The 71698-nt window shown below is 48.6% G+C and overlaps 2 protein-coding genes across 7 annotated transcripts; one reads left to right on the plus strand and one right to left on the minus strand.

Moving 5' to 3' along the window:
- Positions 1-15737: 15737 nt before the first annotated feature.
- On the minus strand, positions 15738-50706 carry SMC1A (structural maintenance of chromosomes 1A). 2 transcript variants are annotated; one of them, XM_073600758.1, is made up of 25 exons: positions 50491-50706; positions 48421-48609; positions 47877-47989; positions 46221-46424; positions 44591-44829; positions 42017-42275; positions 41762-41902; positions 41560-41642; positions 39822-40029; positions 36752-36937; positions 35292-35471; positions 34304-34450; positions 33425-33562; positions 30804-30920; positions 30440-30546; positions 26284-26425; positions 24939-25084; positions 24618-24771; positions 22960-23058; positions 22715-22871; positions 19855-20009; positions 19611-19762; positions 18706-18775; positions 16441-16551; positions 15738-16290 (listed from the first exon to the last, which is right to left on the minus strand). In XM_073600758.1, exons 1-25 carry the CDS (start codon positions 50597-50599, stop codon positions 16210-16212), a joined length of 3687 nt encoding a protein of 1228 aa, XP_073456859.1. In that variant the 5' UTR covers positions 50600-50706; the 3' UTR covers positions 15738-16209. The 2 variants fall into 2 exon arrangements, with proteins under 2 accessions (XP_073456859.1, XP_073456858.1); XM_073600757.1 differs by having other exon boundaries at positions 22960-23070.
- On the plus strand, positions 50633-60031 carry LOC141108810 (uncharacterized). Of its 5 annotated transcripts, XR_012236130.1 has the most exons (4): positions 52913-53327; positions 55418-58020; positions 58166-58198; positions 58230-60031. XR_012236130.1 is itself a non-coding variant. In XM_073600760.1 (2 exons), exon 2 carries the CDS (start codon positions 55433-55435, stop codon positions 56942-56944), a length of 1512 nt encoding a protein of 503 aa, XP_073456861.1. In that variant the 5' UTR covers positions 50633-50950; positions 55418-55432; the 3' UTR covers positions 56945-60031. The 5 variants fall into 5 exon arrangements, 2 of the variants coding, with proteins under 2 accessions (XP_073456861.1, XP_073456860.1); XR_012236128.1 differs by having other exon boundaries at positions 55418-58198; XR_012236129.1 differs by having other exon boundaries at positions 58166-60031.
- The last annotated feature ends 11667 nt before the right edge of the window (positions 60032-71698 follow it).

Here is a 71698-nt window from a genome sequence, read left to right on the forward strand (position 1 = left end):
GGTCTCTCCCAACCATCCAAGAACAGTTTGGTGAGGAACAATGCCTTCTCCAGCGTGATGGAGCACCTTGTCATAAGGCAAAAGTCATAACTAAGTGGCTTGGGGAACAAAACCTGTAAATTTTGGGTCCATGGCCAGGAAACTCCCCAGACCTTCATCCCATTGAGAACTTGTGGTCAATCCTCAAAAGGCGGGTGAACACAAAAAAAAACAAAACAACAAATTCTGACAAACTCCAAGCATTGATTATGCAAGAATGAGGCGGCGGCCATCAGTCAGGATGTGGCCCAAAAGTTGATGGACACCATGCCAGGGGAGGATGGTCTTGAAAAAGAAGGGTCAGCACTGCAAACATTGACTCTTTGCATCAACTTCATGTCATTGTCAATAAAAGCCTCTGACACCTATGAAATGCTTGTAATTATACTTCAGTATCCCATAGCAATATCTGACAAAAAGTTCTAAAAACACTGAGGCAGCAGACTTTGTGAAAACTAATATTTGTGTCATTCTCAAAACTTTTGGCCACGGCTGTAGATGCAACCAGAATAGTTCATGTATGTTGGTTACTGTAACCTGCTTGTTTGTTCTGGCTGGATAAACGAGATTTGGGAAAAAACGGTATATCTTCTCTGGGAATGTTTCAGAGAAGAGGAGAAACAAAGAGACTTTCTCTGAACTAAGAAGGAGCTGAGTGAGAAGCCGAAGAGCTGGCCGGCTCTCCTTCCTTATCTCTCTTCTTCAGAGCTTGCCGCTCTTGTAGAATTAGGGTTTTGGATTTCAGTGTCTACAATAAATGAATATAATCGGAATATATCTGCCGCCGCCTTCTACATGGGAAAATGGACACCTTGGACAGATATTTAGGATTCACGGCAGAGGAAAGAAAAGCAAAAACATTGATCTCCTGAAACGTAGGATACTCCCAAAATGATGGTACTTCGTAGTGCCAGCGGGTTCCTTTAGTAGACCCCCTTATTTTCTTCACACCAAGAGAAATCAATGATGGTTCAAGGTTCACAGGGCCTGGGCTCTTATCACCACAGAGTCCTCTTCCTTCCACACCACCAATAGATATTGTGTCCTCTTCCTTCCATGCCACCGATATTGTGTTCTCTTCCTTCCATACCACCAATATTGTGTCCTCTTCCTTCCAAACCACCGATATTGTGTCCTCTTCCTTCCATACCACCAATATTGTGTCCTCTTCCTTCCATACCACCGATATTGTGTCCTCTTCCTTCCATACCACTGATATTGTGTCCTCTTCCTTCCATACCACCGATATTGTGTTCTCTTCCTTCCATACTACCGATATTGTGTCCTCTTCCTTCCATACCACCGATATTGTGTCCTCTTCCTTCCATCCCACCGATATTGTGTCCTCTTCCTTCCATACCACCGATATTGTGTCCTCTTCCTTCCATACCACCGATATTGTGTCCTGTTCCTTCCATACCACCGATATTGTGTCCTCTTCCTTCCATCCCACCGATATTGTGTCCTCTTCCTTCCATCCCACCGATATTGTGTCCTCTTCCTTCCATACCACCGATATTGTGTCCTCTTCCTTCCATACCACCGATATTGTGTCCTCTTCCTTCCATACCACCGATATTGTGTCCTCTTCCTTCCATACCACTGATATTGTGTCCTCTTCCTTCCATACCACCGATATTGTGTTCTCTTCCTTCCATACTACCGATATTGTGTCCTCTTCCTTCCATACCACCGATATTGTGTCCTCTTCCTTCCATCCCACCGATATTGTGTCCTCTTCCTTCCATCCCACCGATATTGTGTCCTCTTCCTTCCATACCACCGATATTGTGTCCTCTTCCTTCCATACCACCGATATTGTGTCCTGTTCCTTCCATACCACCGATATTGTGTCCTCTTCCTTCCATCCCACCGATATTGTGTCCTCTTCCTTCCATACCACCGATATTGTGTCCTCTTCCTTCCATACCACCGATATTGTGTCCTCTTCCTTCCATACCACCGATATTGTGTCCTCTTCCTTCCATACCACCGATATTGTGTCCTCTTCCTTCCATACCACTGATATTGTGTCCTCTTCCTTCCATACCACCGATATTGTGTTCTCTTCCTTCCATACTACCGATATTGTGTCCTCTTCCTTCCATACCACCGATATTGTGTCCTCTTCCTTCCATCCCACCGATATTGTGTCCTCTTCCTTCCATCCCACCGATATTGTGTCCTCTTCCTTCCATACCACCGATATTGTGTCCTCTTCCTTCCATACCACCGATATTGTGTCCTCTTCCTTCCATACCACCGATATTGTGTCCCTATAAGGTACTCTTTGTCTCTGTCCTCACTGCACTACGAGAATCGGCTTTTACCGAATGGAAATACTTTCCACCTGAAATTCATAAAGAGAAGGGCCGACACTCATAGTGGCTCCTATTATACAAGTCTTCTTTCTATAGTATATCATTTTATGTGGCTATTGGGAGAGCCATACACTTACACTGCATGTTCATTATGCATGCAGGTCCTGCTAAGTTGTACCGCATAGCAAACATTGACTTAATCCATTCATCGCGTATTTCTTCCAGATCTGTGCAGTAATCCAATGTGAGACTTCCTGTAATAAAGACCGCTCACTGCTGCCCCCTCTCTTTATGCAGGGGAGTGGTCTTGTCTCCGCCCCCTCCTGTCGTTTTCTGCTGGTAGCCCATAGTGGGTGGAGCCTAATGGGTCCCTCCCACAGCTCTGCTCTCTCTCCTTGTGCAGGATGAATGGACTTGTCTCTGTGCGCTCCTGTAGTTTTCTGCAGGCAGCCCATAGTGGGTGGAGCCTGATGGGCTCCTCCCATAGCTTTGCACTCTCTGCTTGTGCAGGGTGACTGGACTTGTCTCCACCCCCTCCTGTAGTTTTCTGCAGGCAGCCCGTAGTGGGTGGAGCCTGATGGGCTCCTCTCACAGCTTTGCACTCTCTCCTTGTGCAGGGTGACTGGGTTAGTCTTCACCCCTCCTGCTGGGTCCCCTCCCATAGTTCTGCTCTCTCTTCTTGTGCAGGGCAACTGGTCTTGTCTCCGCCCCCTCCTGTAGTTTTCTACAGGCAGCCTGTAGTGGGTGGAGCCTGCTAGGTCCCCTCCCACAGCTCTGCTCTCTCTCCTTGTGCAGGGCGACTGGTCTTTTCTCTGCCCCCTCCTGTAGTTTTCTACAGGCAGCCTGTAGTGGGTGGAGCCTGCTGGTTCCCCGCCCACAGCTCTGCTCTCTCTCCTTGTGCAGGGCGACTGGTCTGGTCTCCGCCCCCTACTGTAGTTTTCTAAAGGTAGCCTGTAGTGGGTGGAGCCTGCTGGGGCTCCTCCCATGGCTCAGCTCTCTCGCTCCTTGTGCAGGGCGACTGGTCTTGTCTCCACCCCTCCTGTAGTGGGTGGAGCCTGCTTGGTCCCACCCACAGCTCTGCTCTCTCTCTCCTGGTCTTGTCTCCACCCCCCTCCTGTATTTTTCTGCAGGCGGTGGGTGGAGCCTAATGGGTCCCTCCCACAGCTCTGCTCTCTCTCCTTGTGCAGGATGAATGGACTTGTCTCTGCGCGCTCCTGTAGTTTTCTGCAGGCAGCCCATAGTGGGTGGAGTCTAATGGGATCCTCCCATAGCTTTGCAATCTCTGCTTGTGCAGGGTGACTGGACTTGTCTCCACCCCCTCCTGTAGTTTTCTGCAGGCAGCCCGTAGTGTGTGGAGTCTAATGGGATCCTCCCATAGCTTTGCACTCTCTCCTTTTGCAGGGTGACTGGGCTAGTCTCCGCCCCCCTCCTGTCGTTTTCTGCTGGCAGCTTGTAGTGGGTGGAGCCTGATGGGCTCCTCCCACAGCTTTGCACTCTCTCCTTGTGCAGGGTGACGGGTTAGTCTTCACCCCTCCTGCTGGGTCCCCTCCCATAGTTCTGCTCTCTTTTCTTGTGCAGGGCGACTGGTCTTGTCTCTGCCCCCTACTGTAGTTTTCTACAGGCAGCCTGTAGTGGGTGGAGCCTGCTGATTCCCCGCCCACAGCTCTGCTCTCTCTCCCTGTGCAGGGCGACTTGTCTTGTCTCCGCCCCCTCCTGTAGTTTTCTACAGGCAGCCTGTAGTGGGTGGAGCCTGCTAGGTCCCCTCCCACAGCTCTGCTCTCTCTCCTTGTGCAGGGCGACTGGTCTTTTCTCTGCCCCCTCCTGTAGTTTTCTACAGGCAGCCTGTAGTGGGTGGAGCCTGCTGGTTCCCCGCCCACAGCTCTGCTCTCTCTCCTTGTGCAGGGCGACTGGTCTTGTCTCCGCCCCCTACTGTAGTTTTCTACAGGTAGCCTGTAGTGGGTGGAGCCTGCTGGGGCTCCTCCCATGGCTCAGCTCTCTCGCTCCTTGTGCAGGGCGACTGGTCTTGTCTCCACCCCTCCTGTAGTGGGTGGAGCCTGCTTGGTCCCACCCACAGCTCTGCTCTCTCTCTCCTGGTCTTGTCTCCACCCCCCTCCTGTATTTTTCTGCAGGCGGTGGGTGGAGCCTACTGGGCCCCTCCCACACCTCTTGCTCCTTGTGCAGGGTGACTGGTCTGGTCTCAGCCCCCCTACTCCCTGTAGTTTTCTGCAGGCAGCCTGTAGTGGGTGGAGTCTTCCAGGCCCCTCCCCCAGCGCTGTTCTGTGCACAGGCTACGTACAGCACAGTGATGATGTCACCGCCACATTTTTAAGGTAAAATCCGGGTTTATAAATGGCATCTGATGCACACAAAAGTGGATTTATATACTTTGTGACTAATGAGGAATTTATTTAAATGAAAATTTTTGCGCCCGGGAGTTCAGCTTTAAATGCGAGTAAGGTAGATATTACAATGAATTATTATGTATGATGAAAATATGAAACGCCGCTCATATAAAATATCTCTCCAAATGACTTTCCAGGAAATGTTACACCAATACCTTAAATAGAAAACACTCGATTAAGTTTTCCATTTGGAACAAATTAATCATTAATCAGAGACATGTTTATTGCGCATGCTTTGGGCATGTTCATCGGCCGTGCCGGGGCCTGCAAACTCATTGACTCATTCCTGGCTCCCTCGCCAGCAAGTATTATACTAAATGTTTTATTGCGCTACAAATTTAATAAACGTTAGAGCTGAACTCCAGGCAGTGGCCAAATGAAAAGATTAAATACCTATACAGGCACTTGCCAAGGGACTAGTACATTTGTTCGGCCATAGTAGTGATCCAGGCACTTCTACCAGACAGCACAACCGGGTCAATGAACTGAAGCAGTTGAATTGTCTTGTGGACATTTGCTGAGAGTTCTAAGGGGGGATGCATCCGTCAGGGGAAGGTCGTCTACGTAGCCTGTTACATGGATGCCCTGAGTTTTCGAGAAAGGGCAACCAGGGGTGCTAGGATCTTTGTGAACACCCTGGGAGCAGAGGACAAGTCGAAAAGGCAGTGCGACGATCTGAAAGTGATTGTGAGTGTAGAAATCGCTGATGTGGTGGGTAAATCAGAATAAGTAGAGGGGCATCTTGGATGTCCACAGATGCCATGTGTTCCCCTCGTCTCAGAGAGGCAATTAGGGACCTTGCTGATTCCACGCAAAATTGTGGAATGCGTAGGAATTTGTTGAAGGATTTTAGATCCAGGATTGGATGGATACCTCTGTTTGGTTTTGGTACCGTGAACAAGTTTGAGTAGAATCTCTAGATCCTGTCTTTGAAGTTTTGAACTTTATCTTCTAGCCTTTGGAAGCCACCAGTTGAACGCACAGGTCTGAGATGTCTAACTCAGAGAGCTGCCAACTGTAACAGACATCCCCCATTCTTAAGACTGAGGGTGCCCATTGAAAAGGGCTTTGGAGGGCTTGGTGGCCTTTATGGGCCAAGTCTTACACCGAAAGGAAGGGCTGAACTGATGGTCTAAATGTTGAAGCCTGGGAAGTGTGTGGAGGTGGTCTGCGATTGGAGGAGCTAGGGGCTCCTGAAGTGTTGGTTTTGGATGAAGAGACCATTCCCCCTGGTCCAAGTGGTGGCAGTGGAGATAATCCTCAAAAGCTTGCAAGTGTCCAATCACCTGTATGTAGGTGCCTATAACCCATGGTGTATGAATAAGTTGCCTGTGTCCTGTACTGTACCATTTGGCTATAGATGAACCTAGTGCGATGATCTGAAAGTGATCATCTGCCACTGCAAAGCGTAGAAAGCACTGATGTGGTGCGTAAATCAGAACAAGTAGATGGGCATCTTGGATGTCCACAGATGCCATGTGTTCCCCTTGTCTCACAGAGGTAATTACGTACCTTCCTGATTCCACACAAAATTGTGGAATGTGAAGGAATTTGTTGAAGGATTTTAGGTCCAGGATTGGAGGGATACCTCTGGTTTTGGTACCGTGAACAAGGTTGAGTAGAATCTCTAGATCCTGTCTTGTGACGGTACTGTTACAACTCCCTGGGACAAGGGGTGGTTCAGCTCCTTTTTCCAAATGTGACTGTCCTTGGACAGTTTTGAATTGATCTGAAGAAAGAAAACGGTGAGACATTAGAGTTTTGAACTTTATCTTCTAGCCTTTGGAAGCCACCAGTTGAACGCACAGGTCTGAGATGTCTGCAACTCAGAGAGCTGCCAACTGTAACAGACATCCCCCATTCTTAGGACTGAGGATGCCCCTTGAAAAGGGCTTTGTGGGCCAAGCCATACACTGAAAGGAAGGGAACTGAAGGTCTAAATGTTGAAGCCTGGGAAGTGTGTGGAGGTGGTCTGCAATTGCAGGATCTAGGGGCTCCTGAAGTGTTGGTTTTTGATGAAGAGGCCATTCCCCCTGGTCCAAGTGGTGGCAGTGGAGATAATCCTCAAAAGCTTGCAAGTGTCCAATCACCTGTAGGTAGGTGCCTATAACCCATGGTGTACGAATAAGTTGCCTGTGTCCTGTACTGTACCATTTGGCTATAGATGAACCTGGAGTGCGATGATCTGAAAGTGATTGTCTGCCACTGCAAAGCGTTGAAAGCTCTGATGTGGTGGGTAAATCAGAACAAGTAGAGGGACATATTGGATGTCCACAGATGCCATGCGTTCCCCTTGTCTCAGAGAGGCAATTACGGACCTTGCTGATTCCATACAAAATTTTAGAATGTGAAGGAATTTGTTGAAGGATTTTAAGTCCAGGATTCGACGGATACCTCTGTTGGGTGTTGGTACCGTGAACAAGGTTGAGTAGAATCGCTAGATCCTGTCTTGTGGTGGTACTGTTAAAACTCCCTGGGACAAGAGGTGGTTCAGCTCCTTTTTCCAAATGTGACTGTCCTTAGACAGTTTTTGATTTGAAGAAAGAAAACGGTGAGGCAGTAGAGTTTTGAACTTTATCTTCTAGCCTTTGGAAGCCACCAGTTGAACGCACAGGTCTGAGATGTCTGTAACCCAGAAAGCTGCAAACTGTAAAACACATCCCCCATTTTTAGGACTGAGGCTATCCTTTGAAAAGGGCTTTGGTGAGGGCTTGGTGGCCTTTGTGGTCCAAGCCTTGCAATGAAAGGAAGGGATATCGTTTATCCCTTCCTTTTGTTGCAAGGCTTGGTTTAGAAGTTGAAGCTTGGGAAGTGCGTGGAGGTGGTCTGCAATTGCAGGATCTAGGGGCTCCTAAAGTGTTGGTTTTGGATGAAGAGACCATTCCCCCTGGTCCAAGTGGTGGCAATGGAGATAAGCTTGCAAGTGTCCAGTCGCCTGTAGGTAGGCGCCTATAACCCATGGTGTATGAATATGCTGCCTGTGTCCTGTACGAGTCAGCTATAGATGAACCTGGAGACATAAATAATTCTGATACACAACTCAGTCACAGATTCCGATAAACATTCATCAATCATCAGAAAACCGCACATAACTGACACCAAATGAAATAGATGCCCTTAAAACTTTTTCCGACAGATAACTGACTCTGATAATATTCCATAAACTATTTGGGTGGATCACTTAATTTAGATGGTTTTTTTTTTTTTTTTTGCATATACTATCACATACCTATTTGTTGTCACCGCTATGGAATTTTATAGAACTAGTCGCGGTTGTTCCTTGCCTGTAAATACATGAAAGAAAAAAAAGCTCCATGGAAATATGTCCTTTAAGCGATTCCAAGTGTTCCATTTGATCTGTGGCAGTTGTTGTTTAGATAGATTTATAAAACTATTTTATACCCTAAAACTGTAAAGATTCACCATTTTGAAAAAAATAATTTTATTTTAAATATTGAACTCCGGCCTTCCCTTCAGTCTTGCACAGCACCTCTCCTGGACTGAAACAGCTTCCTCTGATTTCACTGCACACTGTGAGCTTCTCACCATGTGCATTAGAAGCTGCAGCAAGACAGATAGATCAGTGGTCTCCAAATGTGGCCCTTTGCTTGCTTTTATCTGGCCCTTGGGGCACTATTCATTTCACTAACACCAATTATGGGGCACTATTCCTCCCACTGATAGCAATGATAGGACACTATTCCTCCCACTGATACCAATGATGGGGCACTATTCCTCCCACTGACACCAATGAAGGGGCACTATTCCTCCCACTGATACCAATGATGGGGCACTATTCCTCCCACTGACACCAATGAAGGGGCACTATTCCTCCCACTGATACCAATGAAGGGGCACTATTCCTCCCACTGATACCAATGATGGGACAGTATTACTACCTCTGACACCAATGATGGGACGCTAGTCCTACCTCTGACACCAATGATGGGGCACTATTCCTCCCAATGATGGGGCACTATTCCTCCCAATGATACCAATGATGGGGCACTATTCCTCCCAATGATGGGACACTATTCCTCTCACTGATACCAATGATGGGACACTATTCGACCCACTGATACCAATGATGGGACACTATTCCACCCACTGATACCAATGATGGGACACTTCCACCCACTGATACCAATGATGGGGCACTATTCCTCCCACTGATTCCAATGATGGGACAATATTCCCCCCACTGAGGGGACACTATTCCTCCCACTGACACCAATGATGGGGCACTATTCCTCCCACTGATACAAATGATGGGACACTATTCCACCCACTAATACCAATGATGGGGCACTATTCCTCCCACTGATACCAATGATCGGGCACTATTCCCCTCACTGATACCAATGATGGGGCACTATTCCTCCCACTGATACCAATGATGGGGCACTATTCCCCTCACTGATACCAATGATGGGGCACTATTCCCCCCACTGATACCAATGGTGGGACACTATTCCCCCCACTGATACCAATGGTGGGACACTATTCCTCTCACCGATACCAATGATGGGACACTATTCCCCCCACCGATACCAATGATGGGCACTATTCCCCCCACTGATACCAATGATAGGGCACTATACCTCCCACTGATACCAATGATGGGACACTATTCCTCCCACTGATACCAATGATGGGACACTATTCCTCCCACTGATACCAATGATGGGACACTATTCCTCCTACTGACACCAATGATGGGACACTATTCCTCCCACTGATACCAATGATGGGGCACTATTCCTCCCACTGATACCAATGATGGGGCACTATTCCTCCCACTGACACCAATGATGGGGCACTATTCCTCCCACTGATACCAATGATGGGACACTATTCCTCCCACTGATACCAATGATGGGACACTATTCCTCCCACTGATACCAATGATGGGACACTATTCCTCCCACTGACACCAATGATGGGGCACTATTCCTCCCACTGACACCAATGATGGGGCACTATTCCTCCCACTGACACCAATGATGGGACACTATTCCTCCCACTGATACCAATGATGGGACACTATTCCTCCCACTGATACCAATGATGGGACACTATTCCTCCCACTGATACCAATGATGGGACACTATTCCTCCCACTGATACCAATGATGGGACACTATTCCTCCCACTGATACCAATGATGGGACACTATTCCTCCCACTGACACCAATGATGGGACACTATTCCCCCCACTGATACCAATGGTGGGACACTATTCCTCTCACCGATACCAATGATGGGACACTATTCCCCCCACCGATACCAATGATGGGACACTATTCCTCCCACTGATACCAATGGTGGGACACTATTCCTCTCACTGATACCAATGATGGGGCACTATTCCCCCCACTGATACCAATGATAGGGCACTATACCTCCCACTGATACCAATGATGGGACACTATTCCTCCCACTGATACCAATGATGGGACACTATTCCTCCCACTGATACCAATGATGGGACACTATTCCTCCTACTGACACCAATGATGGGACACTATTCCTCCCACTGATACCAATGATGGGGCACTATTCCTCCCACTGACACCAATGATGGGGCACTATTCCTCCCACTGATACCAATGATGGGACACTATTCCTCCCACTGATACCAATGATGGGACACTATTCCTCCCACTGACACCAATGATGGGGCACTATTCCTCCCACTGACACCAATGATGGGGCACTATTCCTCCCACTGACACCAATGATGGGACACTATTCCTCCCACTGATACCAATGATGGGACACTATTCCTCCCACTGATACCAATGATGGGACACTATTCCTCCTACTGATACTAAGTTTTCTTTTGGTGGTATTTAATCACCGCTGTGTTTATTTTTTGCTAAACAAATGAAAAAAAGACAGAAAATTTGGGGGAAAAAAGTGTTTCTTCATTTCTGTTATAAAAAAATGTTAAAAAGTAATTTCTCTGCTTTACTGATTGGCACTGATGAGACTGCACCGACGGGCACTGATGAGGTGGCACTAATAAGCATCATCACCAATGGACACTAATGAGGCGGCACTAATGAGGTTGCACTGACGAGGAGGCACTAATATTCAGCACTGATGGGCTGCATTGAGGGGCACTGAGGCAGCACTAATATGCAGCACTGACGGGCACTGATCAGGTGGCACTAATAAGCAGAACCGATATGCAGCACTGATAAGTATCACTGACGGGCACTGACAAGGAGGCACTAATGTGCAGCACTGATAATCACTGCCCCCCCCCCCCCCCCTGTCCGCTTACCGGCTCTCCTTTATTCACACTCTGTCAGCGTGACTAGAGGAATGCCAATAACCGACACTTCCTAGTCACGCTGTGATTGGACACAGCTGATCACATGGTAAAGAGCCTACGTCATAGGCTCTTTAACATGATTGGAGATGCGACGTGTCGAAGCGACACACTGTACTACCGATCACTGTGCACCCCCCCGGAGCGGCTTGTTCTGAAGGACGTCATGTGATGTTCAGTCAGAAAGGGAGAGCCACCTCCCCGCCGTCATTCTGCTATAGGCCGGGCGGAAAGGTGTTAAAGTGGTAGGAAATTAAATTGAAAAAGTATCAACACATAGTGGTAATGTGGATACACGTACAGTACTAGGTGCCACGTCCTAAAATCATTGTATTCATAGAAATAGGTTTGGGCTTTGGACTTTTTGGGCACAATAATCACTATAGTATATTAAAAATTAAATTTATTCAAAATTTGGTTAAAAAGCGAGAATACAAAGAGGACAACTAAGGAGCTATGCAGTTAATAATCGATGTCTAAAACTTGCTCAACACGTTGCACGCCAAGGCGCTTCTTCAGGAGCATAGAACAGATTACTGAAATATACAAAACATCCAATAAATATAACTCAAACAAACTAGCTAAAAAGACAGTGACCAAACAGTAACAAAATATTGCGAATTTGATATCAATCATAGCATTGATATCAAATTCGCAATATTTGGTTACGGTCTTTTTAGCTAGTTTGAGTTATATTTATTGGATGTTTTGTATATTTCAGTAATCTGTTCTATGCTCCTGAAGAAGCGGCTTGGTGTGCAACGTGTTGAGCAAGTTTTAGACATCGATTATTATCAACTGCATAGCTCCTTTACAACTACATAATAACTTCATGGTGGAAGGATTGGTATTCCATTTTTCATATGATTTCTCTTTACAATATAGAGCTATGTATGGAGTGCACAATTGTAATTGTGGTTCTATGAACTGATTTCTGTATCTGTCCTCTTTGTATTCTCGCTTTTTAACCAAATTTTGAATAAATTTAATTTTTAGTATACTATAGTGATTATTGTGCCCAAAAAGTCCAAAGCCCAAACCTATTTCTATGAATAAAGTGGTAGGAAAGGCAAACTCAATGGGGGTTGATTTTCTAAAACTGGAGAGGGCAAAATCTGGTGCAGCTTTGCATAGAAACCAATCAGCTTCCAGGTTTTACTTAATTGCTGAAGTTAGAAGCTGATTGGCTATCATGCACAGCTGCACCAGATTTTGCACTCTCCAGTTTTAGTAGTTCCAAGTTCTATACCCCTTCCTCCTACCTACAAAAAAAAAAAAAAACACAACATCTGTGTATTTACCTATTTTTAATCCGCACTGGTCACATGAAATCAGCAGATCCGACTCCCTCGTGTAAGGGAGCACTCAACAATGGCTGTGAATTCCTGGAACCATGGCTCCACCCATAGACTCCCATGTCTCCCTCCACCCATAGGCTCCTATGTCTCCAACCATAGGCTCCCATGGTCCAGCTGTTGTCAGCGTTCCCTCCTCATCCCTGCAGCAGCAGCTCACTGACACAGGAGAGCCGGAGCTGCAGGATCACGCGATTAAAAAGGCAAGTACGCAGATTGTTATGTTACAGCCTTATTCCAAAATGGATTAAATTCATTATTTTCTTCAAAAGTCTACAAATCCCAGATAATGACAACGTGAAGGAAGTTTGTTTGAAATCTTTGCAAATTTATTAAAAATAAATAAAGGAAAAAAAATTCCCATATACATAATTATCACAGCCTCCTCCCATGTACAGAAGTATCACAGGAGCCTCCCATGTACATAAGTATCACAGGCTCCTCCCATGTACATAAGTATCACAGACTCCTCCCATGTACATAATTATCACAGGCTCCTCCCATGTACAAAAGTATAACAGGCTCCTCCCATGTACAAAAGTATAACAGACTCCTCCCATGTACATACGTATCACAGGCTCCTCCCATGTACATACGTATCACAGACTCCTCCCATGTACAAAAGTATCACAGGCTCCTCTCATGTACACATGTATCACAGGCTCCTCCCATGTACCTACGTATCACAGGCTCCTCCCATGTACATACATATCACAGGCTCCTCCCACGTACATAAGCTTCACAGGCTCCTCCCACGTACATAAGCTTCACAGGCTCCTCCCACGTACATAAGCTTCACAGGCTCCTCCCACGTACATAAGCTTCACAGGCTCCTCCCACGTACATAAGCTTCACAGGCTCCTCCCACGTACATAAGCTTCACAGGCTCCTCCCACGTACATAAGCTTCACAGGCTCCTCCCACGTACATAAGCATCACAGGCTCCTCCCACGTACATAAGCATCACAGGCTCCTCCCATGTACATAAGCATCACAGGCTCCTCCCCTGTACATAAGTATCACAGCCTTTACTCAATTCTTTGGTGAAGCTCCTTTGGCACCAATTACAGCCTCAAGTCTTTTTGAGTATGATGCTACAAGCTTAGCACACCTATTTTTGGGCAGTTTCTCCCATTTTTCTTTGCAGGACCTCTCAAGCTCTATCAGGTTGGATGGGGAGCGTCGGGTGCACAGCCATTTTCAGATCTCTCCAGAGATGTTCAATCGGGTTCAAGTCTGGGTTCTGGCTGGGTCACTTAAGGACATTCACAGAGTTGTCCCGGAGCCACTTCTTTGTTATCTTGGCTGTGTGCTTAGGATCGTTGTCCCGTTGGAAGATGAACCTTCACCCCAGTCTGAGGTCCAGAGCGCTCTGGAGGAGGTTTTCATCAAGGATGTCTCTGTACATTGCTGCATTCATCTTTCCCTCAATCCTGACTAGTCTCCCAGTTCCTGCTGCTGAAAAAACATCCCCACAGCATCATGCTGCCACCACCATGCTTCACTGTAGGGGTGGTATTGAGCAGGTGATGAGCGGTGCCTGGTTTCCTCCAGACATGACGCTTGCCATTCAGGCCAGAGAGTTCAATCTTTGTTTCATCAGACCAGAGAATTTTGTTTCTCATGATCTGAGAGTCCTTCAGGTGTCTTTTGGCAAACTCCAGATGGGGTGTCATGTGCCTTTTACTGAGGAGTAGCTTCCATCTGGCCACTCTACCATACAGACCTGATTGGTGGAGGGTTGCAGAGATGGTTGTTCTTCTGGAAGGTTCTCCTCTCTCCACAGAGAAACACTGGAGCTTTGTGAGAGTGACCATCGGGTTCTTGGTCACCTCCCTGACTAAGGACCTTCTCCCCCGATCGCTCAGTTTGGCCGGGCGGCCCACTCTAGGAAGAGTCCTGGTGGTTCCAAACTTCTTCCATTTACGGATGATGGAGGCCACTGTGCTCATTGGGACCTTCAATGCTGCAGAAATGTTTCTGTACCCTTCCCCCCGATCTGTGCCTCCATACAATCCTGTCTCGGAGGTCTACAGACAATTCCTTGGACTTCATGGCTTGGTTTGTGCTCTGACATGCACTGTTAACTGTGGGACCTTCTATAGACAGGTGTGTGCCTTTCCAAATCATGTCCAATCACCTGAATTTACCACAGGTGGACTCCAATCAAGTGGTAGAAACATCTCAAGGATGATCAGTGGAGACAGGAGGCACCTGAGCTCAGTGTCGAGTGTCATGGCAAAGGCTGTGATACTTATGGGCATGGGAGGAGCCCGTGATACTTATGGGCATGGGAGGAGCCCGAGATACTTATGGGCATGGGGAGGAGCCCGAGATACTTATGGGCATGGGGAGGAGCCCGAGATACTTATGGGCATGGGGAGGAGCCCGAGATACTTATGGGCATGGGGAGGAGCCCGAGATACTTATGGGCATGGGGAGGAGCCCGAGATACTTATGGGCATGGGGAGGAGCCCGAGATACTTATGGACATGGGGAGGAGCCCGAGATACTTATGGGCATGGGGAGGAGCCCGAGATACTTATGGGCATGGGGAGGAGCCCGAGATACTTATGGGCATGGGGAGGAGCCCGAGATACTTATGGGCATGGGGAGGAGCCCGAGATACTTATGGGCATGGGGAGGAGCCCGAGATACTTATGGGCATGGGGAGGAGCCCGAGATACTTATGGGCATGGGGAGGAGCCCAAGATACTTATGGACATGGGAGGAGCCCAAGATACTTATGGACATGGGAGGAGCCCAAGATACTTATGGACATGGGATTTTTTCCTTTTTTTATTTTTAATAAATTTGCACAGATTTCAAACAAACTTTTCTCACGTTGTCATTATGGGGGATTGTTTGTAGAATTCTGAGGAAAATAATGAATTGAATCCATATTGGAATACGGCTGTAACATAACAAAATGTGGAAAAAGTGAAGCACTGAATACTTTCCGGATGCAATGTAGGAGGCATGGAAATTCATTTTTTTTGAGGCTCTGTTCACACTCCGTTTTCACTCGCGGGCAAAATCGCCGCAATATCAAAACGCACAAAAAACTCACCAAAAGAAAGCTCTATTTGTGGGGGGGGGGGACCATTGTATTTGTGTACAGCGTCGCGCGACCGCGCAATTGCCAGTTAAAATAACGCAGTGCTGTATCGCAAAAAAAAAAAAATCGCCTGGTCATGAAGGGTGGGGGGTAAACCTTCCGGAGCTGAAGAGGTTAAAGTACCAAGAATGAAAAAAAAAAAAACAAACAAAACAAAAAACGACCATTTAAAAGTCAGACTCTCTTTATTGCAAAACAATCAGTCATATCCACAGTCGCAAAAAACACTAAAGTAATAAAAACGCTTACTTCAACAGATGAGATAAAAGACGCAGCCATTACCTACAAAATAAGCAGGGGGGGGGGGAGCGCTAAACATAATATTACTGGGGGGGGGGGGTAAATAGGAATGTGATAATTAACACCATAACAATGATTAAAAACTGGGAAGCCATGGAGGGGGGGCGGGGGAGGGGGGTAAAGTCTTTTGGCCTGCTTTGTGGCCTTCATGATTGGCCCTCGTGAGCCTGTGTACATAATCCAGGGGGGGCGGGGCAGAAATCAGATCGATTTTTGTGATAAGTTAAAAGAGGGGACAAAAAAAAAAAATTAACATCCTCCAATCAGGAAAGTTGTGGGGGGGGGGGGGGGGGCCACGAAGCAAAGTCTTTATAAAAGTCCCAAAGTGAAGTCCTCCGTTAGTCATTCGGGTTGGGGTTGGCATCGGGGTAACTGGTAAGGTCAAAGGTCAGTACTTTGCTGATCACGCAGTCACCTTGCTGCAAAAAGACGAAGAAAATATAAAATAAATAAATAGCATCATCAATAAATTGTACAAATCCCCCAACATCCGAGTATTGGGGGGGGGGGGGTGCACGTTACTTAACGGAACAGTTTAATCCCAAACTTCATCACAAATGTTCACTTACCTCGGGATAAACACCAACCAAACTCTCAGCCTTGGTGTAGAACTCCTCCTTGAGGGAGATGACGATCGCCTGGAAATAGGTCATCGACTGTTCTTTAATATAGTTGGCCACCTACAAAAAAAAAAAAAAAAAAAAAATAAAATAAAAAAAGCAAGACAAAATCAGGTAAATGGCACTAAATCTATAAAACCGTTAGGTTAGGTTTGCTCTGCTGAGGCCGTGTGTCGCATACAAAGCAGAAAATCACTGTTTAAGAGCCCATCTCTGATTTTAGCTGTGCAATCTGCTTATCAGTTGCTTGAGTACATTTTATGAGGCTGATTAGCAGATTGCACAGCTAAAGTGGTTATAAAGGCTAAATGTTTTTTTTTTTTTTTTTTTTACTCAAACATGTTCTCCGCATTAAAGTAAAAAAAAATGTTTTGCTCCCCACCTCCAAAATACTTACCAGAGCCCAATTTCGATCCAGTGCTGTGTTCGAGAGCAGCAGAGCTGCTGTCTTTCTCTCCTCACTGACCCGGACGGCAACGGGAGCCACTGAAAATCACAGCAAAGTCGGGGGGCTCGAGATAAAGTCGTGGGTGTCCCATGATAGGAGCCAGGAGTGCCCGCAGAGCCCCCCGGGAAGAGGAGGAGCCAGGAGTGGTGGCAGGGGACCCGAGGCAGGGGACCCGAGAAAAGAGGAGGAGCCGTGGCAGGGGACCCGAGAAAAGAGGAGGAGCCGTGGCAGGGGTCCCGAGAAAAGAGGAGGAGCCGTGGCAGGGGTCCCGAGAAAAGAGGAGGAGCCAGGAGTGGTGGCAGGGGTCCCGAGAAAAGAGGAGGAGCCAGGAGCCGTGGCAGGGGTCCCGAGAAAAGAGGAGGAGCCAGGAGCCGTGGCAGGGGTCCCGAGAAAAGAGGAGGAGCCAGGAGCCGTGGCAGGGGTCCCGAGAAAAGAGGAGGAGCCAGGAGCGGTGGCAGGGGGTCCCGGGAAAAGAGGAGGAGCCAGGAGCGGTGGCAGGGGTCCCGAGAAAAGAGGAGGAGCCAGGAGTGGTGGCAGGGGTCCCGAGAAAAGAGAAGGAGCCAGGAGTGGTGGCAGGGGATCCGAGAAGAGGAGGAGCCAGGAGTGGTGGAAGGGGATCCGAGAAGAGGAGGAGCCAGGAGTGGTGGAAGGGGATCCGAGAAGAGGAGGAGCCAGGAGTGGTGGAAGGGGATCCGAGAAGAGGAGGAGCCAGGAGTGGTGGAAGGGGATCCGAGAAGAGGAGGAGCCAGGAGTGGTGGAAGGGGATCCGAGAAGAGGAGGAGCCAGGAGTGGTGGAAGGGGATCCGAGAAGAGGAGGAGCCAGGAGTGGTGGAAGGGGGATCCGAGAAGAGGAGGAGCCAGGAGTGGTGGAAGGGGATCCGAGAAGAGGAGGAGCCAGGAGTGTCGGCAGGGGATTCGAAACGAGGAGGAGCCAGGAGTTCCGGCAGGGGCCCTAAGAAGAGGAGGAACGAGGAGCGCCGGCAGGGGAACAGAGAAGAGGAACAACCAGGAGTCCCGGCAGGGGCCCTAAGAAGAGGAACAACCAGGAGTGCCGGCAGGGGGCCCGAGAAAAGGAGCAACCAGGAGTGCAGATTGCTATGGGGGCACTGGTGCGTACTTGCTCCAGAGCCCTACTTTATGGATCCATAAGACACTTAGAGTGGCGGCTCGGGCCCCCCCACTCTCTCCTTGTTGGCTCGCTGGCTGTAATTGACAGCAATCATGCTATCTCAGCCAATGAGGAGCAGGACAGCCGAGGCTCTTGTGTGCATCGCTGGATCGAGATGGGGCTCAGGTGAGTATTGGGGGGAGCCTAGAAACCCATAGAGTGCATTACAGTAAAAAAAAAAACCTTCAGCCTTTACAACCACTTTAAAGTATTCAGCAATCAGTAGGCCACAAAGGATGCACATCTAAAAGGGATGCTGGGGAGGTGTTCTTTCATAGAATACTCAGGCAGAAAAGTATAAATGACTGATCCCGCCCCCACACCTGACGGAGCACAAAAATGATTGATGGCAGAGAAAAAACTGGGTTGTATAGCAGGGCTGTGTAAATTGCAGGAATGAATGGACGAAATCACAAATCTTTTGGCAGGCAAAAAACAGCCTCTCCTATGTACTTCATTTGGCTACTTCGCTATCTGGCTGGAATTCAAATCGTATTTTTGTTGTCCCAACGAATACCATTAATCAAAAAGCAGGACGTTTAACTCTAGAAATCCCGACTAAGCCTACAAAGAGAGCAGGCTGGAGTCTCTCGCTCACCTTTCCGATGTTGGTGTTGTCCAGAGCGGCATCTATTTCATCCAGAACGAAGAATGGGGAAGGCTTGAAACTATGGACCAAAAAAGGGAAACCACAGTGAAAATTACATAAGTCAACAAAAAAAACAAAAAAAAAATGGCGGACAGCACTATGGATTAGGCTACATTGGAGTCCTTAATTTACCCGATCTGTAAGCACAGTATGGACCAAGTAAGTAGGCTCAGTATGGACCCAATGGGCAAGCAAGCTCCGCATGGACCCAATGGGTAAAGCTAGCTCAATATGGACCCAATGGGTAAAGCTAGCTCAGTATGGACCCAGTGGGGTAAAGCTAGCTCAGTATGGACCCAGTGGGTAAAGCTAGCTCAGTATGGACCCAGTGGGTAAAGCTAGCTCAGTATGGACCCAATGGGTAAGCAGGCTCAGTATGGACCCAATGGGTAAAGCTAGCTCAGTATAGACCCAATGGGTAAAGCTAGCTCAGTATGGACCCAGTGGGTAAAGCTAGCTCAGTATGAACCCAGTGGGTAAAGCTAGCTCAGTATGGACCCAGTGGGTAAAGCTAGCTCAGTATGGACCCAGTGGGTAAAGCTAGCTCAGTATGGACCCAGTGGGTAAAGCTAGCTCAGTATGGACCCAATGGGTAAAGCTAGCTCAGTATAGACCCAATGGGTAAAGCTAGCTCAGTATAGAACCCAATGGGTAAAGCTAGCTCAGTATGGACCCAGTGGGTAAAGCTAGCTCAGTATGGACCCAGTGGGTAAAGCTAGCTCAGTATGAACCCAGTGGGTAAAGCTAGCTCAGTATGGACCCAGTGGGTAAAGCTAGCTCAGTATGGACCCAATGGGTAACCAGGATCAGTATGGACCTAATGGGTAAGCTCCACCAACATGTCCTAGCTGTACCTGTGGATTGCAAAGAGCAGAGCCAGAGCTGCTACAGTCTTCTCTCCTCCAGACAAGTTGTCCATGGGTCGGAACCTCTTCCCTGGGGCCACACAGTTATAGTTGATTCCATCCAAGTAGGGTTCCTCAGGGTTCTCCGGTCCCAGGAAAGCCTGCCCATAAAAAAAAAAAAAAAAAAAAGATATAGTTATGAGTCGGGTCCCATAGGTGTCCTTAGAAAAATCCACTAGGTGCGAGATCTTACCTGGGCACTGCTGTTCCTGGACAAGGCTTTGTAGATCTCATCAATGTTGGTGGCAACCGCCTCAAAGCAAGCATTGAACCTGTCGAACCTCTCCTTCTTCGTCTGCTCAAAGGCCTGCTTGGCTTTCTTTGCTCGTTTACGAGCCGCTTCAAACTCTGCAACAGTAAGAACGCAGCATGAAAAAAAAAGGATGGCATACAACCCGGTCACTATGGGAATGATGTACTAAAACTGCAAAATCTGGTGCAGCCCTGCATAGAAACCAATCAGCTTCCAGGTTTTTTTTTTTTTTTTTTTTGTCAAAGCTTAATTGAACAAGCTGATGTTAGAAGCTGATTGGCTACCATGCAGAACTGCACCAGATTTTGCACTCTAGTTTTAGTAAATCAACCCCAAATGTTCCTCAACCCCATTCACTGCCAGAGCCATGCGTTTTTGTTTTTTGTTTTTTTTGCACAAGTTTAAAAAATAATTTTAGGCCTGAAGATTGCATAAAACCCCCAAAACGTTACAAAAAGTGTGATGATTTTTTTTTTTGCGACAAGTTCTCTTTAACTACTTCAATACCGAGGCACTTTAACCCTCTTCCTGCCCAATTTTCAGCGCTGTCGCACTTTGCACGTCAATTGCGCGGTCATGCAACACTGTGCCCAATTGACTTTTATATAATTTTTTTTATCACACAAATAGAGCTCTCTTTTGGTGTTATTTAACCACTTTGGCTCCGGAAGATTTACCCCCCTCCCCCGCCCCCCCCCTCTCCTTCATGACCAGGCCATCTTTTGCGATATGGCACTGCCCTACTTCGACAATTGAGCGGTCGTGCGACGTCGTACCCATAAGAAATTGTAATCATTGTTTTTCTTTAATTTTACACAAATAAAACTTTCTTTTGGAGGTATTTGATCACCACTGGGGTTTTTTAATTGTTTGCAACAAACAAACAAAAAAGACAATATTTTTCACTTTCTGGTCTAAAAAATATATCCAAGAAAAAAAAAAATCTAAATTTCTTTATAAATTTTGGCCAAAATGTATTCTGCTACAGGTCTTAAGTAAAAGAAAACCCAAGTATACAATATATTGATTGGTTTGTGTAAAAGTTATAGAGTCTCTAAATTATGGGAGATATATGTGTGTGTGTGTATTTATTTCTTTTTTTAATACTACTAATGGCGTTGATCAGTGACCTATAGTGGGACTGCAATAGTGCGGCGCTCAATCTGACACTAACTGACGCTGGGAGGGAACTAACTGCCACTGACAATAATACAGTGATCGGTGATAATACTATGCACTGTACTACTGACACTGGCTGGGAAGGGGTTAACCTCTAAAAGCGATCAAGGGGTTAAATATGTGCATTTAACTAAGCAATTTGCTGGCTTTTACTCCCTGAAAAAAAAAAAAGCCACGTTGCTGCTGACAGTAGAGAGCCCTGTGTTATTTATGCACATAGGGCTCGCTTCTGTCATTCGCTCAGCCGATTGGCCGGAACCCGCTTAGTCATCGTGCTGCGGGCGAAATGCAAGAAAGGCAAGTGCACGCCTTCTACACGGAAGAAAATCGCTGCTGACAGGGGAGAGCCCTGTGTTGTTTACCTACACAGAGTCCTCTTTTGTCCTTCACTCAGTCAAAATCGGTGAGTTTATAAAATCATTGGACGGGACCCGCTGAACGGCTTGTGCTATGGCACACGGCAGCGGAGCCAGGGGCGGTGGCTGACCCGGAAAGTGATGGATCGCGTACATTTAAGTGATCCAGAGCAGCAGGGCCACTCTGCTGTAGTACATTTGGAGTAGATGGTCAATGCACGATGTGCCCGTATCTCCCGCGGTTAAAGGACGACCAATGCACGATGTGCCCATATCTCCCGCGGTTAAAGGGCAGCCAATGCACGATGTGCCCGTATCTCCCGCGGTTAAAGGACGACCAATGCACGATAGTAGAACACTTGCAGAATTGAGCGATAGTGAATCATGGGGAAATTTATTTTATTATTATTATATTATTATTTTTTTTTAATTATTTATATTTATTATATTATAATTTATGTTTTTGTGTTTCAAACTTTATCATACCCGGGATATCTACTAGACTCTTGTTTGGACAGATTTAAGTGTGTTATTGTTAAAAATTACAGGCCTACAATATAAAACGTCAAATTTCCATGCAAAATAATTGTACCGCTTTCAGCACCTAAAATCCAAAATAATCATACCGCCAGGGAGGTTAAAAGGACAGCCAATGCACGATGTGCCCGTATCTCCCGCGGTTAAAGGACAGCCAATGCACGATGTGCCCGTATCTCCCGCGGTTAAAGGACAGCCAATGCACGATGTGCCTGTATCCACCGCGGGTTAAAGGATGGCACGATGTGCCCGTATCTCCCGCGGTTAAAGGACGACCAATGCACGATGTGCCCGTATCTCCCGCGGTTAAAGGACGGCCAATGCACGATGTGCCCGTATCTCCCGCGGTTAAAGGACGACCAATGCACGATGTGCCCGTATCTCCCGCGGTTAAAGGACGGCCAATGCACGATGTGCCCGTATCTCCCGCGGTTAAAGGACGGCCAATGCACGATGTGCCCGTATCCACCGCGGTTAAAGGACAGCCAATGCACGATGTGCCCGTATCTCCCGCGGTTAAAGGACGACCAATGCACGATGTGCCCGTATCCACCGCGGTTAAAGGACAGCCAATGCACGATGTGCCTGTATCCACTGCAGTTAAAGGATGGCACGATGTGCCCGTATCTCCCGCGGTTAAAGGACAGCCAATGCACGATGTGCCTGTATCCACTGCAGTTAAAGGATGGCACGATGTGCCCGTATCTCCCGCGGTCGGTCTCACTCACCGTCTGACGTCTCCTGGAACTTGTCCCTGACGCTCTCCAGTTTCTCCATGGCCTTCATGTTGGGGGCAGAAATACGCTGGAGAACGCTTTGCTGTTCGTTCAGCTTCTGTTGTAAAGCGCTCATCTCCTGCTTGATATCATCGTCCGCCACCGCATCCTGCCACCAAAATCATAAGGACGGTCAAAGCCCGTGTACCGAGAGCCAACACATACTGCCAATCCCCGCCATCCCAACCACCACCTACCTTAAGGTCCTCGGACAGCTCGCTGTAGTCTATTTCAATCAATGCTTCTCGTGCGTACACCGTAGAGGATTTCTGAGAGCTGCCGACCGATTCCTCGCCCTGAGAGCCACCCTACAAAATGATCTAGTTACTTCGAAACGAACAACATTATACGCAAAACCATACGGTATAAGGGGTGGGTGAGGAGGTATGAGGGGGTGGGTGAGAAGGTATGAGGGGTGGGTGAGGCGGTATGAGGAGTGGGTGAGGCGGTATGAGGGGCGGTATGAGGGCGGGGTGGGTGAGGAGGTTTATGGGTGGGTGAGAAGGTATGAGGAGGGGTGAGGTGGTATGAGGGGTGGGTGAGGAGGAGTGAGGCGGTATGAGGGGTGGGTGGGTGAGGAGGGGTGGGTGAGGCGGTATGAGGGAGTGGGCGAGGCGGTATGAGGGGTGGGTGAAGAGGTATGAGGGGTGGGTGAGGCGGTATGAAGGTATGAGGAGTGGGTGAGGCGGTATGAGGAGTGGGTGAGGCGGTATGAGGGGCGGTATGAGGGCGGGGTGGGTGAGGAGGTTTATGGGTGGGTGAGAAGGTATGAGGAGGGGTGAGGTGGTATGAGGGGTGGGTGAGGCGGTATGAGGGGCGGGTGAGGAGGGGTGAGGCGGTATGAGGGGTGGGTGAGGACGTATGAGGGGTGGGTGAGGCGGTATGAAGGGTGGGTGAGGCGGTATGAGGGGTGGGTGAGGCGGTATGAGGGGTGGGTGAGGGACGTATGAGGGGTGGGTGAGGACGTATGAGGGGGTGGGTGAGAAGCTATGAGGGGTGGGTGAGAAGGTATGAGGGGTGGGTGAGGCGGTATGAGGGGCGGGGTGAGGAGGGGTGAGGCGGTATGAGGGGCGGGTGAGGCGGTATGAGGAGGGGTGAGGCGGTATGAGGAGGGGTGAGGCGGTATGAGGGGTGGGTAAGAAGCTATGAGGGGTGGGTGAAAAGGTATGAGGGGCGGGGTGGGTGAGGCGGTATTAGGGGTGGGTGAGGAGTTATGGGGGGTGGGCGAGGCAGTATAGGGGGTGGGTGAGGCAGTATAGGGGGTGGGTGAGGTGGGAAGACATTTTTAGAGGTACCAGCAGCAGGATGTTCAGCTGGCCTGAGTGCCGCTGGTCCGCCTGGAACATCTGTGCAGAGATCCCGCCCTGTTTCCCCATTTTCCTGCCTACAGTGATGTCACTTCCTGGCCAGGTAGGTCTGATGGAGGAAGTTCTGTCCTTGCCCTCCTCCTCTGAATGTTGGGGCCAGCACATGATCGGTTGCTAGAACCGCTGATGTCCTAGCAACCAATCCCATACTTGCCCCACTCCCAGGCCCTGACTTTTAGAGAAGGAGAAGGGCAAGAATGAAGAAGCCTGGGGACCACACTGCCACCGCACGGCTCCATGTGGCAGTAGGGACTGACTGGGCATTTGGGTGGCGTGCTCCAGCTAAAGGTGGGAGCGGTTAACCACGCTCCAACCCCCTAAGAAATTAACTGATAAAGCTTGGGGGGGGAAGCGGTACTTTGGGTGAATTTTCACTTTAAAGGCCAAGTCCACCCAGACCGCGCCATGTTTATTTAGGGAGTAATATTGAACATGGTTACAGGCGGTCTTATAAGGCAGATCCCGTCTGTAAGAATTGGGTACCTCACCTCCTCCTGGCTGATGTCATCCATGGTGCCTTTAGACAGAGGGAGCTTTATATCCTGCATTTTGCAGGCTTGCAGCAAGTTGTGCCGATCGCTCCTCTTCTGCTCCGATTTGGTTTCGATCGCAGTGACTTCCTTCTGTAGATGTGTCATTTCTCTGTAGGAAAACAATAAAATGTTAAATGTTTTCCCAGTTCAACACCCAAACCCCCCCCCCCCAAAAAAAAACAGGAAAACTGTTAAAAATAACTTTTAAGGTGTGTATAGCCAAAACTAATTTTTTTTTATGCTTTTTAAATTGTTTTAAGTTCTAACTATACTGACTTGTTGGCACCCCCCAGCTTCTTCCGGATCTCCTCCATTTGATGGTTCTTGTCGTTGACCTCGGACTTCTTGGCCAGGTGCTGGTTCTTCAGATCTTGCAGCTGAGCCATAGTCTCATCTATGATCTTCATGTGCCTTTGCTCCTCCTAGATGAAAAAAATAAAAAATAAAAAATTAAAAAATTAAAATCAAACAAAAAGAGGAACTGCAGTCTGCTCACATAATTTGTAATAAAAAAAAAAAAAAACAAAAACCCATCTTTGCCATTCTGAAGCTTCCCTCCAACCACTTTGCATATTATTTTATATATACTGTGACTCTGCACTTGCCTAATATGCTGCAGAAATCTCCATCCACCGAGCCTGGCTGCAGCCATTTTAACTGTGGGCAGCTGAAGCTGCTGCCTGTTCACTTCCTGGATTTACAAGCAGCGGGACATGACATTCCCAGGGACGTTAGCCATGCCCCCCCGCCTTCCGAGGCTCTCCTGTCCCCACCAGGGAAAGAAAATCCATCACCTCCCCCCATCAGAATGGAACTCTGCCTTGTTTACATAGGCAGAGCTCCGTCCTGTGTCTCTTCCCAACGATCAGCGGGTTCCGGCATTCTGTCGAGAAGTGCCCCCCGCCCCCCCCCCCCCCCGTCGGATAGTGCCCGGCCTGAAGGGCGCATGCGCAACAACACATGCGCCGTACGCAACAGCACAGCAGCTGATTTTAACATCAGCTGTTGTGACGGCGAGACGACGCACAAGAGCCGACAGAATTTTTCATTTTCCTTCAGATTGTGCCCCGCGCTCCCGTGGCGAGTTCACGTCCATGATGGGCGGATTTCTACACGACGTGGGCGGAATTAGATGGCCACAAGAAATGTAAAAAACCGCCCGTCACAAAGTTATATTTTTTTTGCAGCACTGCCCATCTAATTCCGCCCACGTCACGTAGAAACCCGCCCATCATGGACATGAACTCGCCACGGGAGCGCGGGGCACGATCTGACAGAACAAAAAATAAATAAAATTCTGTCCGCTATTGTGCGCCTGCGCCACCACAACAGCGTTGCGCATGCGCCCTTCAGCCCGTGCACTTTTCGATGGGGGGGGGGGGGGCGTTTCTTGACAGAACACCGGCCAACATCCATTGACTGCCAGCCACTGATTGGCTATTTCTGTAACAACTCACAGCAGAAGTGGCGCCCCCCCCCCCCCTTCCCGGAATGCAAAGTGACATATAGGTGATTCTGCACAGAACGGCCACCCTCCAGTGGGATATCTGCTATGTGGCGGTGGTTAGGTGGTCGGTGTTTCTGCCTCGTACCGCCTGGCAACAGAGAATCTTCTGTTCACCTTTTTAAGTTTCTCGATTTCATTTTCGTCTTTCTTCACAGATTGCTCCCACTGCTGCACCTTCCCTTGGTCCTCCTTCAGCTGGTTCTTCTCATAGTCGAGCTGGATACCCAGACGGGTCTTTTGGTTCTCAAACTCCAACCTACAGGTGGGGGGGGGGGGAGTTATATACAAGTATAAAAATGGAGATCTGCGTCTAAAGGAAGAGATAAAGATGACGTCTGCAGCTACAGAACGCATTTACAGGGTGCAATTTGATCACACTACAATGACCACATAGCAACATTTTAAAAAGAGGATCTGTAGTCTGCTCACATAAATTTGTGAATAAAAAAAACATCTTTGCCATTCTGAAGCTTCCCTCCAACCACTTTGCATATTATTTTATATATACTGTGATTCTGTACTTGCCAAATATACTGCAGAAATCTCTTGGCACTAAGCCATTTTAACTGTGGGCAGCTGAAGCTGCTGCCTGTTCGCTTCCTAAATTTACACAGAGGCACACCTCCAGCTCTGCTGGTCTCATTGGCTCTCTTATGACTCATCCCCCTCCCTTCCTGGCAAACTTTCACTCTCTCTCACACACAGAGGCACACCTCTGAGAGAGAGATAAAGAAAGAGAAAGAGAAAGAGAGAAAGAGAGAGAGAGAAAGAGAGAGAGAGAGAGAGCGCGCGCTGTGTATGATGTTATAAGCCTAGGCTAATGATCAGACAAGAAACAGGAAGTGGGCTGTATGAGGGATTTACTGTAGATAGAAAGATGAAAAAAATGACTGAAGGTCCACTTTAACCTCTTGGAGCTGATGGCATGCATATATGCGGACCTTTCGGTGGGCGGCCTTGACAGCTAACGCAAAGCTCCCAATTGCGCAAGCTTTCCGATCATGTGACCACTGCGACAGCCAATCACAGTGGTCATGTGAGCATAAACGCCACCCCACCATCTTAAACCCCTTAAATGGCCAGGAGGCTCTGGCTCCAAGGGGTTAAAGCAGGACATGGCCATCGTAAGTGAAGACAGCAATAGCCATGACTATATTGGATGCGTGGAATAAAATATATTCTGCACAGAAGACATATGAGCCACCGCCCGTCCCCAGCCACAGCCGCCCGCCCACCCCCAGCCACAACCAACCAACCAACCGCCCGTCCGTCCCCAGCCACAACCAACCAACCAACCGCCCGTCCCCAGCCACAACCAACCAACCAACCGCCGTCCCCAGCCACAACCAACCAACCAACCGCCCGTCCCCAGCCACAACCAACCAACCCAACCGCCCGTCCCCAGCCACAACCAACCAACCAACCGCCCGTCCCCAGCCACAACCAACCAACCAACCGCCCGTCCCAGCCACAACCAACCAACCAACCAACCGCCCGTCCCCAGCCACAACCAACCAACCAACCGCCCGTCCCCAGCCACAACCAACCAACCAACCGCCCGTCCCCAGCCACAACCAACCAACCAACCGCCCGTCCCCAGCCACAACCAACCAACCAACCGCCCGTCCCCAGCCACAACCAACCAACCAACCGCCCGTCCCCAGCCACAACCAACCAACCAACCGCCCGTCCCCAGCCACAACCAACCAACCAACCGCCCGTCCCCAGCCACAACCAACCAACCAACCGCCCGTCCCCAGCCACAACCAACCAACCAACCGCCCGTCCCCAGCCACAACCAACCAACCAACCGCCCGTCCCCAGCCACAACCAACCAACCAACCGCCCGTCCCCAGCCACAACCAACCAACCAACCGCCCGTCCCCAGCCACAACCAACCAACCAACCGCCCGACCCCAGCCACAACCAACCAACCAACCAACCAACCGCCCGACCCCAGCCACAACCCAACCAACAACCGCCCGACCCCAGCCACAACCAACCAACCAACCAACCGCCCGACCCCAGCCACAACCAACCAACCAACCAACCGCCCGACCCCAGCCACAACCAACCAACCAACCAACCGCCCGACCCCAGCCACAACCAACCAACCAACCGCCCGTCCCCAGCCACAACCAACCAACCAACCGCCCGTCCCCAGCCACAACCAACCAACCAACCGCCCGTCCCCAGCCACAACCAACCAACCAACCGCCCGTCCCCAGCCACAACCAACCAACCGCCCGTCCCCAGCCACAACCAACCAACCGCCCGTCCCCAACCACAACCAACCAACCAACCGGCCGTCCCCAGCCACAACCAACCAACCAACCGGCCGTCCCCAGCCACAACCAACCAACCAACCGGCCGTCCCCAGCCACAACCAACCAACCAACCGGCCGTCCCCAGCCACAACCAACCAACCGCCGTCCCCAGCCACAACCAACCAACCGCCCGTCCCCAGCCACAACCAACCAACCAACCGCCCGTCCCCAGCCACAACCAACCAACCAACCGCCCGTCCCCAGCCACAACCAACCAACCGCCCGTCCCCAACCAACCAACCGCCCGTCCCCGTCCCCAACCAACCGCCCGTCCCCAACCAACCAACCGCCCGTCCCCAACCAACCGCCCGTCCCCGTCCCCAACCAACCGCCCGTCCCCGTCCCCAACCAACCGCCCGTCCCCGTCCCCAACCAACCGCCCGTCCCCGTCCCCAACCAACCGTCCCCAACCAACCAACCAACCGCCCGTCCCCAACCAACCAACCAACCGCCCGTCCCCAACCAACCAACCAACCGCCCGTCCCCAACCAACCAACCAACCGCCCGTCCCCAACCAACCAACCAACCGCCCGTCCCCAACCAACCAACCAACCGCCCGTCCCCCAACCAACCAACCAACCGCCCGTCCCCAACCAACCGCCCGTCCCCAACCAACCGCCCGGCCCCAACCAACCGCCCGTCCCCGGCCCCAACCAACCAACCAACCGCCCGTCCCCGGCCCCAACCAACCAACCAACCGCCCGTCCCCGGCCCCAACCAACCAACCGCCCGTCCCCGGCCCCAACCAACCAACCGCCCGTCCCCGGCCCCAACCAACCAACCGCCCGTCCCCGGCCCCAACCAACCAACCCCCCGTCCCCGGCCCCAACCAACCAACCCCCCGTCCCCGGCCCCAACCAACCAACCGCCCGTCCCCGGCCCCAACCAACCAACCGCCCGTCCCCGGCCCCAACCAACCAACCGCCCGTCCCCGGCCCCAACCAACCAACCGCCCGTCCCCGGCCCCAACCAACCAACCGCCCGTCCCCGGCCCCAACCAACCAACCGCCCGTCCCCGGCCCCAACCAACCAACCGCCCGTCCCCAGTCACAACCAACCAACCGCCGTCCCCAGTCACAACCAACCCCCCCCCCCCCCCCCCCCCCCGCCCCCCACCCGCAGGCCCGCCCCCCCCCCCACCCAACCACCGCCCGTCCCCAGCCACAACCAACCAACCGCCCGTCCCCAGCCACAACCAACCAACCGCCCGTCCCCGGTCACAACCAACCAACCGCCCGTCCCCGGTCACAACCAACCAACCGCCCGTCCCCGGTCACAACCAACCAACCGCCCGTCCCCGGTCACAACCAACCAACCGCCCGTCCCCGGTCACAACCAACCAACCGCCCGTCCCCGGTCACAACCAACCAACCGCCCGTCCCCAGCCACAACCAACCAACCAACCGCCCGTCCCCGGCCACAACCAACCAACCGCCCGTCCCCGGCCACAACCAACCAACCGCCCGTCCCCGTCTACAACCAACCAACCGCCCGTCCCCGGCCACAACCAACCAACCGCCCTCCCCGGCCACAACCAACCAACCGCCGTCCCCGGCCACAACCAACCAACCGCCCGTCCCCGGCCACAACCAACCAAACCGCCCGTCCCCGGCCACAACCAACCAACCGCCCGTCCCCGGCCACAACCAACCAACCGCCCGTCCCCGGCCACAACCAACCAACCGCCCGTCCCCGGCCACAACCAACCAACCGCCCGTCCCCGGCCACAACCAACCAACCGCCCGTCCCCGGCCACAACCAACCAACCGCCCGTCCCCGGCCACAACCAACCAACCGCCCGTCCCCGGCCACAACCAACCAACCGCCCGTCCCCGGCCACAACCAACCAACCGCCCATCCCCAGTCACAACCAACCAACCAACCGCCCATCCCCAGTCACAACCAACCAACCGCCCGTCCCCAGCCACCAGTATGATAACGTACTCTTCTTTGCAATCTCGTTCTGTCTCTTCACCTTCTCCTCCTCAAACTCTCGGATGTTCCGCACACCGATCTCCAGGCAGAACTCCTCAAACACCTCGTCTTCCACCTAAGAACACGAGATAAAGTCCAAAACTCTCAGGATTACTAGGCGGATGGGAGGTTTTTATTATATAAAATGAATCTCATAATAAATACAATTGCAGTCACAAAAGAGAAACAAGTCCTCAAATATAATAAGAAACCAAAGTATACTTCCAGTGGAGTACCAAAGTCTGTACTTCAGGAGAGAAGTCTAAAAACAATGATGGCGTCTACAATACAAGGAGGGTTTATGAGCTACAAAGCAGATATTTCATCACTCACCAAATTCATCTTCTCCTTCAAGTCCTTCATCTCCCTGTCCCGGCTCTGAATGATCCTTTTGATGTCATTGATACGCGGGTTGAAGTTGGCCAACTCACTTTCCAGCTTGGATTTTTCCTGGGTAAGAAAAGTAAAGTTTGTATTCTCAACTTTGACACTAAAGCCTGTCCTCGGAGCCCCCAGTATCCCATTAGAAAGGGTTAAATGCAAGAGGCTTTTCCTGGGCTATGTGATCGGTTTTCATACTAATCACATGATTGAAAGCCAGTCTTATGCCTTCTTGAATGTTCCTATATAAATACAGTAATATCTCGGATTAAGAGCATAATTCGTCCCAGAAGAATGCTTGTAATCTAAAGCACTCGCATATCAAAAGCGAGCTTCCCCATAGAAGTCAATGGAAACTCAGATAATTGGTTCCACAGTGACTGCTATTGTATGCAGTACCGCATGTGGCCAGAGGTGGGGGGAGGGAGCCGGAGACACTCGGGAACGGGGATCAGCGATTTTTAGTGGGACTGTGACATTGCGGCGGACAAATCTGACCGTAAGTGACACTTTTTGGTGACCAGTGCTATAAAAATGCACTGATCACTGCATAAATGACACGCAGTGCGCTCCTGTGATCCACAGGAGAAGTACAGCTAAACAAGCTTTTCCCGTATTTCTCCTTTAACCCCTTGCCACCCAGGCCAATTCTGACATTTCTCTCCTATGTAAAAATCATAAATTTTTTTTGCTAGAAAAATTACATAGAACCCAAAACATTATATATGTTTTTTTTTTTTTTTTTTTAGCAAAGACCCTAGAGAATACAATGGTGGTCATTGCAACTTTTTATCTCGCACGGTATTTGTGCAATTTTTTCTAACGCGTTTTTTTTTTTTTTTTTTTGGAAAAAAACTTTTGTGCTAAAAAATAAATAAATAAATAAATAAAAAAAAACAAAAACAGTAAAGTCAGCCCAATTTTTTGCATAATGTGAAAGATGAAGTTACGCAGAGTAAATAGATACCCAACATGTCGTGCTTCAAAATTGCACACGCTCGTGGAATGGCGCCAAACTTCGGTACTTAAAAATCTCCATAGGCGACGCTTTAAAAATGTTTTACAGGTTACATGTTTAGAGTTACAGAGGAGGTCTAGGGCTAGAATTATTGCTCTCGCTCGAATGTTCACGGCGATACCTCACATGTGTGGTTTGAACACCGTTTTTCATATGTGGGTGGGACTTACGTATGCGGTTGCTTCTGCGCACAAGCTCGGCGGGACCGGGGTGCTTTACATTTTTTTTTTATTGTTAATTTTTTTTTTTTTTTTTTTTTTAGTTTGGACACTAAAAAAAAAAATTTTTTTTTTGATCACTTTTAGTCCCTTGTAATAGGAATATGGCACGATCGGTCCTCTTTACAGTGAGTATTTGGGGTCAATAAGACCTCATATCTCACCTCTAGGCTGGGAAGCCTGAAATAAAAAACAACAAAAAAACGATCTCGGCTTCCCAGCCGAGGCGGTGCCACTTGTTTGAATGCAAAGGCCGGGCGTGACGTCATAACAACATGCCCGGCCTCCGAACGATCAGAGACTCTGGCGACCATCTGGTCCGCCGGAAATCTCTATGGTCAACATCCGGGGCCAGCAGATCCGTTCTCCGACTCACCGAAGGAAGCAGGGAGTCGGTAGAAACACCCGAGGGCGGGACGTCCCCTCTCGCTGCTGTAAGAATGATCATGCAGTGGAACAGCCGCTATGATCGTTCTTATAGTGTAGGGAATTGCCGGCTGAAAAACACGATATCTGAATAATGCCTGTAGCTGCACCGATCATTCAGATATCCCCGCACAAATTCAAGGACGTCATATGGCGGCCAGCGGCTGGGAAGTGGATAAAGACACTGCGCCCAGAGCAGCTTCCCCTCCTGCCCCCCCCCACGTAATACATAAAGACACTGCGCCCAGAGCAGCTTCCCCTCCTGCCCCCCCCCTGCACGTAATACATAGACACTGCGCCCAGAGCAGCTTCCCCCCCCCCACGTAATACATAAAGACACTGCGCCCAGAGCAGCTTCCCCTCCTGCCCCCCCCCTGCACGTAATACATAGACACTGCGCCCCAGAGCAGCTTCCCCTCCTGCCCCTCACGCAATACATAAAGACACTGCGCCCAGAGCAGCTTCCCCTTCTGCACTTAATACATAAAGACACTGCGCCCAGAGCTGCTTCCCCTCCTGCCCCCCCGCATGTAATACATAAAGACACTGCGCCCAGAGCTGCTTCCCCTCCTGCCCCCCCCCTGCATGTAATACATAAAGACACTGCGCCCAGAGCTGCTTCCCCTCCTGCCCCCCCCCGCATGTAATACATAAAGACACTGCGCCCAGACCAGCTTCCCCTCCTGCCCCCCCTGCACGTAATACATAAAGACACTGCGCCCAGAGCAGCTTCCCCTCCTGCCCCCCCTGCACGTAATACATAAAGACACTGCGCCCAGAGCAGCTTCCCCTCCTGCCCCCCACCCAATACATAAAGACACTGCACCCATCATTCAGATATAAGTCAAGGACGTCATATGACGGCGGGCGGGAAGTGGTTAAGACTCCAGGAGGAGAGCGGCGGGTATTACCTGCATATTCATCGCCAAGTGTCGGGTTTTGGTCTGCTCCAGATCGCTCTGTGAATATTTAAGTCTCATCTGCAGACCGTGAGCCTGAGACTGGACCTGTCTTAGCTCGGCCTCCTTGCGCTTTGCTTTCATTTGCTCCTAAAAAGAGAGAGAGAAGGAAAAACAAGAATAAAATAAATTTTTAAAAAAACGGGCGAGTGGTTAGATCTGTGGAACCCGTTCTTCACTGTACACGTTTATTCCCATCCACCTCCCATCACCAAGTTAAAAAGTTGATTATGTCTATGTAATATACACACTCTTAGATGGCAGAACATGATAGCAGCAAAAGTTATGCACACAAAAGTCCTCGCTCACATGGGATGTTTCAGTGCGTATCTCTTGCATGGGCCACGTTTACCCACATGGGAATGCGCAGGTGTTCCACACGGGGGACACATTGCTACGCCTCATGTGAGCTAACCCAAAACGCTCACACTGCTTTGACCACTGTGAAGAAGTGACATCACTCAACCCACCTGGTCACTTACTCATCTAACACACGCAAATACATACATACATACACACACACACACACACACACACACACACACACACACACACAAACAAATACACAAATACATACATACACAAACAAATACATATACACACACACGACACACACACACACACAAATACATACATACATACATACACATAAATACATACATACACAAATACATAAATACATACACACACATACCCACAAAAACATACACACACAAATACATACATACATACAAACACACAAATACATACATACATACACAAATACATACACACCCACGCCCACAAATACATACAAACACACAAATACACACACATAAATACACAACTGACCTTAAGCTCTTCTGTTAGTTTTTCCTTCTTTTCCTTGAGTTTATCCACCGCTTTTTCGTCCCACCGCCTGGCTTTGGCTTTCAAGTCGCTGGCACCTCCAGAGATCACACCAGACTTCTGGAACAAAGTACCGTCCAAAGCAACTGTCTGCCAGGGGGAAGATGAAGGAATTGTTAGAGAACTATATTGTTTCACGTCTAAAAAATATAAATCGTATCAAGGTTAGAATTGTGCTTGAAAAAGGATAAGTTGACCTTTTGTAACATGTTATATCTGTATTCAGGGTATAACATATTACTGTTTATGACAGAGCCCCCCCCCCCTGCAACCCCCTGATGTGACAGCGAGCGGATCTTGTCTTCGCACAATTATATATATATCCTTGCAAGGCTCCACCCACCCGGCCACGCCATTCATTGACAGAGTTCTGTGAATGGGAGAGTGACAAGCACAGACACGGCCTTTGCGACTGTCAGCTTGTAGTTCTCAATGAACCATCAAGGTGCTTGTGGAACACTCTCGGACTCTCAGGTGTCAAACTGGCAGCCCTCCGGCTGTTGCGGAACTACAAGTCCCATGAGGCCTTGCAAGGCTGACAGTTACAAGCATGACTCCCAAAAGGCAGAGGCATGATGGGACTTGTAGTTCCGCAAAACAGCTGGGAGGGCTGCCATGTCAGTGTGCCACTGCCTGCCGGAGGAGGTACAAGAAGATCGCTTATACCGACACTCTGCAAGATATCTGCATTACACCTGCAATCTGCTGATCAAAAAAAAAAAAATTAAAAATGCACATTTTGTTACCTGCAAAAAGATGTGGTTTTTTAATTTTTTTACAAAAAGGTGGACTTATCCTTTAAATAAAAAAAAAAAAAAATGAAGTAAAGTAGCTGATACTTCAAAGCTTGGCTATAAAATGAGAGAGTTTTAATCAACTATGAAATACCATAAAAAGGACAACATTCTAATGGATCTCACCGACTACTTACTTTGTGCCTCTGATGTCCTCCAAAGGCTATCCGACGAGCATCTTCTACATTATCACAAACCAGAGCGTTACCGCAGGCGTACTGCAGGGCCTTCTTGATGTGCGGCGGCTCATAGCGGATCACGTCAATCACCAACTTGGCTCCTTTAAGCTCACGCAGCTTCTCATCGGTGGGTTTTACCTATACAGAAAAAAATTAATTTACCATTTTATTACGAAGATCTCTGATACTAGATTGGCCCCTGCAACTGGAATATGCAATTGAAACAACTGATCCAGTCTGTAACGAAACGTCCCTACACTCCGCTTGAGTGCTCTCGTCATATACCGCTTCCTCCCAGTCTGATCCTTGAGATATCAGATATTCCAACACCTGGACAACCACAAACTAGGCAGTACTCGTTTTGGCTGTAAAACATGAAACTGTTGATTGAAACACAGGTAACACTCGGGACAATCCCCCCCCCCCGCCCTCCTTTGTATTCCAGGCGAGGTAGACTGTCCAATCAGCAGGGAGAGCTGTTGGAGGGATTTCCCCCCCTCCCTCCTCACAGCAAATACACATCCCATAATACCCAAGGCAGACACAATAGAACAATGAAATACTGCCACACCCCAAACGACTCAGCAAAGAGTACACAAAAGTATGAAACATCCATCTAGCTCTAAAATAGATAGATAGATATATATATCTATCTATCTATATCTCTCTCATTCTATCTCTATATAAAAAAAAAAATATAATATAAATATAAATATATATATATATATATATATATATATATATATATATATATATATATATATATATATATATATATACATATACACACACACACACACACACATTACATAGAGAGATAGAGATCTATAATAATTCTATCTATATATCTCTATCTATCTTTTTAAATAAAATATAATGAGATATATATATATATATATTTTTTTTTTTATATAGAGATAGAATGAGAGAGCTAGAGATATATATCTCTCTCTCATTATATTTGAATTTAAAAATATATATAGAGATAGATATATATCTATATATCGAGAGAGAGAGAGAGAGAGAGAGAGAGAGAGAGAGAGAGAGAGAGAGAGAGAGAGAGAGAGAGAGAGAGAGAGAGAGAGAGAGAGAGAGAATTATTATAGATATCTATCTCTCTATATAGTGTGTATATATATATAATTATTCTCATTTTATCACACACACATTCCAGTCTGGCTGTACACAGAGTCCGATTACTACAGATCGGATTGGGGTTCTCAGTCACCCTGCGCCCCTATTAGAGACACAGGTTGACTTGGACGTAGGAGGTGCTCCAACAGCCCCCCAAGGGATTCTGGGTTCCACGGCAGCCCCCCCGCCCAAAGTGACTCCTGTCACACACAGTCAAGCCCAGCATATAAAGAGATTTCAACTGGAATTTCCAATAAAACACTGGAAGGATGAAATAAAAATACCTCCAAGTAATCCAGAGGAAGGAACGTCTCCGGCTCTCCTCGCTGCTCTTTAATATACTGGATGCAGTCTCTGCCCGTCTTCTCTGAATCCACAATGATGGCGTCCATGTTTTTCCCGAGCACCTTGGTGACGGCAATCTGGTACTTCTTCTGAGTGGGCTGGCAGAGGTCAATCAGTCGCCCGTACTAAGGAGAGAGAAGAAGAATCGGCTGTCAGGTTTATGCAAATCGAAAAGAAGAAGAAAGGAGCATGTAAGCAGTGCTACAAATAAAAAAATAAAACATTTTTTTACTGCTAGAGGGTGGCATTAGTACAGTGACAGTGCATATTTTTTAGCACAGATCGCTGTATTAGTATCACTGGTCCCCAAAAAAAGTGTCAGTAAGACCCCCATACACACCATTAGATTTTCGTCTTCAGATTTACCCAAACCATAAAAATATGGAGGTCAAACGTTTCTATTTTCAATTTGTATGCAGTCAGGCCAGCCCTCGCACTACATGGTTTTTTGGTAAGTCTGAAGAAAAAATCTGCAGAAAATCTAATAGTGTGTATGGGGGCCTTAGTGTCCGATGCAATATTGCAGTCCCACTATAAGTCGCCGATTGACTAGTAAAAAAAAATTTAAAAAATTCCATAAAATTTATTCCATAGTTTGTAGACGCTATAAAACTTTTGCGCAAACCAATCAATATACGCTTATTGGGATTTTTTTTTTTTTTTTACCAAAAAATATGTAGCAGAATACATATTGGCCTAAATTAATGAAGAAATTTGATTTTTTTACATTTTTTTTTTATTAGATGTTTTATAGCAGAAAGTTTTTTTTTTTTTTTCAAAATGGCCGGTCTTTTTTGTGTCTATAGCAAAAAAAGAAAAAAAACGCAGAGGTGATCAAATACCACCAAAAAAGCTCGATTTGTGGGGAAAAAAAAAGGACAGTTTTTTTTGGGTACATCGCATGACCGCGCAATTGTCAAAGTAACGCAGTGCCATATTGCAAAAAATGGCCTGGTCAGGAAGGGGGGGGGGGGGTAAAGTAGTTAGAAGAGGTACTAGTTCTGCCAATGAGCGGGTGTTATCACAGGGACCCCGAGCCTGGGAGCAATGTGATTGCATCCTCTTATCCTGCAGCAGCTGCTCCCTGCCAGCCAGAGAGGGAAGATCTTTGTGTATTGGGGATAAATGAAAAGTCTCTTCTTTCCTTCAACTCCCTCTAGTGGTGGGTGGGAGGAGATGCAGTCAAGAGAAAAAACAAAAAAAACAAAAAACACAAAATGTACAGCTTCCAGGCTTGGGTGTTCCTAAACAGCTTAACCCCTTCAATACCGGGCACTTTCACCCCCTTCCTGCCCAGGCGCCATTCTTCAGCGCTGTCATGCTACACTGTACACATGTGACATTTTTAAACAATTTTCTTCACACAAACAGAACTCTCTTTTGGTGGTATTTAAATCGAGGAAGAGGAAGAAGTAGTTTCTTAGTTTCTGTCAGTAAGTTTTGTAAATAAGTATTTTTTCTCCTTCACTGGGGGTACATTTGTGATCAGAATGCAGTGACATAAGAAACAGTGATGAAAGAGGAGAAGGAGGAAGGAAAAAGAAGAAAGGAAGGAATGAAGGAAAAGAAGAAGGAAGGAAAAGAAGAAGGAAGGAAGGAAGGAAAAGAAGAAGGAAGGAAGGAAGGAAAAGAAGAAGGAAGGAAGGAAGGAAGGAAGGAAGGGAAGGAAGGAAGGAAGGAAAAGAAGGCAGAAAGGAAGAAAAAGAAGAAGAAAAAGAAGGAAGGAAGGGAAAGAAAAAGGAAGGAAGGAAGGAAGGAAGGAAGGAAGGAAAGAAAAAGGAAGGAAGGAAGGAAGGAAGGAAGGAAGGAAGGGAAAGAAAAAGGAAGGAAGGAAGGGAAAGAAAAAGGAAGGAAGGAAGGGAAAGAAAAAGGAAGGAAGGAAGGAAGGAAGGAAGGAAGGAAGGAAGGGAAAGAAAAAGGAAGGAAGGAAGGGAAAGAAAAAGGAAGGAAGGAAGGAAGGAAGGGAAAGAAAAAGGAAGGAAGGAAGGAAGGAAGGAAGGGAAAGAAAAAGGAAGGAAGGAAGGAAGGAAGGAAGGAAGGAAGGAAGGAAGGGAAAGAAAAGGAAGGAAGGAAGGAAGGGAAAGAAAAAGGAAGGAAGGAAGGAAGGAAGGAAGGAAGGAAGGAAGGAAGGAAGGAAGGAAGGAAGGAAGGAAGGGAAAGAAAAAGGAAGGAAGGAAGGAAGGAAGGGAAAGAAAAAGGAAGGAAGGAAGGAAGGAAGGGAAAGAAGGAAGCAAGGGAAAAAGGAAGGAAGGGAAAGAAAAAGAAGGAAGGAAGGAAAAGAAAAAGAAGGAAGGAAGGCAAATCGAGGAAAGCTGGAAGCCGCACACCGGTATAATGATGAATGCTTTATTTAAAAAGCTGAATCATGAAGAAACACAAAACATAACAGCAGAAGCGTACAAAAACAGCCGACGCGTTTCACACTCACGATGAGTGCTTATTCATATTTTTCATTCATATTATTCATTCATGAGCTATGAATAAGCACTCATCGTGAGTGTGAAACGCGTCAGCTGTTTTTGTACGCTTCTGCTGTTATGTTTTGTGTTTCTTCATGATTCAGCTTTTTAAATAAAGCATTCATCATTATACCGGTGTGCGGCTTCCAGCTTTCCTCGATTTGCCTGCCTCATCTTGCATCAGCCAGCACCTGGGATTCTTCCCTCTTGAAGGACAACACTATACTGGCTTTCATCTCCCCTGGTCTGCGCCTACCTGAGCGGTGGGACCCCTCTCTGCGTAGCTAGGAAGGAAGGAAGGAAGGAAGGAAGGAAAAGAGGAAGGAAGGAAGGAAGGAAGGAAGGAAGGAAGGAAGGAAAAGATGAAGGAAGGAAGGAAAAGAAGACGGAAGAGGAAGGAAGGAAGGAAGAGGAAGGAAGGAAGGAAGGAAGGAAGAGGAAGGAAGGAAGGAAGGAAGAGGAAGGAAGGAAGGAAGGAAGGAAGGAAGGAAGGAAGGAAGGAAGGAAGGAAGGAAGGAAGGAAGGAAGGAAGAATAAGAAATGCCCATACCACAGAACCCGGATACAGCCTCTTGATGCTCTCCATGATTTCGGCTTTGCGTTGCTGTCGGCTGCTCTCTTGGCGATCGATCCTGGCGTCTCCCAGCTGTTCCATCACTTGGTTCAACTCCTTGTTAATTTCGTCGATCCTCCTTTTAGCCCCTTCCACCTCCTCTGTCAATGTCTCTTCAAGGTTCTTCTGCTCTTCCAACGATTGTCTGGCAAGGAGAGAGAAATGGATTTAGGATTCGTTCACATATATGCAAATCGGATGCATTTCGGAACCGCAGCCCATTCGCATGACGTGTGATCCACGCACTTTCCATGGAGTCGGTTCACATATATGCGATGCAGCGGCAGTGCAAATTCGTTGTGAATTTAAAGAGAGTCCTGTGCGTTTTCTGAGCACTGCGGTTCTGATGTGAATTACAGGCTCATTGCCTTCTATAGGAACACATCTGAATCACACATATGATTGGTTTTGAACCCTCCCCCACCCCCAATCCATAACAGGCCCTTTGGGTCTTGTTAAAGGCTTCCAGATTTCGATAAGCCCCCTGCCCACAGACCCCAACAACGACCGGCCAGGGTTGTAAATAGGAGGCCCTGGTAAATAAGACGCTCCCTTCATGTTCCGGGCACGTGGCCTGGTATGGGTCAGAAGGTTCGGGGGGGGGGGGGCGCGCGCTCGCTCGTCCCCTACCTTTTATGGGCTGCATGCTCGGATAAGGGTCCGGTATGGACTTGGGGGGCCCCAGGCCGTGTTTTTTTTTTCTATGTTGCCGTTGGATTCCCTTTAAAATCCCTACCAGATGCGAAGGGCCTGATATGGATTCAGAGGGAACCCAAAACAGTTTTTTTTTTTTCCTCAAATTTTATTGCCAGCAATTCTTTGGTTTACAATCAGCTGTCGGCTCGCTGACAGAACTCGCCATCGGTTGTTGAGGACGCGACGGACGACTTCCTGGCCTGCTCCTTAACAACCAGCGATTGTTAAGACGCCGGCGATTCGCTTCTGAACCCTAGGAGGAAATCGCAGCTGAACCGCTGCTTTGGAAAATTCGCAGTGTAAAACGGAAGGGCAATTCGCACCGGAATTGTGTGCATCTAGCCTTACTAAAACTGGAGAGTGCAAAATCTAGTGCAGCTGTACATGCTAGCCAATCAGCTGCTTCTAACTTCAGCTTGTTCAATTAAGCTTTGACAAAAAAAAAAAAAAAAAAAAACACTGGAAGCCGATTAGCTTCTATGCAGGGCTGCACCAGATTTTGGACTCTCCAGTTTTAGGAAATCAACCCCAATGTGTTAAAACATACCCAACAGTAAAATCATACATGCCTGGGGTCAGGGGGGGCTATGTGCACACACTCTCACTTTGCCCACCCACCCCAGGTATATATACTTAACCAGCCAAGCTCCCTCGACACCTCCCTGTAGTAGCCCCCCCCCCCATTGAAGACTCAATGTAAAAACTTAGACAGGATGACAAGTGAGAGGATGAAGGGCCTAGTGATTGGCAGCAGGTTTATTACATTCGGAGACCTTCACGTGCTTCCCTCCATACCTGAAGCCCAAGATCTGTTGGCAAGTGAGACAGTGAAAGTCTATAAGCCTGGGGTGCATGATGTGGAAAACGTGGTTTGCTTTGCCCTAAATAGGCAAATATTACCAAGTTTTCCCCCCAGACAGGGTAATGGGAGATCTGATTAGAGAAGAGTTCATACAATTAAATGAAGAATGATACATACTTGCTGGTAGCGATATATTCCTCCAATTTTTCGATTCTCTTTTGGTTTTCTTCTATTTCACGCAGTTTCTGTTTGATTTTCGCCTGAATTTAGGAAAACACAAAAAAATTTAATAAAAAATAAATAAATGAATATACTGCCTTCCGATATTTATTCTGGGTCTGGTATGTAAAGAGAAGCAGTAAGCGGCTTCCATTCATACTTCAGTCTCCACTTTCTTCCTCTCCTCCAAATCCAGACGATCTTGGTCGGCCTTCTGATCACGATTGAACTTTTCTAATTCCTGAGCCAGAGTGGCGGCCCTCTTGCTGGCTTCTTCTTTTAAGCGGTGATATTTCTTAACCTAAAAAAAAGGGGCAAGAGGAGGAAAAAAAGACTTAAGTCATACCAAGCCAGGTATTTCAACACTTGAAAAAGGCAAGAAAACATCGAGTGCCTCATGACTGGATGTCCATACCTGGTTTTCCTCCAGTGTAAGATCTCTGCCTTGACTCTGACTCTCCTCCTCCATCCTCTCTTCAAACTCCTGCCTGGCCTTCTCCACAGACTGCACCTCCTTCTCCAGTTCATCCATATCTCCCTTACGCTTCTTATATTGCTTCTGAGCGTTCTGAAGGGACTTCTTCGCTGCTTCCAGCTTCTTGATCTTGTGAGAAGTGTTTTCCTTGGCTTTGATGTATTGTGGGCGCTTCTGATTCAGCTCAGCGTCCTTCTCCCTATAAAAAAATAAAAATTAAAAAAAAGGGGGAAGGAGAAGAAGAAAGAAGGAGAAGAAATGAGAATGAGAAGGAGAAGGAAGGAGAAGGAGAAGGAAGGAGAAGGAGAAGAAATGAGAAGGAGAAGAAATGAGAAGGAGAAGAAATGAGAAGGAGAAGAAATGAGAAGGAGAAGAAATGAGAAGGAGAAGAAAGGAGAAGAAGAAGAAGAAGGAGAAGAAATGAGAAGAAGAAGAAGGAGAAGAAATGAGAAGAAGAAGAAGGAGAAGAAATGAGAAGAAGAAGAAGGAGAAGAAATGAGAAGAAGAAGAAGGAGAAGAAATGAGAAGAAGAAGAAGGAGAAGAAATGAGAAGAAGAAGAAGGAGAAGAAATGAGAAGAAGAAGAAGGAGAAGAAATGAGAAGAAGAAGAAGGAGAAGAAATGAGAAGAAGAAGAAGGAGAAGAAATGAGAAGAAGAAGAAGGAGAAGAAATGAGAAGAAGAAGAAGGAGAAGAAATGAGAAGAAGAAGAAGGAGAAGAAATGAGAAGAAGAAGAAGGAGAAGAAATGAGAAGGAGAAGAAGGAGAAGAAATGAGAAGGAGAAGGAGAAGAAATGAGAAGGAGAAGAAATGAGAAGGAGAAGAAATGAGAAGGAGAAGGAGAAGAAATGAGAAGGAGAAGGAGAAGAAATGAGAAGGAGAAGAAGAAGAAAGGAGAAGGAGAAGAAAGGAGAAGGAGAAGAAAGGAGAAGGAGAAGAAAGGAGAAGAAAGAGAAGAAGAAGAAAAAGAAAGGAAAAGAAAGAAGGGAGAAGGAGAAAGAAGGAGAAGAAAGAAGGAGAAAGAGAAGAAGAAGAAAGCAAAAGGAGAAAGAAGGAAAAAGAACCATGAAAGCGGACCTTCTACCAAAATTAGAAGAAAAAAAAAAAAAAAAAAAAAAAAAAATGTATGCCTTGTGTCATTCCTCTCCCCGACACAAACCACTGACAGCTTCCTATAAATACTTTTTTACCCCCCCCTCGTACAGTAATGTCCTCCCTCTTCCCTATTCCTTGCCTAGGCAAGGGTGATGTGTGCATTAAGGATGGGCTCGGGTGTTGTTTTCTCAACTCCACGTGCCCGAGCCCACCAGGGAGTGGACACCGCTAATAACAGGCAGCGAGACATTTCCCAATCCGCAGCTGCAGAGATCGGGAAATGTTTCACTGCCTGTGATTAGTGCTGCCCAGTGTCAGCTTCCTGGTGGGCTTGGGCACATGGGGGTTGCGAACACGCCCGAGCCCATCCCCAGTGTGCACTGCCCCCCTCCCATTGCCTCCTGGGATACCAAACATCATATATCCCAGGAAGTAATACTTTTCATCATTCATACAAATCCTGTGATAGCATGCAAAATGGCAACATGTGAGGTCTGACACTGCGTCATCCGCAAGCAAGAAGAAATCGCTGGGCTCCTCATGATATCAAAAAAAAAAAAAAAAAAGAAAAATGACAGCATGGGAAAGAATCTGCAGAAGGAGAGTGGTGCGAGTGCGGAGAACTACACTGGATATTATATACAGGGCTCAACAAACGGCAGGTGCCAGATCGCCAAGGCGACAAGAAATTGCATCCTGGCACCTCATCTGCCGCCCGAATGCTCCACCCCCCTATGTATCCCAGGCTCCGCTTGCCCATCTGCAGGCTGAGATATAGAATATATTAGATAGAATATATATATTATACACACATATATGTATCTATCTATATATTTCTATATCTCCTCTCGAGATATCTCTCTCTATCTACACACACATATAATCTCGATTATAGATAGATATATTATCTCGATAGAGATATATAGATATAGATATAGATATAGATATAGATATAGATATAGAGAGAGAGAGAGAGAGAGAGAGAGAGAGAGATTGTGTATATATATATATATATATATATATATATATATATATATATATATATATATATATATACACACACACACACACACACACACACACACACACACACACACACATATATACATATATACACACACCATACATGGCCGATGCCCCTGGAAGCTGGAAATCACTTTAGTAGTCATCGCCTCCGGATTCTGTGCTGAGCGGCTGCCTGCTACACTTTGAACACAGGAGGTCCTCCCTTGGCATGGGCGCCCTTCCGAAAAAAAAATGCTTTGCATTTTATTATTGAAAGTAAACTGTTCTGATTGGATGAGGTGGCCAGCCTGTGTTCACAATGCAGCAGGCCCCCTGCTCAGCAGGGTATGGCCCCCGGTACGGTATATACATGGTATATGTATAGAATATGCACGCCTATTCCAGGAATGACTTACTTGATCTCCTTCTCGATGGATTGCTGCTCTCTCATCATTTTGCCCAGATCCTTCTTCTTCTCCTTCAGTTCCTCCTCCACCTTGTCCATGTGTTTCTTGTCTTTCTCGATCTCCTTGTTCTTGGATGCCAGCTCTTTGTTCAGCTTCTCGATCTCAGACTCGTTGTGGTAAAGTTTAAACAGCTGTAACTGGATCTGGGCCCGGGCCACCTCGTCTTTCAAACGCTGATAACGCTCGGCCTGCGAAGAGAACGGCCCGGGGGGGGTCATCGAATGCTTCACGCATATATACGTGGCCCCTACCAAACACAACTCACCGCGCTGGGAGCCGATGCATACTAGCGATGGGTGAGCTATCCAATCATGTGACTGCTGTGACAGCCAATCACAGCGCGTCACATGACTCGAATGCCCGCCTCCCAGCTTTTAGAACTCCCAAAGGTCGAGGAGGTGATCGGCGTGAAGAGGTTAAAGCACATGTGTCAAACACAAGGCCATTTCATGGGGCCCTTGCACCTCTCCTGCAGCTGCGGCACCTTCGCCTTCATCTCTACTTACTCCACGTCTCAACCGTCAACAGCAGCAGAGAGGACAACAAAACTCCTCCTACAGATCCTGCGCCTGTCTGTGCAGCCGCATCAACCCCCTTCATCTCCGCCTCCCCTGGTCTCACCATTTAGAAGACTCCAGCCCTTCCCATTGGTCCTCCTCCAGAGCCTGCACTTTCACAAAGTAAGGGTGGTGGTGGTGGGGGGGGGGGAACGGACGACTCTTGACTTCTGATAATGGCGGCACCCCGGCTTTTAAGGCTGCCTTCACACCTGAGCGTTTCAAAGTTGCGCGTCTTCACAGCGATTTTGTCGCGTTTTTGTCCAGGTCACCAATGTAAAAAGGCAGAAAAAACGCCTGTAATCTGCCCCAGAGAAGCCCCGTGTTTTTTGTTTGAGCTCAGGGCGTTTTTTTCAGGTGTTTTTTGCTTCAGGTGACAAAAACGCTCAGATGTGAACAGGTGCCTTGAAATGAATTGGATTTTGCTTGTTGGGCGTTTTTCAGGCATTTTTTTTTCGGGCGTTTTACGAGCTGAAAATGCTCAGGTGTGAATGCAGCCTTAAGGGTTAGTAATTCTTCAAGAAAAAAAACTTCATATGCGGGTAATGGGGGGTGCAAACTGGGCAGCTTTGACTAAAGTTGCATAATGCTCTTACTATAGGTGTACGTCATCTACGTATCTCCCAAGTCCTGACTGGCAAACTCCCACAAATGGCGTTATCCTCCCCATACCCCACCCTGCCTCATTGCTGCTTACCCCCCCCCCATCATAGGAGCAAGACTGCTACACATGACCCGGCCATCTAGGCTGTAATCAGGGGTAAGCAGAACCCCCCCCCCTGTGCAGTGAGTGTTCACCGAATCGCTTTGCAGCGCCCCGTGCTTCCTGCTGATAAATCACAGCGACTGCAAAAATCAGAGACAAAAAGACTGAATCACTGGCATCAAGTTGCTGAAAGTCTATGGAGATCCCGCTATCTGTCCATTTACAAGCCCCCTGCGCGGTATAAATAAAGCTGTCCTGGGATTGGCTGCGATAGGTTTACATATATCCAGCAAGGTAACCCTGCGTGACAACAGACCTCTTCCTTCTCCTGTTTGGCCTCCTTCCTCTCGGCGGCGATGTTTTTCTTGCGGTGATAATTGAACTGCGTGTCTTCCTCCGCTTTCACCATCTCCTTCTTACACTTGTCGTACTCGGACGCCAGTTCTCCCGACCGGCTGATCTCCTCAAACAAAGCCGTACGCTCCTTGGGATTCTTCATGGCGATCGATTCTACTGCCCCCTATAGGAACAGGAGGGAAAAAAAAACAAAAAAACGCACGTCTATGAAATGCTAGATGAAGACTTTAAAAAGGACACCACTCTTGTGAAAACACATTATAAATTGGTGCACAGCCCCCCCCCCCCACTAAGCACATGGGAAGGAGGAAGTGCGAAGAACAGGTGTCAATATCCATAGATTAGGATTTATAGGGATTTTTACAAAAGCAGATTATTCCATATAATGCAATCCAGACCAGATATGTATTAACTGGTGCCCGGCCCAGCCTGTGGCCAAAGGACGCCTGCACCGGCCTCTCGTTCGGCTTGGGTGCCCCCGTAGCAAGCTACTTGCTGTGGGGGCACTCAGCAGGAGGGAGGGGCCAGGAGCGCCGGCGAGGGACCTGAGAAGAGGAGGATCCAGGCTGCTCTGTGCAAAACAAATACACAGAGCAGGCAAGTATAACATTGTTTTTTTTTTTTCTATAAAAATAACAAACAAACAAGAAGACTGTGGGGGAGGGATGGCTTCTGTGTTCCTGCAAAGCAGAGAGTAGAATCCATTACTTCCTCTAGTAAAAGCAGCATGCAAAAACACTGGCTAGGCAGGCATTGAGCAAAAAACACTGGCTAGGCAGGCATTGAGCAAAAAACACTGGCTAGGCACACGTTGCGCAAAAAACACTGGCTAGGCAAGCGTTGCGCAACGCGTGCCTAGCCAGTGTTTTTTGCGCAACGCGTGCCTAGCCAGTGTTTTTTGCGCAACGCGTGCCTAGCCAGTGCTTTTTGCACAACGCGTGCCTAGCCAGTGCTTTTTGCACAACGCGTGCCTAGCCAGTGCTTTTTGCACAACGCGTGCCTAGCCAGTGCTTTTTGCACAACGCGTGCCTAGCCAGTGCTTTTTGCACAACGCGTGCCTAGCCAGTGCTTTTTGCACAACGCGTGCCTAGCCAGTGCTTTTTGCACAACGCGTGCCTAGCCAGTGCTTTTTGCACAACGCGTGCCTAGCCAGTGCTTTTTGCACAACGCGTGCCTAGCCAGTGTTTTTGCATGCTGCTTTTACTAGAGGAAGTAATGGATTCTACTCTCTGCTTTGCAGGAACACAGAAGCCATCCCTCCCCCACTGTCAGAACTGAGTTCTGCCTTGTTTACATATCTCAGGTCTCTGCGTTTCACCGGTGATCGGCGAGTGCCCGGCACCCACAGATTGGCTTCTGCTGTGTTATCAAAGCAGAAGCGGCGCGCCCCCTGCAGGTGGAAGTGCAGGATGACACATATTATAATATATATGATCCTGATATGATTCTGCGCACAGCTGCCACCCTGTAACAGTAAAAGTGCTATAGGGCGATTGGCAAGTGGTTAATCAAATGATGTAAAGAAAAAAAAAAAAAGTCGCCCAGAAGCAATAATCATTATTATATCTCTTCCGCAGAGCTGCACACAATAAGTGCAAAGAAGGTATCCACGTACCTGAAAGACCAAGAAGTTCCTGGCTTTAATCAGGATCCCCAACTTCTCCAGCTCATCGCTGTATTCTGACAGCTGGACCACCTTGCTGTTGATTCTATATTCAGAAGATCCGCCTGGGGGGGGAGGGGGAGGAACACAAACTGGTCAGGAAATGGCAAAAACATCGCAATCGCGGCTTTCTGCAACATTGCTGGATTATAGGAGTGATACAGGAAGTCCCCGTCCCACCCCCACCCAGCAGCAGAGGACTAGAAGCTCCTCCCCATTATGTTTCCCTGCAGACAGGCTGGGAGAGAGGTGGGGTCATGTGACAGCTGGATATGGGAGAGAGGCGGCGTCATGTGACAGCTGGATATGGGAGATAGACGCGGCGTCATGTGACAGCTGGATATGGGGGAGAGCCGGGGTCATGTGACAGCTGGATATGGGAGAGAGGTGGGGTCATGTGACAGCTGGATATCCATTAGGAAAAAAAAAAAAAATGGGACTTTATTAGAATGACGATCCTCCCAATCCGGAAACTGGAATTAGGAATTCTCCTTACTGATGATGTGTCGGGAAAAGACCTTCTCCGTCCCGCTGTCCTCCTCGTACACCATGCTGACAAAGGCGCGGTTGGCGGCAGGTTTCCCCACCGGCGCTCCATGGATGAGATCCCGCAGAGTCTTCACTCTCAGATTACTCGTCTTCTCCCCCAGCACAAAGCTGATGGCGTCCATAAGATTGGACTTCCCTGTGCAAGAAAAGAAAAAGATTTATCACATCATCTTATGGGTCTGTGTTAGACAGGCGCAGTCCCCCCCCAACGCGGAACAGAACCCGGCAATGGGCCCCGGGACGCAGACAGCCCCTGCGACGCAGGCAGCCCCCGCAGGCAGACCCCGGGACGCAGGCAGCCCCCGCAGGCAGACCCCGGGACGCAGGCAGCCCCCGCAGGCAGACCCCGGGACGCAGGCAGCCCCCGCAGGCAGACCCCGGGACGCAGGCAGCCCCCGCAGGCAGACCCCGGAACGCAGGCAGCCCCCGCAGGCAGACCCCGGAACGCAGGCAGCCCCCGCAGGCAGACCCCGGGACGCAGGCAGCCCCCGCAGGCAGCCCCGGGACGCAGGCAGACCCCGCAGGCAGCCCCGGCAGGCAGACCCCGGGACGCAGGCAGACCCCGCAGGCAGCCCCGGCAGGCAGACCCCGGGACGCAGGCAGACCCCGCAGGCAGCCCCGGCAGGCAGACCCCGGGACGCAGGCAGACCCCGCAGGCAGCCCCGGCAGGCAGACCCCGGGACGCAGGCAGACCCCGGGACGCAGGCAGACCCCGCAGGCAGACCCCGGGACGCAGGCAGCCCCCGCAGACAGACCCCGGGACGCAGGCAGACCCCGCAGGCAGCCCCGGCAGGCAGACCCCAGGACGCAGGCAGACCCCGGGACGCAGGCAGACCCCGCAGGCAGCCCCGGCAGGCAGACCCCGGGACGCAGGCAGACCCCGGGACGCAGGCAGACCCCGCAGGCAGACCCCGGGACGCAGGCAGCCCCCGCAGACAGACCCCGGGACGCAGGCAGACCCCGCAGGCAGCCCCGGCAGGCAGACCCCAGGACGCAGGCAGACCCCGCAGGCAGCCCCGGCAGGCAGACCCCGGGACGCAGGCAGACCCCGCAGGCAGACCCGGCAGGCAGACCCCGGGACGCAGGCAGACCCCGCAGGCAGACCCCGGGACGCAGGCAGCCCCCGCAGGCAGACCCCGGGACGCAGGCAGCCCCCGCAGACAGACCCCAGGACGCAGGCAGACCCCGCAGGCAGCCCCGGCAGGCAGACCCCGGGACACAGGCAGACCCCGCAGGCAGCCCCGGCAGGCAGACCCCGGGACGCAGGCAGACCCCGCAGGCAGCCCCGGCAGGCAGACCCCGGGACGCAGGCAGACCCCGGGACGCAGGCAGCCCCCCGCAGGCAGACCCCGGGACGCAGGCAGACCCCGGGACGCAGGCAGACCCCCGCAGGCAGACCCCGGGACGCAGGCAGCCCACGCAGGCAGACCCCGGGACGCAGGCAGCCCCCCGCAGGCAGACCCCGGGACGCAGGCAGCCCCCCGCAGGCAGACCCCGGGACGCAGGCAGCCCACGCAGGCAGCCCCCCGCAGGCAGACCCCGCAGGCAGACCCCGGGACGCAGGCAGACCCCGCAGGCAGACCCCGGGACGCAGGCAGACCCCGGGACGCAGGCAGACCCCCGCAGGCAGACCCCGGGACGCAGGCAGACCCCCCAAGATGCGGACAGACCCCGGCCCAGCCCCCCCCCCGGGACGCAGACAGACCCCGGCACAGCCCTCTGGCACCCCCTGTAGTTGTCCTGGAACATGAAGCGCTCCCCTCCCCCATAGACATTGCACACCCCGGGGACCTGTCACCCCTCCCCCATAGACATTGCACACCCCGGGGACCTGTCACCCCTCCCCCATAGACATTGCACCCCCTGGGGACCTGTCACCCCTCCCCCATAGACATTGCACACCCCGGGGACCTGTCACCCCTCCCCCATAGACATTGCACACCCCGGGGACCTGTCACCCCTCCCCCATAGACATTGCACACCCCGGGGACCTGTCACCCCTCCCCCAGGCACTCACCGGATCCATTGGGGCCGATGATGGCGGTGAAGCGGCGGAAGGGTCCGATGATTTGCCGTCCTTTGTATGACTTGAAATTATCGATCTCTATCAACTTCAGGAAACCCATGGCGGCCCCTGAGAACCCTCCGCCCGTACACAGGCCCGGATACCGCCAATTCCCCAACACCTGACGTCACTCCCTCTGCGCCCCACATCACGTCATCAACCCGCATCCAAACAAAGGGGCGGAGCGCGCCGAGAAGAGGGCGTGCCAGGTGTGGCTTCCGTGCAGGAGGCGGGACGTTCCGTACGGTAGGCGGGGCTAAGCGAAGCGCAGGCGATTCCGTACAGTAGGCGGGGCCTGGTTGAGCGGAGACACGTGTGTATGGGGAGATTGGAGGATTTATCGATCAGCGGATTCTCTATTATCGATCACAGGCCCTGTAATGGATGCAGAATCTGGAGCCCCTCCCCCCAGGTGAATGAATTGTCTCCATTGGTAATCAATGGGAATTCTTCTGATATTATCATAGAAAATAGAGGGGGGGGAGGGGCATTGGAAGTGTGACACGCCCCTCCCCCCATGTCTCCATAAAGAGGACCTGTCACCTCCCATATCACATGAAGGGGGGGGGGGGGAAACAATACATTTTAATAAAGAAAAATATTTGTAAAAAATAATAATAATAATAATAAAAAGTGTCTGGGAAGGAAGGCGGAGCCTGGAATCACCCCCCCCCCCCCGGGGGTGTGAGCGCCTCCTATAGGGGGGTAAGAATGAAATCCTCCAATCCCATCGCTCTCCAAAACATGGCGGATTATTTCCTGAGGATCTCTATGGAAAGATCCGGAGCTGTGATTGGAGGGGGGGAAGAGGTGGGTGAATGAAAGTGGAGGAATTAATTATGGAGGAATATAAGAATGAATGGATGGAGGTGGAGGAATTAATAAATGGAGGGGGAGGGATGAATGGATGGAGGGGGGGGGTGTAAATCGATGGAGGAATGAATGAATGGAGGTGGAGGGATAAATGAAAGGGGGGGGGCGTGAATGGCAGGAGGCAGAGACATTAATAAATGGAGGCGGAGGAATAAATGGAGGCGGAGGGATGAATGAATGGAGGTGGAGGAATGAATGGAGGTGGAGGGATGAATGAATGGAGGTGGAGGAATAAATGGAGGCGGAGGGATGAATGGAGGCGGAGGGATGAATGAATGGAGGTGGAGCGATGAATGAATAGAGGCGGAGGAATGGATGGAGGGATGAATGAATGGAGGTGGAGGGATGAATGGATGGAGGGATGAATGAATAGAGGTGGAGGGATGAATGAATGGAGGCGGAGGGATGAATGAATGGAGGTGGAGGGATGAATGAATGGAGGCGGAGGGATGAATGAATGGAGGTGGAGGGATGAATGAATGGAGGCGGAGGGATGAATGAATAGAGGTGGAGGGATGAATGAATGGAGGCGGAGGGATGAATGAATGGAGGTGGAGGGATGAATGAATGGAGGCGGAGGAATGAATGGAGGTGGAGCGATGAATGAATGGAGGCAGAGGGATGAATGAATGGAGGTGGAGCGATGAATGAATGGAGGCGGAGGGATGAATGAATGGAGGTGGAGGGATAAATGGGGGCGTGAATGAATGGCATGAGGCGAATGAATGAATGGAGGTGGAGGGATGAATGGAGGCGGAGGGAAGAATGGATGGAGGGATGAATGAATAGAGGTGGAGGGATGAATGAATGGAGGCGGAGGGATGAATGAATGGAGGTGGAGGGATGAATGAATGGAGGCGGAGGAATGAATGGAGGTGGAGCGATGAATGGAGGAGGAGGGATGAATGAATGGAGGTGGAGCGATGAATGAATGGAGGCGGAGGGATGAATGAATGGAGGTGGAGGGATAAATGGGGGCGTGAATGAATGGCATGAGGCGAATGAATGAATGGAGGTGGAGGGATGAATGGAGGCGGAGGGATGAATGGATGGAGGGATGAATGAATAGAGGTGGAGGGATGAATGAATGGAGGCGGAGGGATGAATGAATGGAGGTGGAGGGATGAATGAATGGAGGTGGAGCGATGAATGGAGGCGGAGGGATGAATGAATGGAGGTGGAGCGATGAATGAATGGAGGCGGAGGGATGAATGAATGGAGGTGGAGGGATAAATGGGGGCGTGAATGAATGGCATGAGGCGAATGAATGAATGGAGGTGGAGGGATGAATGAAAGGGGGGCGTGAATGGAGGGAGAGGGATGGATGAATTGATGGAAGCAGAGGAATGAATGGAGGTGGAGGGATGAATGGGGGGGGGGGTGAATTTATGGAGGGATGAATTATAGGAGGCAGAGGAATGAATGGATGGAGGTGGAGGGATGAATGAATGGAGGGAGATGGATGGAGGTGGAGAGATGAATGAATGGAGGTGGGGGGTGAATAGATGGAGGGATGAATGAATGGATGGAGGCAGAGGAATAAAAAATGAAGGTGGAGAGATGAATGGATGGAGGTGGAGGGATAACTAAATGAATGGAGGAATGAATAAATGGAAGTTGATGAATGAATTAAAGTGGAGGGCTGAGTGAATGGAGGAGTGGGGATGAATGCTTGCAGGCAGAGGAATGAATGGAGAAGAAGGAATGAAGAGAGGTGATTGATGATGACAATTCTTTACAAGCGGCAGTGAGAGCTCTGATGGGGGGAACCAAAATTCTGAGGGGGAACCAAATATTCTCCTGCTGTGTTTCCTGTACACAATGAGCGGTTGCACCTTCCTGTGAGCTCAGCCAGTGCAGTGTGTATATGGGGGGGACGAGTCCAGTATTGGGGAGCAATGTGTGATCTGTGACAGGTAATTCTACACAATGTCACCCCCCAGATCTGTCCTCATTGTGTGTATTGTGTGTGCGGGGGAGGGGACCGGGACCCCCATCATCATCCAACACACCCCACCACCATATGGAGGCTTATTATCATTATATATTATTATTATCATTATATATTATTATTATCATTATATATTATTATCATCCGTATGATTATCATTATTATTTATATTTTTTATTATTATTTATATTTTTATTACCATTATTATCTTTATTACTCTCAACTATTGTTATTATTATCTTTATTACTTTTAATTATTGTTAGTATCATCGTCATAATTGTATTATTATTATTATTAATATATTATTTTTATGTGTAAAATTCTTATATTTATTATTGTTGTCATTATTATTAGCAATTATTATTTATATTATTATCATTATTTTATATAATTATCGTGATTGTTTTGGTTATTTATTTTATTATAATTCATTTTTATTCCTAGCAACAATATCTTTGTTATTTATAAATATATTTTAGTACTGTATTATCTTTATTTATTGTATTATTGTTATTGTCATCATTATTTTTTTATTCATTAAATTATTAGCATTATAAAATATTTATTATCATTTTTATATGACCATTATTAGTACTCAGGATGTGAGCGACATCTGAAATGAGAATCCCGTTGAAATCGCTCCCAATCACCCTTCATCTTATAGTGCCGGTGTACAGATCTTTACCCCGCACCACCACATACACACACGTACAAACATAAATGCATTTTAAAAAAAAAAAGTAAATAAAAAAATAAACATTATTATATCATCAGTTTTTTTTTTTTTTTTTAATTATCACTATTTATACTATTATTATAATTTTTATATTATTTTATCTCTACCCCACTGCCACACACACACACACGTACAAACATAAATGCATGGGAAAAAAAGTAAATTACAAAAATAAATATTATTATATCATCAATTTTTTTTATATCACGAATTATAATATTATTATCATTTTTATATTATTTTATCTCTACCTCACCGCCACATACACACATGTACAAACATAAATGCATAGAAAAAAAAGTAAATTAAAAAAATAAATATTATTATATCATCAGTTTTTTTTTTATTATCACTATTTATAATAATATTATAATTTTTATATTATTTTATCCCTACTTCACCATCACATACACACACGTACAAACATAAATGCATAGAAAAAAAACTAAATTAAAAAAATAAATATTATTATATCATCAGTTTTTTTTTTTTTTTATTATCAATATTTATTATATTATTTTATTTTATCTTTACCTCACCGCCACATACACACATGTACAAACATAAATGCATAGAAAAAAAAAGTAAATAAAAAAAATAAATATTATATCATCAGTTTTTTTTTTCAATTATCACTATTTATATTATTATTATAATTTTTATATTATTTTATCTCTACCCCACTGCCACACACACACACGTACAAACATAAATAAAAAAAATTAAATAAAAAAAAAAAAAAAAATGTAAAGTTTGTGGCCAATTCACAGGCGCACGCAATTTTAAGGCTTGACGTGTTGGGTATCTATTTACTCGGCACGTCTTTAATAGTTTACCAAAAAATCTGAAATATATTGTGATTGTGTGCTCTTAAATTAACGTTAGTGTCATTTTTTTTTTTACTGAAATTTTGCGTTTCATAAAACGTTGTGCTAATAGGTAAGATAAAAAAAAAATAAAAATTTGGAGCTATGGCTATTTTTTTTTTAGGGCATCTGCTTTCAGAAAATATTATTATAATATTATTATTATTATCATTATTTTTAATAATAATAATATATATATATTATATTATAAAATATTATTAATAATATTGGGTGGGTTTAAGTAATTTTCAGGCCTAAAATTATTTATTTTTTTTAAACGTGGGTGTAAAAAAAAAAAAAAAAATCGCAAAAACAGTCCTGCCATCGGAAGGGTTAACGGGGGAAAACATGGGGAAATGCGCATGTATCGCAAAAATGTACCGAATATGTTTTATTTTTTTATTTTGCCCCGGCATAAAATTCATTTTTCAAACCGTTTTATCTTTCGGTAGTGAACCGGGAACGCCATGGACGGACTGACGTCCTGCCTGAACGAGATGCTGGACAGCATGAAGGCCGCGCAAGCCAAGCTGGACAGCGACCCTTTCTCCATGGGGGACTTTCTGAAGAAAGCCGGCGCCGCCGGCAACCTGCCCACCTTTGTCCGGGGGAAGAAGCAGTACCCGTGCGACTTGTGCGGACGCTCTTTCTCCGACCCCTCCAACCTGAGGCGCCACAAGCACATCCACACGGACGTGAGGCCCTACGCGTGCGACGTGTGCGCCAGCAGCTTCCGGCAGAAGTCCCAGCTGGACCGCCACCACCTGGTGCACACGGGGGAGCGACCCTTCCAATGCCCCCACTGCAGGAAGGGCTTCCGCGACTCCACCGAGCTGAGGGTCCACCTTCGGGTCCACACGGGGGAGCGGCCTTACACCTGCTCGGTGTGCGATAAAAGCTTCTCCCGTATCTGTTACATGAAGCGCCATCAAGAAAAGCACTCCGGTAAAGAGTTGCTGGCCCTACGGAAACCCGACAAGAGACGTCTAGCCGCGACCACCAATGAAAACAAGGACCTGGCTGAGGCGTACCAGTGTTCTTATTGTAGCGACTGGTTCTTGACCAAGAAGGAGCTGGAAGACCATCGCCCCGTGCACTTGAAGCTCGGACCTTGTGGTCAAAAACTCTACGAGTGCGCCGAATGCAAGAAGTGCTTCAACAACTCATCCAACCTGAGGAAGCACGCCGTCATCCATACCGGCCTCAAGCCCTTCACCTGCAACCTGTGCAACCAGAGTTTCCGGCAAGCCACCCACCTCCAGCGCCACCGCTTGGTCCACACGGGTGAAAAACCCTTCAAATGCTCCATCTGCCTCAAAGGTTTTCGAGACGCTAGCGAGCTGTTGAAGCACCAGCGCGTTCACAAGGGCGAGCAACCCTACCAATGCCGACTTTTGGAGAAGAGGTTTAACGTCAAGCTCCACCGGGAACAAGCATTCAGCTCAGGAGAACGCCCTTTGCCTCCTTCTCCTTCCGTCCACGTGGCCCATACAGATGATGATGATGATGTTGAGGAGCTTCAACGCTTGGAGCTCCCTTCTACAGAGAAGAAAAGCAAAGTGGACGAAGTGGAGGAAGGCGAGGAGGATTTGAAATGCAGCCTTTGCTCCAGGACTTTCACCCGCGTCTCCAGCCTGCACAGACACTACTTGATGCACACAGGCTACCGGCCCTTCAGATGCCACACCTGCAGCAAGGCTTTCCAGCAAATGTCCCACCTCGACCGGCACAGGCAGGTTCACAGTAGGGAACGACGGCACGACAACGTGGCTTGCCGTAAGGCTTCGAGTGATCTCCTCCGCCACCAGGAGGCCCATACGAAGGGCAGATCGTTCAGTTGCTACAAGTGCGATAAGACTTACACGCAGATCCATTACCTGGAGTCACACCAGAAGATCCATGAGCAAGACTCTTTTTTGGAAATGGAGATTCCAAATGACGTTAACGAAGGCAACTCTATTGAAGTTGTTTTGGTCTAAAGGGATTGAAATTTGCAGACAATGGAGAAACTTCCCTATTAAACGTTACGGTGTCACGCCCTTAAAATCTAGCTTGGTCTGATATGCAAATTTTGACTTAAAATGAAGTCAAGGGCTGGTCCAACCCCTCCCACCTACCGTATCAGGCTATTGGCCATCAGGACCGCTGTTTAGAAATCATGGGGCCCAGTACAGCCTACCTGGGAGGGCCCCCTTGAGCATCCACACCCATCCCCTTGAACACGTGCAGGTGTCAGGTGTATGCAGGGCCAGCGTTAGAATTCATGGGGTCCCGTACAACCTACTCGAGAGGGCCCCCTCAAACACCCACATCTATCCCCTCGAACATGTGCAGGTGTCAGGTGTATGCAGAGCCGCCATTAGAAATCATGTGGCCCTGTACTGCCTACCAGACCGGGCCCCCTTAAACACCCACATTTATAACCTTGAACAGGTGCAGGTGTCAGGTGTATGCAGAGCCGCCGTTAGAAATCATAGGGGCCCTGTACTGCCTACCTGACAGGACCCTCTTGAGCATCCACACTCGTCCCCCTGAACACCCGCAGGTGTATGATCACACAGAGTGTAGGTTCAGGAGTATGTACCGTATAGAGCGCGGGGGTCAGGGTGACTGTTGGGGGTCGAGTCACTTCATATTACTATGCCTGCCCTAAAAGCCAACAAAAAGTCTCCTCTGCCCCGGGCAATGAGGCGGCACACGTGGTGGTGAATTGTGGGTGGGGCCAAATCGCCCTAACAGTGGTGAAGGCCTAAAACTCGAGCCCACAGGCAGGGTGCGGGGGACAGGTGTATGCATCATGCAAAGTGTAGGTTTAGGAGTATGTAACGTACAGAGTGCAGGAGTCAGGAGTGACTGTCGGGAGCCGAGTCACTTGATATTACCTCGCCTGCTCCCAAAAGCAAACAAAAAGTCTCCTCTGCTCCAAGCAATAGGGCAGCACACCAAGCACGCAGTGGTGAGTTGTGGGTGTGGCAAAACTGTGCTAACAGTGGGGGAGGCCTAAAACTTTAGTGCAGGTGTCAGATGTATGTATCACAGAGAGTGCAGGGGTCAGGTGTATGTGTCATATACAGGATGCAGGGGTCAGCCGTCTGTATCATATAAAGGGTGCAGGGGTCAGGTGTATGTATCATACAGAGTGCAGTTTTCAGATGTGTGTATCATACACTGTGCAGGTATATGTATCATATAGAGTACAGGTGTATGTATCATATACAGAGTGCAGGGGTCAGGTGTATATATGATACAGAGCACAGGGGTCAGGTGTATGTATCATACAGAGTGCAGGGGTCAGGTGTACATATGATACAGAGCACAGGGGTCAGGTGTATGTATCATACAGAGTACAGGTGTATGTATGATATACAGAGTGCAGGGTTCAGATGTACACTATATATCATATACAGAGTGCAGCTGTCAGATGTATGCATGATACAGAGTGCAGGGTTCAGGTGCGTACATGATACAGAGTGCAGGTGTATGTATAATACAGAGTGCAGGGGTCAGGTGTATGCATGATACAGAGTGCAGGGGTCAGGTGTATGCATGATACAGAGTGCAGGGGTCAGGTGTATGTATAATACAGAGTGCAGGGGTCAGGTGCATGAATCCTATGGATTGCAGGTGTATGTGTCATGCAAAGTGTAAGTTCAGGAGTATGTAATGTACAGAGTGCAGGGGTCAGAAGTGACTGACAGGGGCCTGTTCTCAAAAGCAGACAAAAAGTCCCCTCTCTGCCCCAGGACCCACCTGCTGAATTAAGGGGGCCTGGGGAACTTTACTATAAATGCTGGGAGCCACGTATTGTTCCGCCTGCACCCCATGGAAAAAAAAAAAAAAGTCTCCTCGCTGCCCCTGAGCCCCCTACTGGACTAATTGAGTCTGGGTCCGGTACAGGAGGGATGACACAACCCCCCTAATCAGCAGTCCTGTTGGCCATTAACCATGTTGGGCTGACTCAACAGCCAACAACCTCCTAAAGATATAGTTGCACCCCAGTTTTTGGGGTTCCCGGAAAGATTTTGAGAGGTGGAGGAGCGAGCACTGCAGGGCGTCTGTTCTTCATCAGTGCTGCGGATTTGCATCACTGTTACAGTTTTACATGACTAAATTTTTGTTAGTTGGTTTAGAAAAGAAAAGCTGATAGTAAATATGTGTTTCCAGAACTGGTCAGACCTGAAGATCATTGTGCTCATGTTTCCAGTCCTATGCATAGACATCGGTCATCCTCCATCCGGGAGATCCTCCTCCTGGACAGCACTATCCACCAAATGTCTAACTTAGTTCTAAACCGGCTTACATTATGGAATTAGGTAACCGTTCCCTTCATATCCAATGTAAATTCAGGGCTGAGGTTCTACACAATATTTGTGAATGTCATTTGCACCAATTTTATATAATGGTAGCTTGTGATTTTTTTTGAGGGTTTCTGGTACTTAAAACGGAACTAAACTGTAACTGAGCACTAAAACTTGAAAACGTTCAAACTCCCCCATCCATCCATGTCTCTTCATCCGTCCATGTCTATATCCATCATCCATGTCTCTCCATCCAACCATGTCTACATCCATCCATCCATGTTTCTCCATCCAACCATGTCTACATCCATCCATCCATGTCTCTCCATCCATCCATGTCTCTCCATCCCACCATGTCTACATCCATCCATCCATGTCTCTCCATCCAACCATGTCTACATCTATCCATCCATCCATGTCTCTCCATCCAACCACGTCTCTCCATCCAACCATGTCTACATCCATCCATGTCTACATCCAACCATGTCTACATCCATTAATGTCTCTCCATCCAACCATGTCTACATCCAACCATCCATGTCTACATCCATCCATGTCTCTCCATCCAACCATGTCTACATCCATCCATCCACGTCTCCACCCATCCATGTCTCTCCATCCAACCATGTCTATATCCATCCATCCATGTCTCTCCATCCAACCATGTCTACATCCAACCATGTCTACATCCAACCATGTCTACATCCAACCATGTCTACATCCATCCATGGCCCTCCATCCAACCATGTCTACATCCATCCATGTCTCTCCATCCAACCATGTCTACATCCATCCATGTCTCTCCATCCAACCATGTCTACATCCATCCATCCTTCCATCCATGTCTCTCCATCCAACCATGTCTACATCCATCCATGTCTCTCCATCCAACCATGTCTACATCCATCCATGAATCTCCATCCAACCATGTCTACATCCATCCATGTCTCTCTATCCATCCATGTCTACATACATCCATCCATGTCTCTCCATCCATCCATGACTACATCCATCCATGTCTATCCATGCATCCAACCATGTCTCTCCATCGAACCATGTCTACATCCATCCATGTCTCTCTATCCAACCATGTCTACATCCATCCTTGTCTCTCCATCCATCCAACCATGTCTCTCCATCCAACCATGTCTACATCCATCCAACCATGTCTCGCCATCCATCCATGTCTACATCCATCCATCCATGTCTCCATCCATCCATCCAACCATGTCTCTCCATCCATCCATGTCTACATCCATCCATCCATGTCTACATCCATGTCTCTTAGTAACATGTTGGATGGGGGATCCTCTCCCCACTACGGGGAGAACAGTTCCCTTCCCAAATAAAGAGTTGTCGTTTTTTATTTGTTACGTTGGAAATTTAGATATAAATGGTACTTAGCAGAGTTATTCTTTAAAGGTTAAATCTGTTTATCATATGCTGAATAACCTCCCCCCCCCGCAACCTGCTTATGAACGTTTTAAATAAAACCTTTCCATTTTCATGACATAGCTTATTTTATTTCCAGTGATGTCATCACTGGATCTCTGTGCAATGGCTGGTGGGAGGGGCTGGCAGGGTGCTGTACATGGCTTCCTGAAAATATTCCAGCCCCCGGCCTCAGTACTCCTCTCAAGAGCCCTCTGTCCTGATGCAAGCAGTGGGAGGAGTTATGCAAATATCAAAATGGCTTTATGGGGGAGGTGCCAGTCTAGAGCAGTGGGCATTTCCCAGGCAGGCTATATTGCCATAGGTAACGCCCACATGCAATGCTGAACCCCCATCATTGAAACAACTAAACCCAACGAATAGAAGGGGCTGGGCTGCGGCCCTCTGACTCACACAAGCAGGTGGTAACTGAAAGCAGGTAAGTCTAGGTTCACATCTATGCGGCTGCGCTTGATGCGTTTTTCAGGCACATTTTGCAGTGCATTTTTAAACCCTTGTTTTTTATGCTTTTTTGCATGCAGTATTCATGTATTTTGTGTTTTACGTTTTATTTATTTTTTCTCTTTAAACACACTGTACATTGCAGGTTGCTAAGGAGCGGGCCAGAAAGCTAGCCGCTGCGCCCTTAACAACCGATGAGTCCTCAGCTGTCAGCAGGGTTCCCCGCTGACAGCTGAATGTAAAAAAAAGATTTGCTGGCTAAAAAAATTACGAACATCACGGCGTGCCCCCCCAAAAAATCATACCAGACCCTTAGAGTGGATTCCGGATTCTGATAAGCCTCCACAACCACCTGCCAGGATTTTGGGGAAGAGGCCCTTAGCCCCATCAACATGGAGACAAGGTCTTTTGGGGTGGAAGAGCATGCAGCCTGGCATGGTTTAGTGGGGGCGCTCGCTCGTCCCCTCCTTTTCCTGACCTTGCCAGGCAGCATGCTCAGAAAAGGTCTGGTATGGATTTTGGGGGGGGGGGCCATGCTATTCCCCCCCCCCCCCAAATCCATACTGCACCTTTATCCGAGCATGCTGCCCGGCAAGGTCAGGAAAAGGAGGGGACGAGTGAGCGCCCCCCCCCACCCCAAAGCACCTTGTCTCCATTTTGATGGGGACAAGGGCCTCTTCCCCACAACCCTGGCCAGTGGTTGTGGGTGTCTGCTCCTGGAAGCCCCCCTTTAAGAAGGGGGCTCTCAGATCTCCCCCATCGATGTGAATGAGTATGGGGTACATTCTTTTTCCGGTACCAATGTCTTCTTCCTCCAGTAGTTTCTTCTCCCTCCTTGTGCTGTCTTCTCCTTGTGCTGTCTTCTCCTTGTGCTGTCTTCTCCTTGTGCTGTCTACTCCTTGAGCTGTCTTCTCCTTGAGCTGTCTTCTCCTTGTGCTGTCTTCTCCTTGTGCTGTCTTCTCCTTGTGCTGTCTTCTCCTTGTGCTCTCTATTCCTTGTGCTGTCTTCTCCTTGTGCTGTCTTCTCCTTGTGCTGTCTTCTCCTTGTGCTGTCTACTCATTGAGCTGTCTTCTCCTTGTGCTGTCTTCTCCTTGTGCTGTCTTCTCCTTGTGCTGTCTTCTCCTTGTGCTGTCTTCTCCTTGTGCTGTCTTCTTCTTGTGCTGTCTTCTCCTTGTGCTGTCTTCTCCTTGTGCTGTCTTCTTCTTGTGCTGTCTTCTTCTTGTGCTGTCTTCTCCTTGTGCTGTCTTCTTCTTGTGCTGTCTTCTCCTTGTGCTGTCTTCTCCTTGTGCTGTCTTCTCCTTGTGCTGTCTTCTCCTTGTGCTGTCTTCTCCTTGTGCTGTCTTCTTCTTGTGCTGTCTTCTTCTTGTGCTGTCTTCCCCTTGAGCTGTCTTCTTGTGTTGTCTTTTCCTTGTGCTGTCTTCCCCTTGAGCTGTCTTCTTGTGCTGTCTTCTCCTTGTGCTGTCTTTTCCTTGTGCTGTATTCTTCTTGTGCTGTCTTCTCCTTGTGCTGTCTTCTTCTTGTGCTGTCTTCCCCTTGAGCTGTCTTCTTGTGTTGTCTTTTCCTTGTGCTGTCTTCCCCTTGAGCTGTCTTCTTGTGCTGTCTACTCCTTGTGATGTCTTCTCCTTGTGATGTCTTCTCCTTGAGCTGTCTCCATGTGCTGCCTTCACTTTGTGCTGTCTACTCCTTGTGTTGTCTTCTCCTTGAGCTGTCTACTTGCTCTGTCTACTCCTTGTGCTGTCTTCTCCTTGAGCTGTGGTCTCCTTGTGCTGCCTTCACTTTGTGCTGTTTTCTCCTTGTGCTGCCTTCTCCTTGAGCTGTCTTCTCCTTGTGCTGTCTTCTCCTTGTGCTGTCTTCTCCTTGAGCTGTCTTCTCCTTGAGCTGTCTTCTCCTTGTGCTGTCTTCTCCTTGAGCTGTCTTCTCCTTGAGCTGTCTTCTCCTTGAGCTGTCTTCTCCTTGTGCTGTCTTCTCCTTGTGCTGTCTTCTCCTTGAGCTGTCTTCTCCTTGTGATGTTATCTCCTTGAGCTGTCTTCTCCTTGTGCTGTCTTCTCCTTGAGATGTTATCTCCTTGAGCTGTCTTCTCCTTGTGCTGTCTTCTCCTTGAGCTGTCTTCTCCTTGTGATGTTATCTCCTTGTGCTGTCTTCTTGTGCTGTGTTCTCCTTGAGCTGTCTTCTCCTTGAGCTGTCTTCTCCTTGTGCCGTCTTCTCCTTGTGCCGTCTTCTCCTTGTGCCGTCTTCTCCTTGTGCCGTCTTCTCCTTGTGCCGTCTTCTCCTTGTGCCGTCTTCTCCTTGTGCCGTCTTCTCCTTGTGCCGTCTTCTCCTTGTGCCGTCTTCTCCTTGTGCCGTCTTCTCCTTGTGCCGTCTTCTCCTTGTGCCGTCTTCTCCTTGTGCCGTCTTCTCCTTGTGCCGTCTTCTCCTTGTGCCGTCTTCTCCTTGTGCCGTCTTCTCCTTGTGCCGTCTTCTCCTTGTGCCGCCTTCTCCTTGTGCCGCCTTCTCTTTGTGTTGCCTTCTTCTTGAGTTGTCATCTCCTTGAGCTGTCATCTCCTTGAGCTGTCTTCTTCGCTGCCGCTTACCCGCTAAAAAAAAAAAAAAAAAAGATCTCCTTCTAATGCTGTCTTCCTCCGTTGTGTTGTCTCCTGCTCTCTGCCATATCTTAGACAGCTCAAGGAGGAGACAGCACCAAGGGAAGAAGAAGCTACCGGAGGAAGAGGATATCTGTACCGGTGAAAGAAGACACGTTGCAGCTACGACAGGGAACATTTTTTGTATTTAATAAAGGACTTGTCAAAAACTGTCTCTTGTTGTTTTTCAACACTTCCCCACTTTTTGGAGTGAATGGCTAGGGGTATTCACATAAGATACTCATTCACATAGGGGGGCCACCTTTCTTAAAGGGGCTTCCAGATTCTGATAAGCACCCTACCCGCAGACCCCCACAACCACCAGCCAGGGTTGAGGGGAAGAGGCCCGTGTCCCCATCAACATGGAGGCAAGGTACTTTGGGGCGGGGGCGGAGCCCCCCCGCCCCAGAGCACTCATTCCCCCCCCCCATGTTGAGGACATACGGCCTAGTATGGTTCAGGAGGGGGGGTGGGGTGCTTGCCTGTCCCCTCCCTTTCCTAACCTGCCGGGTTGCATGTTCGAATAAGGGTCTGATAGGGATTTTTTTGTGGGGAGGGTCCCACGCCATTCTTTTTAATTTTGGCCTGGGAGGGGGGTCCCCCCTGAATCCATACTGGACCTTAGGGGGCCCCATGCTGTTATTTTAGCTGTCAGTGGGGAACCCAGCCCGCTCCTTAGCAACCAGCTATATACAGTGTTTAAGCGGAAAAATAAAAACCGCAAAACATCAAAAATCGCATCGCAAACACAATACTCGCGTTTCTGGTGAATTCTATTACACGCAAACTGCAAAACGCACTAAATACGTGTGGGTGTGGACCTAGGGTAAAATTCTCTTGCAGCGCTGGGGCACTGGATTCACTAGGCAGCAGGTGACACAGGTGTGCGTGGGAATCACAGGTGAGAGGCCCAGGTGTTGATAACGAGAGGGTGGCCGGAGGTCACAGGAAGGAGTAACTGCCTGGAGTGCAGAGGGAGACGCGCTGGTGATGGATGGCTGGATGCTGGAAGAAATGCACGGGGTCACTGGAGCCAGGTACAGTTTGGGGGACACCGGGGTGACCTGGATGGATGCAGTCCGGGACAGACACTGCAAACAACTTAAAAGGTAACTCCACTAGTAAGCAAATAAAAAACTAGTTCTGCTGGCAACCAGAGATTCCTTCACTATGGAAGCATTTGCTCTCACTTCCTGTTTTGGCTATGGGACAGGAAGTGGAGGGAAATCTCCCCAAAGGGGATGCTAGTTCTGGTGACAACCAGGGATTCCCTCACTTTGGAGGGATTTTCTCTCACTTCGTGTTTTGGTTCTGGTACAGGAAGTAAAGGGAAGTCTCCCCAATCAGGAAACTGGTTCTGGTGACAACCAGGGATTCCTTAAATTTGGAGAGATTTCCACTCAGTTCCCATTTTAGCTATGGGACAGGAAGTGAAGGGAAATCTCCCCAATGGGGACACTAGTTCTGCTGGCAACCAGGAATTCCCTCACTTTGGAGGAATTTTCTCTCACTTCCTGTTTTGGCTATGGGAAAGAAAGTGAAGGGAAATCTCCCCAATGGGGACACTAGTTCTGCTGCCTACCAGGGGTTCTCTCGTTTTGGTGGGATTTCCTCTCACTTCCTGTTTTTGTTCTGGGACAGTAAGTGAAGGGAGATCTCCCCAATGGGGACCCTAGTTCTGGTGACAACCAGGGATTCCTTCAATTTGGAGAGATTTCCACTCGGTTCCTGTTTTAGCTATGGGACAGGAAGTGAAGGGAAATCTCCCCAATGGGGAAACTAGTTCTGAAGACAACCAGGTATTTCCTCACTTTGGAGGGATTTCCTCTCACTTCCTGTTTTGGTTCTGGGAGAGGAAGTAAAGGAAAATCTCCCCAATGGGGACATTAGTTATGATGATAACCAGGGATTTCCTCTCACTTCCTGTTTTGGTTCTGGGATAAAACGTGAAGGAAAATTTCGCCAATGGGGACATTAGTTCTGGTGACAACCAGGGATTCCCTAACTTCGGAAGGGATTTCCTCTCACTTCCTGTTTTGGTTCTGGCAAAGGAAGTAAAGGGAAATCTCCTCAATTGGGACACTGGTTCTGGTGACGACCAGGGATTCCTTCAATTTGGAGAGATTTCCACTCAACTCCTGTTTTAGCTATGGGACAGGAAGTGAAGGGAAATCTCCCCAATGGGGACACTAGTTCTGCTGGCTACCAGGGATTCCCTTATTTTGGTGGGATTTCCTCTCATTTTCTGTTTTTTTTCTGGGACAGGAAGTGAAGGGAGATCTCCTAATGGGGTCCCTAGTTCTATTGACAACCAGGTATTCCCTCACTCTGGAGGGATTTCCTCTCTTTTTCTAATTTGGTTCTGGGACAGGAAGGAAATCTACCCAATGGGGTCACTAGTTCAGTTGACAACCAGGGATTCCCTCTTTTTGGAGGGATTTCCTCTCACTTCCTGTTTTGGTTCTGGGATAGGAAGTGAAGGAAAATCTCCCCAGTGGGGACACTAGTTCCGATGACAACCAGGGATTCCCTCACTTTGGAGGGATTTCCTCTCACTTCCTGTTTTGGTTCTCGGATAGGAAGTGAAGAAAAATCTCCCCAATGGGGACACTAGTTCCGACGACAACCAGGGACTCCCTCACTTTGGAGGGATTTCCTCTCACTTCCTGTTCTGGTTCTGGGATAGGAAGTGAAGCAAAATCTCCCCAATGGGGACATTGGTTCTGATGACAACCAGGGATTCCCTGTCTTTGGAGGGATTTCCTCGCTTTTATCTAATTTGGTTCTGGGACAGGAAGGAAATCTCCCCAATGGGGACACTAGTTCCCACTTTGGAGGGATTTCCTTTCACTTCCTGTTTTGGTTCTGGGATAGGAAGTGAAGGAAAATCTCCACAATGGGGTTACTAGTTCAGTTGACAACCAGGGATTCCCTCACTTTGGAGGGATTTCCTCTCACTTCCTGTTTTGGTTCTGGGATAGGAAGTGAAGGAAAATCTCCCGAATGGGGACACTAGTTCAGTTGACAATTAGAGATTCCCTCACTTTGGAGGGACTTCCTCTCACTTCCTGTTTTGCCCATGGGACTTTCTTTGTTACTGATGTGTCCATCTCTTGTATGTCTTTAGCACTCTGAGGACCTCTTGTGGCCATTCTGAGGAACTACTGTAATTGTATATCCTTATAGAAAGAGAGGGGGGGGGGGGGGGGTAGAGATTGCTGCAATTTATAAAGTACTTTGTGTTTGAACCAAGGATCTGGATATCAGTGATGGCTGATAACTATGTACATTAGACTCCAGTCTGCTGGCGGGGGGGACAGGCTTTTCTATCCGGGCTGTGGCTGTTCTAGGCATAGAATGAACATTTTGAAATGTATTTAGCTGGTTTAAACGGATGGACCAATTGAGCCTTAAGCCTATACTTGGGTCGAATTTGGTCATTTTGAGCCAAAATCGCACGGAAGTCAAAATCTAAGCAGATTGAAGGTCATCTTTGGGGACAGTCCATGTCCCTCTAGGATCAGGAGGAGCTCGGTCGGTAATAAGACCTTCTTGTAGCTCCCATGAGGCATTCCGCAGTAACGTGTGAGGACATGATGTCATTTCTCGGGCCCCCCCCCCTTCACCTGTATCTCTCCCTTCAGGAAAATTCTTTGTGTAGAACTGAAAAGCGATCGGTGTCCTGGGGTAGAGTGCAAGCTCTTTAGCTCCAACCCTACATTTCGTAGCCCACGTGCAAAAGGTGGAAGGAAGGAGAAGGTGTTCCTAGGACGGCTTATGGAGCCTTTCCTCTATGGAAGTGCAGGAAATGCTGGAAAATGGGGCGACTTGCTGGATGCAAAATATCACAAATCAAACCTTTCGTATCAGGTGAGAAGAATCGTCTGTGTATTTCCTGCTATACAAATAACATTTATTGTTTTAATTAGCTAATGTGGCCGGTGGTGAGGACGATTGCTTGTACCATCTATTATTATTATTATACAGGATTTATAGAGGATTTATTTTGCTTGGACAGTCCCATAGCTTGGCCCTTCGATTTTGCCAGAAACAAACTCATGTCTTGGCCCTCCGATTTTGCCGGGACAGTCCCATATCTTGGCTCTAGAATTTTGCAAGGACAGTCCTATATCTAGACAACCGATTTTGCTGGAACAGTCCCATATCTTGGCGCTCCGATTTTACAGGGACAGTCCCATATCTTGGCCCTCCGATTTTGCCGGGACAGTCCCATATCTTGGCCCTACGATTTTGCCAGGACAGTCCCATATCTTGGCCCTCCGATTTTGCCGGGACAGCCCCATATCTTGGCCCTCCGATTTTACAGGGACAGCCCCATATCTTGGCCCTCCGATCTTGCCTGGACAGTCCCATATCTTGGCGGTCCGATTTTACAGGGACAGTCTGATATCTTGGCCCTCCCATTTTGCCGGGACAGTCCCATATCTTGGCTCTAGAATTTTGCAAGGACAGTCCTATATCTAGGCAACCTATTTTGCCGGGACAGTCCCATATCTTGGCTCTAGAATTTTGCAAGGACAGTCCTATATCTAGGCAACCGATTTTGCCGGGACAGTCCCATATCTTGGCACTCCGATTTTACAGGGACAGCCCCATATCTTGGCCCTCCGATTTTGCCGGGATAGTCCCATATCTTGGCCCTCTGATTTTGCCGGGACAGTCCCATATCTTGGCCCTCCGATTTTACAGGGACAGTCCGATATCTTGGCCCTACGATTTTGCCAGGACAGTCCCATATCTTGGCCCTCCGATTTTACAGGGACAGTCCGATATCTTGGCCCTACGATTTTGCCAGGACAGTCCCATATCTTGGCCCTCCGATTTTGCCGGGACAGTCCCATATCTTGGCCCTCCGATTTTGCCGGGACAGTCCCATATCTTGGCCCTCCGATTTTACAGGGACAGCCCCATATCTTGGCCCTCCGATCTTGCCGGGACAGTCCCATATCTTGGCGGTCCGATTTTACAGGGACAGTCCGATATCTTGGCCCTATGATTTTGCCAGGACAGTCCCATATCTTGGCCTTCCGATTTTGCCAGGACAGTCCCATATCTTGGCCCTCCGATTTTACAGGGACAGTCCGATATCTTGGCCCTACGATTTTGCCAGGACAGTCCCATATCTTGGCCCTCCGATTTTGCCGGGACAGTCCCATATCTTGGCCCTCCGATTTTGCCGGGACAGTCCCATATCTTGGCCCTCCGATTTTACCGGGACAGTCCGATATCTTGGCCCTCCGATTTTCCTGGGACAGTCCCATATCTTGGCCCTCCGATTTTACCGGGACAGTCCCATATCTTGGCCCTCCGATTTTGCAGGGACAAGTTCACACCTATGCGTTTTTCAGCCGTTGCGTTTTTAGAAAGGGTCAGGGACTTTTTCTCACACCGCAGCAGATTGCGTTTTGCGCGTAACAGACTTTATTGGACCCGCACCAAAAGTGTTGCGTTTTTGATGCGTTTTTACATGCATTTTTCTTCCTCTTTAACAAACAGTGTATAGCTGGTTGCTAAGGAGCAGGCTGGGAAGCCGGCCACCGCACCCTTAACAACGAATTACTCATCAGCTGTCAGCGGGGGAAACCCCCGCTGACAGCTGAATGTAAAAAAATAAAACATTGCTGTCAATGAAAAATTGTCAAAAAAAATGGCGTGTGTGCCCCCCCCCCCCAAGTTATACCGGGCCCTTATTCCGAGCATGCAGCCCGGCAGGTCAGGAAAGGGAGAGGACGAGCGAGTGACCCCCCCCCCCTCCCCTCCTGAACCGTACCAGACCACATGACCCCAAAGCACCTTGTCCGCATGGATGTGAACCTAAGCCTAAGAAATGCAACAAAAACTGTAATAACTTAACACACAATAAAAGAAAGAACAAAAACCCCTTAAAAGCCTTGCGGGAAAAAATAAAAAACACCAAAAAAAAAAAAAAAGCCTTAATTAACCCCAATCTGTTTATGTAAATTGGTGAAATTTTGGTAAATTTGGCGATAATGACGGGTTTACCGGCATGTGGTGAGTTATACCCAACAACGTCTCTAACCTGCCCTTCCCCCGCACACACAGATTGTTCACACCTCACGTCATCCACCTGCCCGGTTCCCGATGTATTTTTAGTTCCACCGTCTCATTCTATAAATATGACCCCCCAAGGGGAAGATAACGTAACGGCAATTATTGTATGTAGGAATGTCAGGTATTTCCCCTAGAAGGTTATCCATTAAAATACATGTTTCTCCAGAAGTTTCATCTTTCTTATAGTTTGCCTTCCCTGGTTCCTCTCCCCCCCCCCAATCAACATGCTGATTACATTTTTAAAAAATTTTTTTAAACCTGGCGATATCATCGCTAAATCTCTGTGCTTCTCTATGCATTGCAGGCAGATCGTGGCTGGTGGGAGGGGCCAGCAGGGGGCTGCACACAGCTTCCTGAAAACATCACAGCCCCCCGGCCTCAGTACTCCTCTCAGTCCTGATGCAAGGAGTGGGCTTCCTCTTCTGTGCAGTTATGCAAATTCCAAAGAACTTCACGGGTGGGAATCATTCTGGAGGAGTGGGCGTTCCTAGTGGGCTGTATTTGCATGCAGACTGCAAAATGGTAACGCCCACATGTGATGCTGAGGCTTCATGTTTGAAAGTTGGCCAGAGAGGGATCACTTTGATGCAGTTGGCCAGAGAGGGATCACTTTGACTCAGTTGGCCAGAGAGGGATCACTTTGACTCAGTTGGCCAGAGAGGGATCACTTTGACTCAGTTGGCCAGAGAGGGATCACTTTGACTCAGTTGGCCAGAGAGGGATCACTTTGACTCAGTTGGCCAGAGAGGGATCACTTTGACACAGTTGGCCAGAGAGGGATCACTTTGAAGTTCTTGGACAGAGAGGGATCACTTTGACACAGTTGGCCAGAGAGGGATCACTTTGACGTTCTTGGACAGAGATGGATCACTTTGACACAGTTGGCCAGAGAGCGATCAGTTTGACGTTCTTGGACAGAGAGGGATCACTTTGACACAGTTGGTCAGAGAGGGATCACTTTGACACAGTTGGCCAGAGAGGGATCACTTTGACACAGTTGGCCAGAGAGCGATCAGTTTGACGTTCTTGGCCAGAGAGGGATCACTTTGACTCAGTTGGCCAGAGAGGGATCACTTTGACTCAGTTGGCCAGAGAGGGATCACTTTGACGTTCTTGGACAGAGAGGGATCACTTTGACACAGTTGGCCAGAGAGGGATCACTTTGACGTTCTTGGACAGAGATGGATCACTTTGACTCAGGCCAGAGAGGGATCACTTTGACTCAGTTGGCCAGAGAGGGATCACTTTGACACAGTTGGCCAGAGAGGGATCACTTTGACGTTCTTGGACAGAGAGGGATCACTTTGACACAGTTGGCCAGAGAGGGATCACTTTGACGTTCTTGGACAGAGATGGATCACTTTGACACAGTTGGCCAGAGAGTGATCAGTTTGACGTTCTTGGACAGAGAGGGATCACTTTGACACAGTTGGTCAGAGAGGGATCACTTTGACACAGTTGGCCAGAGAGGGATCACTTTGACACAGTTGGCCAGAGAGCGATCAGTTTGACGTTCTTGGACAGAGAGGGATCACTTTGACACAGTTGGCCAGAGAGGGATCACTTTGACGTTCTTGGACAGAGAGGGATCACTTTGACTCAGTTGGCCAGAGAGGGATCACTTTGACTCAGTTGGTCAGAGAGGGATCACTGTGACGCATTTGGCCAGAGAGGGATCACTTTGATTTAGTTGGCCAGAGATGGATCACTGTGACGCATTTGGCCAGAGAGGGATCACTTTGATGCATTTGGCCAGAGAGGGATCACTTAGAGTCAGTTGGCCAGAGAGGGATCACTTTGAGACAGTTGGCCAGAGATGGATCACTTTATC

The sequence above is a fragment of the Aquarana catesbeiana genome, linkage group LG09 (genome assembly GCF_042186555.1).
Source record: "Aquarana catesbeiana isolate 2022-GZ linkage group LG09, ASM4218655v1, whole genome shotgun sequence".
Lineage (NCBI taxonomy): Eukaryota > Metazoa > Chordata > Amphibia > Anura > Ranidae > Aquarana > Aquarana catesbeiana.

Bases quoted from the DNA above. Each gene is read 5' to 3' on its own strand.
- LOC141108810 (XM_073600760.1), top strand. From the start codon at position 55,433: ATGGACGGACTGACGTCCTGCCTGAACGAGATGCTGGACAGCATGAAG.
- SMC1A (XM_073600757.1), bottom strand. From the start codon at position 50,599: ATGGGTTTCCTGAAGTTGATAGAGATCGATAATTTCAAGTCATACAAA. The intron at 40,030-41,559 runs GTATGTATCATT...TCTCCTTGCCAG, and splicing joins GAATATATCGCTACCAGCAA to ACAATCGTTGGAAGAGCAGA. The intron at 35,472-36,751 runs GTATTTTTATTT...TTTTCTGTATAG, and splicing joins TTCCTCTGGATTACTTGGAG to GTAAAACCCACCGATGAGAA.